The sequence below is a fragment of the Plutella xylostella genome, chromosome 9 (genome assembly GCF_932276165.1).
Source record: "Plutella xylostella chromosome 9, ilPluXylo3.1, whole genome shotgun sequence".
Lineage (NCBI taxonomy): Eukaryota > Metazoa > Arthropoda > Insecta > Lepidoptera > Plutellidae > Plutella > Plutella xylostella.
This window is the reverse complement of record NC_063989.1, coordinates 11487330-11559418: the sequence shown is the minus strand read 5'-3', so window position 1 is coordinate 11559418 and position 72089 is coordinate 11487330. Positions and strand designations below refer to the sequence as shown.

Sequence of the window (72089 nt, the reverse complement as noted above, 5' to 3'; positions counted from 1 at the left end):
GGAAGCAAAAGAGGGCAATAAAAAATGATTAAAAAACAAGGTTCGTCTGTGCGGCATAGCTTCGAGGTAGCTAAGCAACCATTTCGCTAGGTAGAAGTCGTACTACGCCAGCCAAACAGAGGAACAATAAGAAGACTAGAAGAAGCCTGAAAACACTTCTGCCTCCCTTTCTGCTCACTTTTCAAGAAAGAAACTGGAGTTTTACTTCTGCCCCGGTCACCTACCTAAGCCTAGGTATTCAACAACCTTAGAAGCAAGTTCAAGTGGATTACGGCCATCGGTTATCTTCGTTTTGCAACTGTAAGCAATTCGCTACAAATACCTTTCTTTTTTGCTCGTAAATCTAACTTGTTTTTTATTTTTTGTCAATTACCGGTTTAATGGTTTCCTATTCATCCAATTTTCATGTCAATATTGAGTTGATTACGAGAGTGGCCTCCTGTCCGGTGAGGGATATTTGTGAAACAGTATTTAGGTTTCAACCTTCATTTAGAAACTTACTCGCATAAATACAGGTCGGTACCTAATTCAAATCGGTACGAACCGTATTCTTGTTTCATTTATGTACATATATTATTATAGATAAGATACCCATTTTTGTGTACAATTAACAAACTTCCAAGGTAACAAATAAAAGCATGAAAGTTCGGTAGGCACTTTTCTCTAATCTTCTATCATGAAATTTCAATAAACTTTTGTAAAGTGATTATCTCAGCTCATTGCGCTCACTCCCACGTCACAGACCTATAATATTGAGTTTCCAATTAAAAATTACAAAAAAATTTAGCAATTATAGAAAATTCTAACTCATATAATTATTTCTGTAACCTTTTGTAAATTGAATGTACTTAATATATACTTTTTATAAAAATACATGGTATAGTAGTGTTTTTTTCCTATAGGTAGGAATCGGTAGGATACTTTATTAACCATTTGAAAAACTAGTAAAACAGTAATAATACCCAATACACGTAAAACAAACATAGTTAGGTACCTATGTGTTTGCATTTATATCATTGAATTAATATAACACTCACGGGCAATGAAAAGATTCCACTGAGAAAAGCACCAAATTACTCCTAAACGGAAAAGGCTAGCTTAATTACGCTTTCTGCACATTGAAGAAGGTACATTTAACCGAGCATGTTCGGTACCGACGAACACTTTAATAATTGTATGTGGGTAGGTTCTTATATTTGTATGTGGGTAGGTTATTTTATTTTTTGACAGTCTACTCAGTTGTTGTCAGCCTCTCGTCGGGTTATCTGCTCTTGTATTTCGGCGCGGTCTCGATATTCGCAATATTTGTATTTTCGGTTAAATATTACCAGCTGCTATTAGGCATTGTATTTGTGTATACGATTATAAGTGGACATGTGATTTTGTGTGTGAGAACCTCAAGATTAAAACGGATTACTCAAGCATCGGGAGGGCCCTCCACGCCGAGCTTTGGACCTTGAACCATCACGTGAGCAAAAACCTATATAATATTTATTTTATTAAATATATTTATCCAACAGAGCATCAGGATATAACATACAAAACCATAATATTTTGTTCAAAATTTTAAATTAAATGTTTGAAAAAATGGGGTTTTTTGGAGTCGGCATTTTTCATTGCTTGTGAGTGTATTTTGTAACAGACGCACGACCATTCATTTTACGTGCTCTACTTACCACAAATTAAGTTCTAATTCGGCGTCCCCCATCTCATAGGCGCTGACCGCTGATCTCTCCGAGGCCACCTAAATATTTGAACTCGGGGAGGCTTTTAAGGTGAATCCCTGGAGGAGCATGTTACCGTTAATAATTGGATAATGATGGAGAAGGAATCGAGTTACGCATTTAGTCTAAGTTTAACGAAAATCTTATTGGAATAGGATTGAACTAAATTGAACCCTGTTTTTTGTTTTAATTACGTAAAGCGTAATAGAATCAGCCAGCACTTGGAATATTCAAATAGGAGTAAAAACTTTCAATGCTAATGTAGTTAGTAGTCAGTCCACCCTAAACTAATCACAAACTTTGAGCTAGACTAGTGACGAAAATTACTGTCAAATTAGTATTTATTTTTTACTGCTGCTTCTTTCGGGGAGGCTATCTGAAAGGCTAGCACGGGGCGCAAAAGACGCGTGACAAAAGTTCTCTATCACGCTCGGTCTTGAAGCTGCGCGATGTGAGTGAGCGCGATGCAACCTATTGTCACGTCTTAAAAGCGCCCCATGCTAGCCGTTCAGGAGGTTTAAATATAGTGCACCGGTCACACACACCCTGACTCGCTTAAACATAAATAAAGAGCGGAGTTGTCGCTAAGTGATCGCCGGTGGCAACACATGGGTGATTAATAAACCGGCCGACGGCGCCGCTCGCCTGTGGCCGCAAATTGCCTAATTTATCGCCTCGATGGCCCCCACTGACCAGCGTGGCCTGGGCCTGATAGAAAGAGCAGGGCGATTCTGCCAATAACACAGATTAACCTCAGGGTGAAATAAAATTAAAACAAATATTTATGCAAGGTTGGCTGGAAGAAATTGCTCTACATTGTTTAATGAGTAGGACTTAAATGAGTGAAATGGAATAAAACGCCTACTGGTGACTCGGGGTGTCTAGTGTAGACGCTGCTTTACCTGTCAATTCCATTAAAATCATCAACTCGTTACTTTGTCACTGCGAGCCTCCGTTGTCTACAGTTGGTTGACGTACATACCTGATAGAATAGCCAGAGAGACGTGTAGGCTTCACCGCTAGAACTAGGTGGTCTTTCCGAGAAACATCAGCTAGTTAGAGCTGCCAGAGAGCTGATAATGGAAGCCCATTTGGATCTAACTAAGCTCTTCCATGATACGTGTTAGTTAGTTTAGGGTTCTAGTCCTGATTATATTATGTAGATTTAGATTAAATATTTAATATCCTTATACAGATACATACTCGTATGGTAAATAAAATATAAGAACCTACAAGAGCCACATAAAATATACTTACCTAACTTATTTAAACTAAATTCCTAACACGTACCCAATCTTAATCTCTTACCCCATCCATCTAAAGATTGTCTGGCAGAGATCGCTTAGACTTAGCAGTTACAACTTGTGGATTTTGTGATTCATTTTGGTGTACAAATAAAGAGTACTCGATCTATCTGTATCTAACAACATTGGGATGTTTTATATCTTGTCTGTCTATATGTCAGCAGTGAGCAAAGCTCGCGGGTATCAGCTAGTAATTACATAAACAACAATTTCCATGTCAACATTTATCATAATTATTAAAACACGAGCACGATTGTCATAATCATGTTTCAACAAAAACTGCCCTGTATGAAACGTAATATTATTATGATTTAGGAATATAATGTACGTGTTGGTACGAACGTGCCCGTAATATCAACCGACATTATTTTTTTGCAATCCCCACCTAAATTACTTGGAGTAAAATTACTTATTTGATAAAGGTTTATGAAAGTATATTTGATATGAAGTCTGTAACAAAAAAGAACCTACCTATGTCAAGTGAAAATATTTATATCGAAATTTATAAAAAGCCGCAATGCAAAAGACAAAAACTATAGAAATTCGTATCTTTTCAATAAGATAACTAGAATATTATATTTGTGCACAAACAGAAACAGACGTTACATAGCGAATACCTACAGAGTGTTGCATAAGTGGTATGCCAAGCCAAAAGGAGTTGAGCACAACATCATCTATTATACCTAAATATTATTAAAGGTAAGTACAAAAATGGTGGTCTTATCACTAAAAAACTATTTTTTATGCGCCTTGTAAAAACACTATTCCCATCCATCCCTTTCTTCAACAGACAGATTACACTTATATGTCTACATACCTATAGTGCCACAAACTTATCTGTTCCGGTGAGAGCAAACTTAATTGGTCCATACCTCATTACTTACTGTACTAATGAATTTCATATTGACATAGATTATATGGACCAATTTAGTTCGCTCTCACCGGAACAGATAAGTTTGTGGCACTATACAATGAGATTATTTTAAAATGGCCGCCGTTCAATGAAAGGCATTTATCTTGTCAAATCGTGTCTATTGATGGGCTCCACTGGGCTCCAGTGCAGGCTTTGTTGCCGGCTAACTGATTACTGGAAGGACTAGACCTATGGATGGGATGGGAGGGAGAAGTGCACCGCAAGACGATGTGGATTATAGCTTTTAATAACAAAATTGGTAAATGCCTTTTGTAAAGTGGACTTTAAAACTTCTTCAGCCTATATCTATGTGCTGCGGATGAGTGTGGAACATGGAGGAGATGTTTCACACTCATCCAGTTTGGTCCTGCTACTTTCATGATGTCATCGGCATCGGACCAACTTTAAAATTATAATATGGTACCTACCTATATTATTTGTGGTGATATAAAATCCAACCCTAGATAAGTCTAATAGCTAGATCTCTTTCGTTCGTATCATGTGTTAGGGCACAAAATATTCTACCAAATACCACGTAAAACTAACGATCATTAAACACGCCAAGAAAATAGACAGTTTTATTTATTAAGAATAAAAAAAATATTATCCGTATGAATATGATTTTTTTATGAATACAAATAATTTTAACGAAGCATGATGTCACTTGCGTTAAAAACTTTACATAACAAAAAAGATTTTCACAAATACCTTTGTCACGGGTGAATAACTAGCACTTCTCCCCAACTCCGTAGTCCAAGACTTACTGGCAGGTAATAGAAGTGAAAATGCCATTCACAATGGCCACTCACGGGGACGAGCGGCCAGATCGAGCCAATTCCGCGCTGATTCCCGACAATTCCCTCCACTCGAATCCCATTCTGTTTAAAAGCAAGACATTAAATGTAAAGCCTGCCATATAACCGGAAACGTATCTACTCGAGATATTTGTCAACGTCGCTCAAGACGAATCGCGAAAACTGGAGTTTTGTTCATTGGTAATTTTGGGGGAAAAAAGCGTGATTCTTTGAAATTATTGCCATTACCACAAAAGGAATTAAACAAGATTTTAAGAGTCGGACAGGTTATAAGACAGACACATAACATACATATTGCAGCTCATATTGTTATAATGACTGTTTTGGTTTATTTTCTAAACCGATTTCACAACAGTTGTGCTGCAGAGATGCCCGTCACATCATAATACCCTAGCTTTGACATGCAGGAAACATAATAGGTAATACCAATTAATACCTACCTGTGTAATGCATATAGTGCCACAAACTTATCTGTTCCGGTGAGAGCGAACTAAATTGGTCCATATAATCTATGTCAATATGAAATTCATTAGTACAGTAAGTAATGAGGTATGGACCAATTTAGTTCGCTCTCACCGGAACAGATAAGTTTGTGGCACTATACCTTTGTATACTCGATATCACGCCTTCATACGTCTGTGAAACTCATTATACAACGCTAAGACAATCAGAAACTAATCAATAGAAATTCATTAGTTAACATCAGAATCAAACTACTGTGGTTCTGGAAGGTTCCATCATTTGTCACAACACAAACAAACATCATTAATTTCATTAACTACACACACAAACTGCTCATATACAGGACGTTTCTAAATTATACGTCCACTCGGGCAAATTACGGGGACGTTTGAAAATGACTCATTTTCGGATTGAATTGAGCACTGCTGCTAAATTATGGTTTATGTTGGCTGAAATAAAGGATTCATAATAATAATAGCATTGATTGTCTCTTCTTCGTTTAATATCCAGCGGGATTTAGTTTCCACATTAGCTAGTTGTCACTGACGCCTACGAAATATTTCACCGTTTATTGGCAAAGCAATTAATACAACTCCCGAATGGAACATTGATTAGAATTAGCATTTTGTATTTATCTCCATCTATTTGGTGTAATTAAGTGTATTTTGTAGTTAATTAGAACTTGATTGTATTGTTTACCTATATAACTTTGTTTGAATTATTCAAATAGTATTTAAACAAGAGTACGTATTACCTTACGGATCAATCGATTTTGGTGTCAAAGGGGTCAAATGGTACCTAATTGGCCATGCTAACTTTCTGAACAAGAATGAAATGCTTAAAACCGTTTCGAGGAATATGCTTCCAGTACAATTTCTCGTCATCAGATTTTAAATTAAGTCTCTATTTTTTTAATTATTCAATAAAAACTAATAACCTTCATTTGTCCTTTCTATGACGACGATTAGGATCATAGAGTATAATAACATTTGCCTACAAAACAAAAGTAAACGTCAAACGTCAATAAACGCAAACCTCATGTACTCTGTGAACCTCACAGCCCGTGTCACCCGTGTGCACAGAGTAGGTGCCCGTGTGTTTATTTCTCTTTATTGATTTTATTTATTTATTTTCTACCTTGTTTTGAATCTCTACTACGAATAAATAATAAACCAGTGGATACTACGATGACAACAAGAACAGAGATAGTATTTCTTCAGTGAGTATTATTGCTTCACAGAGTATTATTTGTAGGTTAAGAGTTAGATGACAGATGACAATGACATTCTACCTCACTGACGTTAAGTGACACTTGCTTTTTTTGTGGCGCAGGCAAAGATATTTATTTTAGTATTGATTCTGTGACGTCATACATCCATTCAGCCGGCCAAATTTTAAAATTATATTAAAAATAGTTGTAATGAATAAAAATCTAAAATAACGAAATTAGTTTCTTAAAATGGTCTATATTTTCGAAATAAATGATAAAAAATACATATCATAAATTGGTAGCATGGCCAATTGTTAAGAATTCCCATTTCGGGTCTCAATTTATGAAAAACAATAAGTATAATGAATTCATTAGATCTCATTACAAATCAAAATCACGCTGTATACAATGTAACACGATTTAATGTTGGTCCGATCTAGAAAGCAATAATATATGAGCGTCCTTAAGTAGACCTCTTAACCGCCAAGGGACATATTATACAGACATTGAGAAGACAAATTGTCGAGATTAATCTAATAATGTCTGTTTTATTACGTTGTCATGTGTTGTTGGTCGTAGTCACGTACCTATAATGTACAATTATAAATAATCGAATTCATGCCTTACAAATGCATAATACGCATATGATAAAAGAATATAAGTAGGTAGTGACTTAACCTTAAAAACAATTTTGTTCTATGACTTTCGGAAAGTTGTGAAATTAATTCTGAAAACTTTTGTTACTGATAAAGAAGATAAGATAAGATTAAAACGTGCTATTATTAAGAGTAAAGGATCGAATACCAAGCTGTGAATTTACTTTTATTTAAAACAGACACAATAAATTTTTACGTAGTTAATTCAAGAAGCACTGCAATAATATTCACGTAATATTCACATATCAATATATACGATGTTCTAGCAGTAAGTACCTTATAACTTTACCAGGATAATAACAAACGGCTCAGTTCTCACCAAATCTACCCATCTCTTTTACTCTTACTGATCTTGCGTTTAATCCGTTCAGTGTATGCAGCAATGATATTGGAGAGAAGCGGCAGAGCTATGGAGCTCTCGTCATCTCTCACTCCCACATTAGAGCACAGTTCTGCTCTGGAACTTTTTTCTTTCGGCATGCCAGCCTCACTGGCCAGCACGGAGGCTGTATACAGGTACCCGTTCCACTCCAGATACTCCCTGATGATCTCGTTTATTAGTAGAACCTCTTCAGAGGGCGAAGGAGGTTGAGTGTTTTTCCCGTTTGGAGTCAAACCTTCTTGCTTGTGTTTTATTGCTTCTATTACTTTTGAACGCATCTGTAAACGACAACGAAGTTATTGGTTGGTACTAATTAGGTAGATACCTACTTGAATATAATAATATAACTGTTATGTTATAGTAGTTATTTTAAATTTGGTCTCGATGAAAAATTAGCGTGAACGAGTGTTTATACAGATTTTACATAGCATTTTCAGTGGACTGCAGCATTTAAGTAGGTATAATCCTTTTATATGGATCCAATCAAATGAAAATGGAACTCCTAATCTTTGTGTTTCTAGAAAAGAGGCAAGATTGTTAAGTATTGATCAACCGATAACAATAAAATTGAACCCAAATAGTTGACCGCCTCGGGCATTGATTTGATAATGCAGACCTTTTTACTATCAAATGTTGTAATGTACAATCCGCGCAAAGTTTCTAGACACCTGGCCGAAAAATCTACCCCACTCCCTCTTCCCCGCGCGAGGCCCCGCTCTTGTCCTTTTGTAGCGTTAGCATAAGAATTATCAGACGATTAACTATAAATATTTTTTATCGCATACTTTTTTGTTACTACTTTAACAAGTAGGTAACAACTTGAATACTTGAAATGAAAAAATATTTATTTAAACTAAATACCTATTATGAAAGTTACCAAAAAAATAGGTTGCAGTGTTTGGTAAAAATTAAAAGGTGGTGATATAACAAGGACTACCACACTAGGCTAGGCCTCGTGGACAGCCAGGACTTATATACAGGGTGTTGCAACATGGGTATACTAAGGCGAAACCTACAGAAACTTTGTTGGTCACGTGACTTTTTAGTATGGAGAATATTTTTTTGAAATTCTGATTTCCGTTTCGGGCTTAGATATGTCATGCTGCACATGTAGGTTTCGGCTTAGTATACCCTTTTTGAGGAAAGAAAAATTTTTTTTTTTGGGATTATCGCTATTACTTTTTTTGCACTCAGTACTAAAGACAAATGTCATTTAACCCAGGTGTCTAGTTATCTCGCCCGCCTTGTAATATGGGACTTATTTGCCCAATAGTGAATACAGTGAAGTGTATTAAATATACCAAATAATTTTGAAGGTGGAAAGAGCAACTGCTAAATTTCTCTGAAAACTTTACATAACCCGTGGTGTTCCACTGTAGGACATGAGCCTCCTCCAAGTCTGAAGAGTTATGACCTTAAGATTCACGCTTGGCAAGTGAGTTGAAGTAAGACCCCCCGCAGACTGCAGACTTTTAGTCGGCCGATAGTTTGATCGGGCTCTTAATCAGTATGGAGTATCGGCCGATACATAATCTTTGAATGTGCGCACTACCATACATCTCCATACTGATTAAGAGCCCGACCAAACTATCGGCCGACTAAAAGTCTGCAGTCTGCGGGAGGTCTTAGATAGAGTCTTCGACCCGGAGATTATCACCCTACATGAAAATTTTAACAATAACACAAACTCATATCCAATGAATGTACAAACTTGGGCTTGAATTTTATCGAGATGTCCTTCCGACCTCAATAAGTCCTTGATAGCAGTGATGAAGTCTTGCTCTGAATATTGCTCTGTATAATCCATTTCGTTCACAATATTTACGTAACGACGCAACTTTTAACAAGCGGCTCTGATTTACGTCATGTGTGCTCGTGTCATTAAAAGTGTCAGTGACTGTAGGTATTTGTTTCATAAAAACTGGGCAAAAAGGTTTTGAATATCAATTTTGTTCGCTTTATGATGTATGTTGTGTAGAGTATACTTTGTGTGCGCACTAAACTGCAATATAAACGTTAAGGGCGCCTTCAAATTAGTCGCTAAGTGTCGCGCGACTGCAGCGCTGCTGCAGCGCTGCAGCCGCGCTGCTGTCTAAATTCCATATAAATTATTAACGCGCGACTGCAGCGCTGCAGTCGCGCATCTTTTAAATTACAAAATTTATATGGATTTTGACAGCAGCGCGACTGCAGCGCTGCAGTCGCGCGACACTTAGCGACTAATTTGAAGGCGCCCTTAGGCTGTTTTAATCAGCATGCGGATTTGATCACGCACACGGGATTGCCCCGCACTCGTTCATACAAGTATTCATTGTAACGCGTGGAATATGCACGCAAGACCCGGGAAAATGGCGTGCCATCCCGCGTGCGTGGTGAATTCCGCATTTTGTTAAAAACAGCTTAAGGATTATTGGAAAATGATGAGATATAATAACAAATTCAGCTATTATTTCGCTTAAATGAAGTAAGTACTTACCTATATGGCAATCCTAATAATTAAGTGAACTATTTAATTCAAAGTTCATACTTTTGAGACTTACCAATTCCCGATTTTGTCGGTAGACACTTAATTGATATGAGAAAAATATGATATCCCCATTTTATCCTTTTCAATTCAAAACTGTCACCAAACTAACCGAGTAATGACCCTTAAAGATAACAACCCACTCAAACACTGAAAAAACCACTCTACTTAAATAAAACTTAAAATTGAGAAACAATATCGTAATACCTGCATTGCATGTCGTTCAAAGATTTGCCTTTATATTACCGTTCCCCTGCCGATAAAATAATAAATTACCTTTTGTGTATGAAGGTAAACATGCCTTAATCTTTTTTACCCCTTTACTGTTTGTTCACTGTCGAACGATTATGCCCCAAAGCCTTCTTGATATATAGCGATGAGCCGTTGCAAATAGTATTTAATTTATACAAGTTTTTTTAGAAACGAACGCATGCCAGCTTACATGTTCATATTCCAACTGGCAAAGCGTTAAAAGTACGTCGTACGTTTCGTCGGGGGTAGTGTTAGAATAGTGTCAATAATATCTACATCATCTTCAAAGATCATGGAGGAGCTGTAGAATGAGGAGAAATACACAGAATTTCTATTAATATTATTATTAATTTATTTTTATACACTTTCTAGAAGCTCTGAATCTAGAATAAAACATCTCAGGTTACCTAATTGGTTGCAGCCTTCTCTGAGTACGATATGCAATATAAATTGAGTATATCAATTAATCTATCCTGTTTATAATCACTATTAATAATTATGATACATAATAACATTAAAATTATATTAAATAATGAAATCAGAAACATATATTATCTGTATAGGTTAGATATCTAAATTTAATTATACCTATACATCCCATTATAGTATATTTATTAGTTAACATTACACTGCAAAGTTCTTAAAACTTACCTCAAAAGAGGGACACAATTGGTAAGTTAGTTTGATAGCTTCAACTGTGGCACCTTAAGTTCTACAATAGCACGTATAGTGGAGTTAAAACGGTACCCATGTACCACGCCGCCGCCACGCCGCCGCCACGCCGCCGCCACGCCGCCGCCGCCCCTGGATAAATAACAGGCCTCAGACACGGCATTGCATGGCTATTCTGTGAACGGGCAGCGGTTTTATAGAGTACCTATGAGCTTTGGATTTCCTTTAGAGGGTTACCCGTGGGAACACCGGGATAAAAAGTAGATTGCATTGAGGAATTATGTACCTTTAGGTAGGTATAGGAAGTTTTTTTTAAATATTATGTCTAAGCTAATCTATGAATGAAACGCTTTCTGGTCTAAAATGTACCGCGTTGTTCTATGAATGTGTATTTCGTTTTATTTTGATATTAATATGAATAATAACTATTTTATATTTGATTTTATTAAATATTCGAGGTACCTATGTATGTAAAGGTTTCTCATATTTATATACTTAGTACATCATTAAGCAAATAATTATGCGGGATACATGATATAATCTTGTCGACCTAATTAAACAAATATTATCATAACAAATAGACCTACAGGATTTGTAACATTGAATTTATTTAGTTTTCCTTGTATCAAAATTATGATATTCTTATAAACCTAATTTATACGAGTATTCTCAATTTAAATATGTACCACTAGGTTTCACAAATTGGCACTATAATTTTTATTTCCTTTTCATATTTATTTTGTTATATTCTTTCAGTTATTACGAATCGCTCAGAATAGGGCGCTGGTTTGAGTCTCAATCGCCGTCACAGTGTTACCACTTAAGATTGCTTTATTTAACGTTCTTTTTATTGGAAATAATATGGGAACTTTGCAATATTTTTACAATGAATCGGGAATATGACTGTTTCATTCGACAACATCGAAATTGTGATGTAAGGCGAAAAGTTGGTAAGTATTTTCTTACTGTTACAAGAACGAAAATGTGAGTTATCGATTCGCTCCTTTAATTGATACGTATGATTTTCAATACATTTGCGAATAAACTAGTAATCATTTATTACTTATTAAACAGTTAACATAGTTTCAGTAAGTGTGTTAAATAATTACTTACTATTACAAGTTCAAGTGAATAATAATTTATGTCAACAAAAATAAATTAATTTAATAGTAGAAAAAAAAGACAATACAGGCTGTTTTAAAGCTAAAAATAAGATATTTATAACTAAAAGTGAAACAAGATATGGCACGGTTTGCAGATTTAATGAACGACCACTTCCTACTTTGGAAGAAAATTAGCAAAATTTAATTATCGGAAAAACGAGGTTTACGTTAACAAAAGAACTGCTTACAAAAACTGTTGTGCTCAAAAGAGCAAACTTAAGAGAGATAAAAGAAAAATCGATTTTTGAAGTGGGTATTGGTTATAGGTCTGGGTCTTTCGTGACTTTCAGGGATACTTTATAATTAATTTTGTCATCCCCGTTTTCGTAAAATAGTAGGTATTTTTTTTTAAAACCTAAACTCTAATTCCATGTATTAAACATTTAAACTATAATGTAATGGTCCACTATAAACTGCATTAATAAACTTAACCGACTACAGAACATTTTGTCCACAAAATTCAATACATTTCCAATTACAAATGTCCGCTGAGAATTTCAAAATTCAATACCGGGAATTAGCCGTAGCAATCGGCTACGAGGCGGCGTAGCCCGTAGCGGGATCGTAGCTCGTAGCGCTACGGCGGCGTAGCAACCATGGGGCACGTTTGCAAGTCACATACCTAGCTAGGAGACTGAAATCGCTCCTGTTTCAGTCTCGCGCTGACCGTCGCGGCGTGCGGACGTGTCTCGTGTGTGCTTCTCCCGCGGAGTGTGGAATACGCAGTGTTTGTGACATGCAATGTGAGTGAGCCGAACGAATATGCTTATTGAGGAGTTGATTTGGAACTCTTGAACAGTGTTTCCCGTGGATTTGTATTTCTTGCTAGTTTTTTGGTAAGATATTGTTGTTATTTTTTAATTAATTAATTATTTTAATTCAGTAGGTACATTAATAAACTTTCCATTTGAAATAACTAATAAGTACCTATAATATTAAAAACAATAATTATTGATCAAGTTGAATCGATTGATTTTAAACTAGGTAATTTTACAATAACTTACTTATACCTACCAAGAATGTGAATATGAATTAAAATAAAAATGTATCCAAGTACTTAGAAAAATTTGTACATCATGTAAAACCAATCTTATTTACTGTTTTTCAGTAAAAAGGGTTATAATAGTCCAATCAATTTGGTATTCCATAATTTATTATCATCGCATTTTTACTGCTATCGTTTATTGTGTTTTAAATATATGTACTGAACTATGCTTAACCTACATTCGTTAGAAAGTAATAAATATAATGGAGCCATAAATTGTGAACAATTTCCTAATTCGGGCCGAGGCCGATTCACCCACTGCATATTAACGCAGGTCAACGGATAAACTCGTTTAACTTGATTAAAAATACTTACCCTAATCAGTGTCAGAATTATAAACAAAATAATCATTCTTCCCTACCTGTGTCTGGCTTAGCTTTATTCAAATTTACGTGACCTGAAAGTTATTAAGGTTTACTTACTTGTATGTAGACTTGATTAAATTTACTTTTTATATGTGAATTATAATCGGTCGGCTAGTATTATTAGTAATATTTTAAAATGAAATCACGTGCCAGCCTTCGAACTTACGACCCCTCGGTGAATTCTATTTAACCCCGAAAGAAAAAGTAAGGTGTAGTAATAGGCGATTAGTATTTAAAAGTTTTCTGGTTATTTTATTCTTTTAGACCTAGTGTTATAATCCGCCTTTTGTGTCTTCTTTTAACTTTTCCTGGTATGAAAGCCGGTTACAAGTTTAATTGTATCGGCAATTATCACGTGGCCCAACACGTCTACCTCACAATTATCTAGATACTATCGGGACAATTACCTTAAAAGTTTCGGCAGTCTGTACTTAGTACACACCTATTATTGAAATTGTTTTGTTCTACTTTAAATAGTCACATGTTGTAGAAATAAGCAATACACGTGCGGCATAAGCAATTGCTGTATCTTTGTGAATACGCGATTATGAGTGTATTTCCTTTCATTCTATGTTTTTTTTTATTAACAGTAGCTGTACATTAGCACTCTCGTCATAGGTCGCGAGCCGTATCGCCGTTTTCGAATCAGTACAATGTACTTAAAGGGTTCACACAAATACACATATATACATAGAAATCTAGATGAGTAGGTTTTCTCACAATGTATTTATTCACCGTCACATAAATAATGTTATTCAATTCAATGTATATATAAAATTGACGACCGAATGGCGTAGTGGTTAGTGACCCTGACTACTGAGCCTAAGGTCCCGGGTTCGATTCCCGGCTGGGGCAGATATTTGTTTAAACACAGATATTTGTTCTCGGGTCTTGGGTGTTGATATTTATATTTAGTATCTATCTATCTATGTATATGTGTAGATATATCAGCTGTCCGACACCCATAACACAGGTTCTACCTAGCTTGGGGTCGGATGGCCGTGTGTGAGATGTCCCCACATATTATTATTAAAATAGCTCAGAACTCTAATCTTAATGTTACAAATGATAACAAATCCGAAAAAATCTACTCTGCTTTTTAAAGTAAAGGATGGCTCTGTTATGATAATAAGTTAATTATCATAACAGAGTCATCTTATAAAACATTTTATAAAGTACGTACTCATCATCAGCTCTTTTCAAGTGATAAACTGCCAACTCTTTTACCTGCAAGACAATAAACCCTGGTCTGAAAGTCGGTTTAATAGGCGGAGGTACTTTTACACAGTTTATCAAATTGCCCTCCTAATGGGGGTCATGTCATTATGCGGGGTCATTTTTCCTTTACAAATACGAGTGTATGGATACACTTTTGTGTTGTATGAGCTTGTTACATTGTTGTATTTTCTGTAATACACTCGCAAGCAATGATAAATTTCCAATTACCTTATACGAAAACTAAATTTTTAATAATTTATTTGGAAACTTAAACATTAACTATCATTTTTAGCCCCAGTTTCATCATACACGGTTAGATCATAGCCAGAGACTAGTTAGATAGATAGATAGATAGAGTACTCTTTATTTGTACACCAAGAAATGATTAACAAATTTTACATAGACACTTAACTAGGGTACAAAAGGCGGTCTTATCGCTTATAGCGATCTAGTTGTTGAGTTTTGACACATCTGTCAAGAATTTAATATGAAGATGACGTATATTTCCTAATCCCTTGTTATCATCTTATCGAGTATGATGAAACTGGGACTTAGTTGGTAATCCTGATGCGCTCTTAAATGTATTTCAACATTGCAGACGGCGTCATTAAGCTGGCTTTTTCTGTTTAGGAGTAATTTGGTGCTTTTGGTCACTTGAATTTCTCATTACTCGTGAGATGATTGAAAATGTAATTTTTGTTATTCATGTATGGGACAAGATCCATTTTTAACAAAATTGTCACCCACTAAAGACTAAAAGGTAGGACGTAGATATTTTTATACGCGATATATACACCCTAAAGTACAGAATGAGATGGACCCTGAATATTTTATGGGCGTAATTTTTTGCAGTGATTTGTTTTGTTTTTGCTGCCTTGTCTCTAGTACTACTGAACTTATAAGAAATAAACAGTGTAAGTTTCTTTTGTATTTGAGTACTTAGAAGTTAGGTATATAAATAATATTATGATTCTAATAATGAAAAAGGCCATATTATGTAGGGAAACTAAACAAAACCAAAACTTGTTCATACCCGATTGCGACCGAGCTACGAATCCAAGGCTTTGAATATGTTTCACTTTAGTTGTGAAGTTATATAATTATTTATATCCACATTATGTATTTCGTTGTGTTTAATCCAATGTGCCAAAAAATTATCTTCGTTATTAAAGTTATGTAATTTAGACCAAAAGCCATATTTTGACATTTAAACCTACTGTGGATCTGAAAAATTGTTTCGAAACTTGTTCATTAACTTATTATTGAAAACACCCAATTATAATCCAATAACAAAGGATTATCGAGATGTAAATATTTACTTGCTCAAGTGAAGTAGGTAATACAAAAATAACAAATATTTTGTTTACACCGAGTTTAGTTGTTTGTCAGGTAGTCCATTTAACTGTCATACAACTAAACTGGGTACTGTACTGTAGTTATTAAAGTTTAAATAGAGTTTTAGCCTTAAACTTAAACCCTATATTTTTTTAAGTTTTTAGTTGGTTATATTCTGATGCACTGTTACATGTACTTAAATATGGCAGACGGCGTCATATATCATTGGCTATCTTTTTCCATTTTTGGTGCTATCGTCTCTGGAACTTTTTCATTGCTCGTGAGTGTAATAGATGACAACCATATTGCGCAGATTGCTTTGTGTTGTTCCGTCCTGGTGTGATGTGGAATCAGGATGGTTACTCTATACTGACTAAAAAACATAAAAATAAATAAATTATGTGGGTACATCTCACACACGGCCATCCGACCCCAAGCTAGGCAGAACCTGTGTTATGGGTATCGGACAGCTGATATATCTACACAATACATAGATTAATACATATTAAATATAAATACCTAAAAACACCCAAGACCTGAGTACAAATATCTGTCTTTAAACAAATATCTGCCCCAGCCGGGAATCGAACCCAGGACCTTCGGCATAGCAGTCAGGCACTAACCACTACGCCATTCGACCGTCAAAAAAGCTAAAGAACGAGAGCTGTCGTGAAATCGGCACATTTCATACAAGGAGACAGACTCGTGGCTCACGCAGCAGAGCTCAGAAACTTCGTTTTTTTCCGTCATATAGAGTGACCCCTATAGTCCCACGTCGCCTAACCCCCGCGGCGCCGCGCTCGTCACGTCTCGTCTCGAATAGTTTACGACACGAACATCTGTCACATTGTGAGTGTTCCGCTAAACTTCGGAAATAGGTGTACGCACGTATTTACTTCTGTGTGAAAGGTTTTGTGCGTTGGCGTGATTTTCAGGTTGTATTTTATAGTTTTAGCGGCAATACTGGATAGTGAAACCCTAAAGATAAAGTTACGTCGTATTTCATGACTTATAGATTTTGTTTTACTTATACAATGTTTTGATTCGCTAATGACCTGGAATCCAAACCATTTCACTTTACAAACGACTTACAACTGGAGCTTGCCCTGCAAATGCCAATTCCAGTAACAACGCCAAGTTTAGCCACTTAGCGTGCTTCTAGACGCCACAAGCGAAACGACGCTTTTATGAAAATTGGAATTCAAATTGTCCGCCGATTATAATTATGACACGGTTCCATCGTCGATGCCGGTAAAAAGGAAAATGTCTATAATCAATCGAGCCATTAAAAGTTTTTAAACGGTGTTCCGGCAGGCGCTTTATAAAATCACGAGCCATTACGCGCCCTCTCATTACTATGGACGGCGGATCGTCAAAGTTTTATGTTCTCTTTATGCACTCACATTTATCAGCCAGCCATGGGTGAACAGATACTGAGTGTTGATATCGGGAACCGAATATTTCAGGATTACTAAACGCTTTTACGCAGGCCGGATGGTGCAGTGGTTGACCCTGACCAATATGCCGAAGGTTCCGGGTTCGATCTCGAGCCGGTGCAGATATTGAGTGTTAAATATTTGTGTAACCAACCCGCCTGCCAAGCGTGGATATTCTGGCAATAACCCTATAAGTTTCCGTTAAAGATTTAACGTTATAGTTTACTATGTTTAATGATAATTACCACAAATTATACGTAAAAAAAATTACAGGATTAATTACTATAAAGTTATGTTTGTTGAGTTAAATACTTTCATAGTAGGTATCAAGTAGGTAAAAACCAACCTTTGTAATATCATGTAAATCGAACATAGAGTGGTACTGTATTCAGTAAGAAGTTAGAAGGTACCTATTTTTGTAATTCTAACCGAATGTCAACAAAGCCTTTAGTTATTAAGATTGTCATAAAAGCGGTGATTATTATTATGAAATCAAGTTTTCATCATGTTCAGCTGCCGCGTACAAACTTTAATTTAATTTAGGAAAGTAATTAAACACCGAGGCTGCGTCTCACCCGTTTGTGTAGACTCCAGGATTTTCCTTCTTTTGAGAAATTGCCGCTAATATAAGAAACTTTGCAAGTACTTAAAAATATTTCCTTAGTGATTTCTGAAATAAAAGTAAAGTCTAGGTTACACTGTGCATTTTATAAATATCTTTTAACCAAAATCAACTATAATTATCATCGCTGGTCATGAATTGTAAGTTATTCACGTGGTGAAACTGAAACTTCAGTATATTGGTATATTTCACAGAAATTTTAAACAAATTTCAATATTTCCAGTTAAAATTATGAATTCCAAAACACTAATTAAAAAGAAACCGTACAACTTTGGCAAGTCTTCTACCGCCAGGCAATGTTTTGATTGGATATCCGACATTACTTAGGATACCCGCACACGACCGACTTTTTGGAGGACGGATAATCGGGCCAATTTTATGGTTTGGGGTACATATTACCTATTTGTGACCGACCTTTTGTAGGCGTGTGTATGTTTCACTAGTGCAATATGCGTTCTTTTTGCATTTTCCAAAAAACAATGTCAGTGATCGACAGTCGTCTGGAGGGGTTAGTCCCGCTATGGTATGGTCCCGGTATGGCACCCTCTTAAAATACCTATCAAAAAGTCCCGCTAACGCTATGGTACCCATCTTTTAGATCTACTTTACAACAGTACCAAAAACTGAAGGGTACCATAGCGGGACTTTTTGATAGGTATTTTAAGAGGGTGCCATACCGGGACCATACCATAGCGGGACTAACCCAGCTGAAGCTGAAGGCCGCCCTTATTTAAGAAAACTGTCAAATATTGGACTATGAAATATCCAAACAATATGAAGGATTTATCTCTACTAGCGTAACACTTTGAAGAGGTTTGGTCACATTTTATTGAAATATAAGTAAAACAATGTTTTAGCTTAACACCAACTTTTATTTATTTAAAGCAGAAAGTTTATAACACACACAGTAACGGCCATTTTTAGCAGAAGAAGTGTTGCCAACATAAATCATAGACAACTTAATTACATTGCTACCAACACCCCCCTTCAATGTAATAAATCCTTACAGTTAGGTATTTATTAAACTTATTCATACAAACCACAGTTTTTAATAAATCTTGACAATAAATTTCTATTTAATGCTTTTGTAAACATGTCTGCGGTTTGGTCTTCAGTTTTTATATATTTTAACATTAATTTTCCATTTTTAATCAACTCTTTTATGAAATGAAATCTGATATCAATATGTTTTAATCTTTTAACACTTTCAGTATTCGCTACCATTATGGCACTCTGATTGTCACAAAACATTGTGACAGGACATACATTTTCTATATTGAAATCTTTAAGCAAATTAATTAACCAACAAGATTCACTAGCGGCCATGCTTATGGCTATGTACTCAGATTCTGTAGACGAAAGGCTGACGCTGGCCTGTTTTTTTTTAGATGACCATGAAATTAAGCAACCTGCAAACTTAAAACAGTAGCCAGTGGTCGACCTTCTGTCTTTCAGGTCTCCTCCCCAGTTTGCATCACAATATCCAAATAATAAGTCGCTATTACATTTGTAAACAAGTTTGTAGTTTAGTGTATATTTTACATATCTTAACACTCTCTTTAAAGCAGTTAATAAAGCACTATTTGCATTATTTTGATACCTACTCAAAATTGATACAGCGATACACAAATCCGGCCTTGTTCCTAACACAGCATAAGATAAGCAACCTATAATTTGTCTACATTTATTTTCAATGTTTTTATCACACACAGAATCATTGTTGTCTTCTAATATTTTAGTGTTAAAGTTCAGATCCATTGGTGAACAAATGCCTTTACAATTTGACATATCAAATTTTTTTAATACATTTTCTAAATACTCTTTCTGATTAAGATCAGTAATTCCTGCATTTAAATTTTGTTCCACATGAATACCTAAGAAATTAGAAATCAATCCCAAATCCTTCATTCTAAATTCATTATTCAATAACGACTTAAGGTCAGAAATTTGTTTATTATCATTTCCAAATATTAGCAAGTCGTCCACATATAACAAAACATATGTGCGAGCACTGCCCTCACACCTTGTATACAAACAAGGATCACTCATAGATTTTACAAAGCCTTGTTTTGTAATGACAGAGTTAAATTTGTTGTTCCAGTATAGGTGATTTTTTTAATCCATATAATGACTTATTTTTAATGTTACAATCTTTTTACTATCAACATAAGCACCTTCTGGTAATTCTAAATACACTTTTTCATCAATTTCTCCATATAAAAAAGCACCTGTTACATCCATTTGATAGATCGGCAAGTTTAGTTTAGTAGCTATACAAACAAATAACCTGAAAGTGGACAATTTAGCAACTGGTGCATATAAATCACATAGTTCCATTGCATCACACTGCTCAAATCCTCTCGCCACTAATCTGGCTTTATATTCACATTCATTATTAGCCCTTTTTATTTTAAATACCCACTTACTACTAACAGTCTTTTTGCTCACATTTTCTTCACTATGACAAACAGTCCATACATTATTTTCCCTGAGAGTATTCAACTCTTTTTGAACTGCTTCTTGCCACTTACTCGCATCGTTCCGTTGCATTGCATCTTGGTAAGTCTTTGGTTCACTTCCCTCAACATAGACATGGTTACATTTGTAGCATGTAGTAGGTTTCCTTATTCGAGTACTCCTCTCGCGTGTCTGTACTACTTCATTATCATTGCTGCTGGATTCGTCATCACTGGAACATGGTATGTACACACTGCCACTTTCATTAGACACATTAAGGTTCCCCTCTACCTCTTTCTCTTCAGGCTGTGCTCCTTCTATCTCCATGGTCTTTCCTTGATCCTCAGCCTTCTCGTCTCTGTCTTCAAGATGCTCTTGGCTAGTGCCATCCTTCTCCTTCACAGTACTATCCAGCATAACTAACTGCTCCTTCTGTAGTTCACCTCCTCTGTCTAGGAATACGACGTCTCTTTTTACTTCAACTATGTTCTTTTCCGAGTAGTATATTCTGTACCCTTTGACATCTTCACCGTAGCCAACCATGACTGCTTTTTCCCCTTTAGGATCCCATTTTCTCCTTTTCTCCTTTGGAACATGGACATACACAGGATTTCCAAAGATTTTAAGTCCCGTAATGTCAAATTGTTTGCCTGTCCAGGTTTCATATGGGGTCTTTCCGGTTTCATTGCTCTTACTTGTTCTGTTAAGTACATATGCTGCAGTATGAACAGCTTCTGCCCATAGCTTTTTAGGTAGCCCTGCCGCACACAACATTGTACGTGCTGATTCTATTAGAGTTCGATTTTCTCGCTCCGCCTTGCCATTTTGCTCTGGCGTATATGGAACCGTGGTTTGATGAGTTATTCCACGTTTCTCAAACAGATTGTGTACTTCTCTGTTCACGAACTCTGTACCATTATCACTTCTAAAGCACAGTACTTTATTATTGGTTATATTCTCGGCCTTGTACAGAAAGTTTTCAATACACTTCTTTATTTCATCTTTGCTTTTAACAAAGTACACTGACCTGTAGTTAGAGAAGTCATCTTTCAGAATTACGAAGTATCTGGATCCTCCCACGGACGGCACCTCCATGGGGCCGCACGTATCTGCATGTATCAACTCACATGATCTACTTGTTTTATTTTCACTGGTACTGAAGGGCAAACGATGTATTTTACCCTCCAAACAATTTTCACACTTAAAATCCGAGTCTTTCACTTCAATGTTATTGTTTTTAAGCACCATTCTCACATACTGTAAGTTTTGATGAGCTAGCTTTTCGTGCCACTCTTTAAGTCCACATTTCACTTCTGTCACATTCGCTATTTCACTTTGGTAACGCATAACCATATAGTACATGTCCCCACTACGACTCGCTACGGCACACACTGTATTTTCTTTGTAGAATTTACACCAGTTATTGTCCATTTTAACAACATAACCTCTCTCTGTAGCACACTTGACAGAAAACAAGTTTGTTTTTAATTCCGGAACGAAAAGTACATTGTCTATGGTTGTTTTCACCCAACCGCAACCATCATAAACCTGTACCGCCACCTGTCCGCAACCAAGCGCACTAATTTCTTCGCCATTTCCGACTATCACTGTTTTATTGTCCAATGTTTGTTGAAATGTTGTAAATAGGTTACGATCACGACACATATGTTGACTAGCGCCCGAGTCCACTAACCACTTAAATTGCAGGACTTGTTTATTTGAGTTCATCACCATAAATGCATTACTTTTACTGTCTTCTTCACGGTTTTTCTTGAAATAACACTCACTTTTAGTATGTCCCAATTTTTTACAGTAATAACACTTTTTAACTGGTCTTTTGTAATGTCCCGAGCCCGAGCTCTGGTTTTGATTACACTCACTTTGATAATGTCCCAGCTTATTGCACTTATAACACTTAATGTTTTTCTTAGCTACAAACGCCGATGCTGACGAATTTTGAGGCTCCTTTTCGTTAATACGTTCTTCTTCAATCAGTAATCTCGCGACGAGATTTTCCATCGTTTGTTTATCATCCGGCGCGGACTCCCACGCCGACACAAAATGTTTGTAAGCATCTGGGAGTGACATTAGCATTTTTGTTATGACGAATTTTTCTGAAATTTCTTCTCCCATCTGTTTCAGCTGGTTTCTTAATTCTTCTATTTTAGATAAGAACGTAGACATCGCCGTTCCCTCCTCATATTTGTACTGGAAGAAACGTTGTTGAACAATATGTATGCTTGTTTCAGATTTTTGCTCATACACACTCGCTAGTTTTCGCCACATTTCGGCTGACGTAGTACATGTTATGATATGCATCATGACGCTTTCTGACATTCTTGTAACAAGCCATGACTGAGCCTTCGCATCTTTCTTTTCCCATGCAGCCTTCTCAACCGCAGCCGATGGTTTCTCACTGCTTCCGTCTGTCACATCCAGTAGGCCTTGACTTCGTAACAAAACAACGGTTTGAAACTTCCATATATTCCAATTGGATGCTCCTTCCAACTTTATGTGCGTCTGGAGTTTTAAAGTATTGTCGTCTGCCATCTTCCTGTTCGTCCCTTCCTTGCTTTTATCGCTTGCAAGTTTTTCTTCCCGCCGGTTTATAACCTCAACCCCACGCGGCAGTATTTTTGTTCACTGATCTCGACGAAAACAGTTAAATTGTTTTACTTTTTCTCAGGATTATGTGCCTGGGCCCATAACCTATTGAAATATAAGTAAAACAATGTTTTAGCTTAACACCAACTTTTATTTATTTAAAGCAGAAAGTTTATAACACACACAGTAACGGCCATTTTTAGCAGAAGAAGTGTTGCCAACATAAATCATAGACAACTTAATTACATTGCTACCAACACATTTTTATCTCAGTTTTATGTGACCTTGCGTCAACAAAGTAACTAATATTAATTAGTTTAAAAACAGAATACTAAATGTAACCTACACGCTATGTAAATCGTTTTTTGATAATATCTTCCGCGGGTCACCACTATACAGGCATTTAGCCTAGTGTGGAGACCACTGTAATTGGTGTTGTAATCTCTTTTTATTAAATAAATTCTGATTCTGATTCTGATTCTGTATTACAACATGAAGTTTATAGCTCTTAAAAACGTATAGAGACGCCTTATCACACTCCTATAAAGTTGTAACATCCCATTACATAGTTTTTATGAGATATTCTCCCAAACAGATATCTAATTAGGTGATACTTATAAATTAGAAATACATAATACGCCCTCAAATTTTCTTTACTTTCTTTTTCTTTAGGTTGACTGTAAGAGATCGCTATTAGCCATAAGGCCGCCTATTGTTATTTTTTTGTAGTTTTTAAGTATTGTCTGTATGTTTTAATATTTGTGGTGACCAATAAAGTTATATTCTATTCTATTCTACCTACCTACTTTAGTGTAAAAATAATAAAGATTCCTATAACTAGTTTTTTGATTTTTGAATTCGTCTTTGAATTATGTCTGTAGAACATATAAAAATAGCATACGACCAGTGAAATGGACTTGTAATAGGTATTAAATGAATCGATACTTCCTACTGATCTTAATACTACATACTAAACTAGAAATAAAACATTGATTTATTATTTAGATAGGTATCTAACCGAACCAATTATTCACAGACTCATTAAGGGGTCCTGTCGATTTACATTATCTTTGAATTTCATAATTTTAACCAAATTTATGAAACGTGTTAATTCATAATTTGTAAGGCGAGTAATATTTTGAGTACAAAGTACAGTATCTAAATAAACGTAATCTCCCAAAAAGATTCAATAAATCTTGATCACGTAAAACTTACTTTGACATAATCAGCTTACCCCGCTTGGATACGTAGTTTAATTAAATTTAGACTCCAACGCAAAGTATTTAAAGTTCAAATTTCTCGTGGCTCGTATACAATCTAAAAGAGCTAAGCTCCGAAGTTTCCCTCTATAGAACAATCAAAGTGGTAGATAGGAGCGCCTACTCACCTCGAGCGTCGATAGAGTGTCGCTGGCCCGTTTGCTATTAAGCACGTTTCACTTTATAAAAATGTTAGTCGTGTGTAGTGAGTAGCTAAAGTTATGTTGAATATGCGTGGTGTTGCAAATATAAAATTTTATATTTGTAACAGTGCGGTAGCTAGGTTAGTAACAGTTTTGAAAGCAAAAATGCGATTAAACAAAAGTGGTTCAGTCCGAATATTTGATGCATTGTGTAAATATAATTTCATGTGTATACATTTCTTACCATCGTTCCGTTGTGGGGTTACAATTTAAGGACGACATAAGTTTAAAGCCACTTTCTGCATTTCAGCGTATCTTGTATAGTAAATCAAATACTCGTACTATTCTTTAGTACATACATCACACAGATGCAACATCTAGTAAGAAATTCTTAATCCATTGCTTTTACATATTTTTTGCATGAGGCTCTACGCTACAGAAAATGGCGTCCCTTTTCACGTACCTAAGAGGATGGCGAATCCAATTTCCTCTGCATAAAGCTTAAGCTAGACGCGGCTAAATCGAGTAAACCTCCACACTGACCGCGGCTTACATAACACTCGATAAAAACTTCCTCCGTATTTATGCAACGTCCTTTCAACATCTAATCAGGCTTGAAGTGAATGAGAGCCAGTAATATTAATTAACTTTACTATTTGAACCAACAGCGATGGCAAATAAGTAACTTTTGTATTTTAGTTTTCTCATAATTATGTCTTATAGGTTTGTATTATTATAATTTAGATTTAACCGGTTAAATCCTTGAAATCAGACACAGTAGAAAATCTATTGTGTTTCGCGCGATATCGCAACTACGGGACGCAAAAGGTGTATATTATATAACTAAGTAACACAAAGTGATTTAAGTTGGTCAAATTCAAGGCAGTTTAAGTTTTAGATGTAACCCATGCACTTGAAAATCTCATTTCCATCGCTATGTAATCATAAAAACAAATATAAATAGATAAAATCCAATACATATCAAACAAAAGGTGAGCTGAATCCTCACTCTTGCTCTGCAACACAAGCATACAGTGCTCCTAATACAGCAGTCACTTCAAATTTAACTCCTATGACTCTAGTATTAAGAGCGGTACAGTGTCACCTGTGGCGTGTGCCAGGAAGCACATTTTCTGCCCAGTGACACACTCATTTCCTCACATCACTCGCTCTCGCCTGCCGACTGCCAATGAGCTTAGAAATGAACATCTTATGCTATAAAGCGGCTTTGGAGAGAGAAATATTTGTTTTATGCATACGGTTTATTCTATTTATTGGTACATAGATTTGAACTCTCGGCCTCTCGATTTAAAAAGTGGTAAAGAAAAACATTTTAGTATTTAGATTAAAAAACGTGGCTTTCCGAACCGACGCGTCGTATCCAACTAGTTTTAACCGGCAGTCGGTTCGTATTTTTGCGTTCACGGCGAGACTATCATAACGTGTCCATTTCGCGCGGGAAATTGCTAAAATCGCTGCCAAGCCTGCACCGGGACAAACAAAGGCGGGGTAAGGAAAAAAAAAAGGTAAATAAAAAACGCCGGATCGCGGTGACAGTGTGACGGTCAGGGGGCTCACTCTATACGACGAGAAACCAACTTTTGGAGCGTTTCTACGCGAGCCACGACTCTATCTCTTCGTTCTAAAGATGACGATTTTATTACAGCTCTGGGTCGTTGATTTCTCGTCAATATAGAGTAACCCTCCGGTGCGATCCGTTCACAAATGCGCTGAAAGTTACCGGCCACCCTAAATGATGACGGACCCACAAAAACTGAGCTTTGCTTTAAAGGGCGCGTTGTTGATGCCACTTTCGGAGTTCATTTTTTATGTGCAATGGAGATTTATGTATTTGACGGCATTGTCCGGGTGTTTACCAGTGGCATTGATCTTGAAAGCGGTTCCAGCTAACATACAAAACTTGAAATTCAAGGAAATCTCGTAAGAAAAAGTATTGGCAGACCTTAAACTTTTGGAAGGACGTACCGTGCAAAGCATGAGTACTCGTTGTGACGTTCCCTACCTGTTTACCTATCGTCCCTACTGGGAGGTAAATGAAAGAGGTAGGTAGGTCCAACGAAAATAAATTTATTGATGGCCGCAGGCCACCTAAGTCGGTAGAACGGGTCGTGGTGTGTCGGCCTAGTATCTGATTTCACTGCGTAGTTCAAGCACTCCCCTGGATGGTCAGATGCCGGTGGAACAGGTCGTCAGCCACGGGCAGGGTTGTAGGTCGCCGTGCTCAGCTGTAGGTCCGAAGCGGAAGCGAAGCAGAGGGTGATGCAGCAGAAGGTAGCGAAGCGAAGCCTAGGTCTTCTAAATCCCGTACTGAAACCCTGGAATGGCCAACGAAATACGTTAGGAATGATTCCATAACGTTCCGTGTTACCACCGACGGCAACGCATTGTAGGTAAGTACTTATGTAGCAAGCGGTGCCGTGGTGAAAACAATCAGAACGGAGTTTACAAATGCGAAGAATTAAGTAGGCTTTAAATTTAACAAAAGATAATGAATGCAGAAGGCAATTAAAAAGAAATATTTAAGTTACAAGTTTAAAAATGAAAATATTAAAAAGGTGAAGGTAGGATACGGTATTCAAGACGCGACCGCTGGAATATTCCAACGGTCGGTTGAACACCGTAACCGCCAATAAAAAGACAATCAACAGCAATTCAAAAGCTAAGAAGAAATGTTAGCACACAAATTAAAATAAATAACATTTGTTCACAACTCACCCAATATGGGGTTTGAGGGTTTATGTAAAACACAGGTACACAGAGCCAGCAGCGCCTTGTATAGCGGACCCGGAACGGTTAGGACACTTAAGGTGCACTATCTATTTCAAATTTACTTTAAAGTCGCAGTTATATGTGCGAAAGCAATTATTATTCAGATGCGCAAGCGTACGTTCGAGTCCAGTGATGGCAAAGCTAATGAATGACTAGCGAGCGGCGACAGCCGTTGAAAGTGTCACGATGTCACGAAATGTTAAAAATAATACCAGGTTATGAACAATAAATTTCTACCAATATTAAAATGTGGGCAGGTTTATGAAACTAAATTTCTACCATAAACTATTTATGACTACAGATTACGTTTCAGTATTTTGAGTGCGAATGTACTTTAAAAGAAGTTATGTTTTAAAATGTTATTAATTGTAGATATAAGGTTTAATTAATGTTTTTATTTATTTATTGTGAAGTTAATTATTAAAATAAGAAAATAGGCTAGTTTAAATTTAAAAATATGTTTAAATAAAGACATGTACGTCTACAACGTTACATCGTATATCTGGCATTTTTACATCGTTTGTAGTTTCGAAAGCCCATCATTCATCTAAGGTTTAATTTTGAAATTTCTCGTGATCACATATTATTATCATGATAAGGAACGTTTCTATTACTATTTAATGCCATCATATCCTCTGAAGTAAACTGAGCGCCTGTTTCACAATGTCTGGATAATGGCTACCTATCGGATAAAGTAGAAGCTGTCACACTCTGTAATTATGTTTAAGACAGTGACAGCATGTCGTTTATCCCACAGGTTGCCATTAACCAGATATTGTGAAACAGGCCCTAAAACTAACATTTAGTGGCTACATGAGGACGGCTGAGGAACGTTTTTTAATTTATAATAAAAAATATTTGTACTATTGACGAAGACTCAATAAATCAGATTATAATCCTATTAAGTAATGCGAAAATTAATTTAAATACTCCCGATTACTTACAAAATGAAGCGAGGGAGTAATAAATTCTCCCTAATTAAAATGACACGAAGCAATATTAATTAAAACGAAATCCTAAATCAAGAATACTAATTAGATGTTTTATCTTTTTAAGACGCCATAATTTCAGGAGCAGCGTTCTGAAGGAGCAGGTGTAATTTATTGTGTAACCAGCTGCCGTTCTGTGACACGAATTTTTAGAGGTGCCTTAGAAAAATGCTAGTAATACTTTTTGTTAAGTGATGGAAATCTTTTTGTAGCGCGCGGGGCCTTTCGGACTTTGGACATCGATATACGGTGACGATTTTGACAAACACAAGAACTGGGAGAAAGGATAGAAAAGATCAGCCACTTAAAATGCCCAGAGGGACGATTCTACATATATGGCGAAAAACTAAGTTTCGAAGCGTTGCTGCGCGAGCCACGATTTTCGCCAGTATAGAGTAACCCTCCGTGGTGCACCAAACGTGTATAATGTATAGAGTAAAGACCGTCACTCGGGGGGGCTCTTTTCATGCACACCGTGCTCCCAAGAATGTCAATAATTATTAATAACTGTGTTGTAATCATAGATAGATAGATAGATAGAATACACTTTATTTGTACACCAAAACAGGATAATAAAATTAACAAAATGTAACTTAATTAGGGTACAAAAGGCGGTCTTATCACTAAAAGCGATCTCTGCCAGACAACCTTTGGATGGAGGGAAACAGAGATTAAGATTAAGTGAATCATATCTGTAATTTGTCCCCAGGTGCGAAGTGGCGGTGTAGTGCGATGCGAGCGACATAAGGCGCGACCATGCGGGCAGCCCACCTCGTGCTGACACTCACCAGTGTCATCTCCTTCACCTGCACACACGCCAAAATAGGTGAGTGAGGTCTTGTTACAGCACATGCTGAGTCGGTGTCTTTCTGACGCTCTTACAACAACTTGTTGTGTACTTAATTGTTTGTTTTGTATTTGTAATATTTTCTGTATGTTTTGTTGTTGTAAGTGTGTTAAATAAATATTTCTTTATCTTTGTCTTTATCTTTAAGTTACAGGAGGGAATCTAGAGTCAGAACTCCAAAACTTCGTTTTTTGTAAGCTCGAGGGGTTTTCCTGCCCTGCGTATTTTACATTTAACAATCCACAAAAAGCTTCTTTATTTTTAAATGTAGTAAGTTTTGGAAGTTACTTACAATAGGTAACTAAACAATGACCTATTTTGTTACAGTCATGTTGTGGAAATTTTTGATCACGTGACTTTTGGCGTGGGTGGTTTTCATGAATTAAAAAAGTTTTGATTCATTTATTTTCTGAAGAAAAACCTTTTAGTTCAGGAGGTACCACAGTTGCGTTGGTTGGCAACAACTATTTTCGAGCCCCAAGTTGTTTTTAGTCACTTTATAGTCTTCCCATTTTTTTTTTACTGGAAGTATGTTTTTCTTTTATCCTCTGTCCAAAATAATCTATTTATTTTTTTCATTTTTTATCACTAAGTATACTGACACTGAAATCTATGAAATAATTTACTTAAACGACTACATGCTTAAGAAACGAATACCTATCCATTTAGTGATTACGGCCGTACCTAAAACCCTCTTAACCAAATGAAAACCCTAAACAGAATCTTCAATTCACCTGTAATACCCCAGTAAGTTAATGACCATGAATGGTATTAAAATGGGGAATATACACTCACAGGCAATAAAAAAGTTCCAATGACAATATCACCAACTTAATACTAAACGGAAAAGGCTAGCTTAACGATAAACAGAGACGACACAGAGATGCGGGTTCGAATCCCGGCGCTGACATGTACCAATGAGTTCTTTGAATTTAAGTACAATGTATACCATCGCTCTTACGGTGAAAGAAAACATCGTGAGGAAACCTGCATATCTAGATTTAGCACATCTAGATATGTGAACCCACCAACCCGCAGTGGACCAGCGTGGTGGGAAATGGTCCAATCTTAGGAAGGAAGTTTAGACTTTGGGGATATGCACAAAGGTTCCATTCGAGAGAGTCAGGCGCAGGTACTTACATCCCCACGGAGAATAGAATAGAACAGAATAGAACGTAATAATACTTGGATCAAATATTAAACTTTTTTATTGCCCGTGAGCGTATTATCACAGAGCGAGTCAGTTTCAATTAATAATGACTGCTTATTGGAGTTCGTGCTCATTTTATTTCACATTTATCCTTTAGAATTCGGTTGATCGATGCATTTATAATAATGCCTTGTCGATACGTCGCGTCGCCTCTTTTATGCATTTTGTTTTTGTTTCTGAATGATAATTATATAATGCTCAAACTGATAATTATTGCTTTTTCATACATACAAATGAAATATGCCTACTTTTTATTTTAAAGTGAGGATTACCAAGTATTATAAACAGGTAGGTACATTGTTGTTGTTACATAGGAGGCACCTAATGTAAAAATTACCGTTTTCATTGTCCTTGACAATAGTTCCCAAGTGGCGTGCTGAAAGTTGCATTTTCATCCCTCGGAAAAAGAGCTTTCAACATACACCTGCCGATAATATTTAATGATAATATTATTTTGTCATCTGGTGAAACACAACTCTTAATCCTAATCCTAACTAATATTATAAATGCGAAAGTAACTGTGTCTGTCTGTTATTCTTTCAAGCCAAAACTACTGAACGGATTTGAATGAAATTTGGTATACATTGGTCTAGACCTTGAGAAAGAACAAAGGATAACATCGCGGGAACAGCTAGTATAAGATAAATACGAGCAAGTTCACTAAAGATGACTAACTTTAAAATAGGTTCTAAATTAGCATACAGTTAGAACTAGCGATATTAAGCTAGAAGTTTCCAGATATGTTTAAACTGGTGAATTTCCCAGAGGACAACCTGTGTCTGATTAAAATAGCAGAATTGCTCATATTACGCTTAAATGTTAATCATAGAAGTCCCTTTTTACATTAAAATATAAATATTCTGTTAAACAGTTTCCCGGAAAATATTATGAATTAAATAAAACGTTAACGAGTGAACGATAAATTATTATAAATACCGTTGAATACAATTTAGCTAGTACAACTCAAACAAAAGTTTTAAACTTTTAATCAGAATGTGCAATACTAGTATAGATAAATGAATAAGTTAGTTCCGTATTGATTAAATAAGTCCTTGAAAATATAACCTATGAAAGTCCTTTTCACATCTTTTTATGTGGTTTTGACTATCTAAAATAATACGTGAAGAAGTCAATAAAAAAAATATTGCACATAATATTTTTTGTAAATAGGCGAACTTAATACATATAGTATTCTCTCCAGTTAATCTTGTGCGTTGTGGAGAAAGAGATACATAGAGGTAGTGTGATAGACTGAGAGGAAAAAGTTAAGTTATATTCATCAGAAGGTAATATTTTTGGATTCTGGAGATATCTTTAGAAGTATTTTTTTTACCATGACTGTAAAGACGATTAATATTTTAATCCTACCTGCGATACTTGAATACTACCAATCTTAGGGCTGATTTTTTTAATAGTCAGATAAGTGTTATCTGAGGAATAAAATGGTTGCTGTCACATCTATCTGAATGTTTATATTTGACAATGACAGCAACCATTTTATTCTTCAGATAACACTTATCTGACCATTGAAAAATCAGCCCTTAGATGAGTTTTTTTATTACAAATTAAATTAAAATTTATGAGTTTTTGTTTTACCTTTATACTCTTTTTGCAACCATACCACCACGGTACGTGTCAATGGCATCTTGCAAGGCATCTAGTAGTGTTTGTGCCAATCCTAGAAGTTACAGAAGAGGTCTAAGGTTTTGCTGCAGCCGATAGTCGCGGCGACGTCGATAAAATGCGAAGGTCGGCCGTCGACTTGACAACATTTCTGCACGCAAGGGGCCACGGATAAATAATGACGCGTGAACGAGCATTTCTACCCCTAACACTTTAGCCCAGATTTTTACGGATTTTACTAAAAAATAGATTAAAAAGAAAGAAAAATTATTTAATTCAAACACATGCAAAAATAACATAAATATAAGTAAAGAAAATTAATAAAAGTAATAAAAAATTAGCGTGAGTGTGGCTTTCCGGTGATGAAACGGGTTCTGTCTAGCTCAGCTTGATGCTATGGTAGCCCATAGCGCTGGTTTGATTACAATAAATATCTACCTACCGTACCTATATGCTATCGTCGTTTGTATAGGTCATTGAGTATGAATGGTCTGGAGACGAAATAGGCAGACGTTCCCCTCTGGCGGGGTGGTAGGCCAGAAAGGCCCACCGATTTATAGAAACTAGTTGCAGTCTCAATTTTCACTAGACTCAATCTAGTTGGCAAAGCGTTCGTTTCATAGAAAATGATTTGTTTACATACTAAAATGACAGCTTCAATTCATAGAATATCCGGATTCCGGATTTGATCACAGATTTGGTCATGGTTTATTGTAATTAGCTGTTTCCTAGCAACCAATGTCAAAAAAATGCAATAGTGATGTACCGGTATGTAGATATGTATTAATCGACAAAAAAGATCATAGTTGGGAAGCGTCCGTAATCGAATTGACTTCAGTAATCGTTACTGATCACTGAGGTTAAGCAACAACTGACACGGTCAGCCATTGGTAGGTACAGCATGAGTTACCGATTTGAAATGGTTAAGCATGGTTAAGCAAATGACTTCGCAGTCGTTAAGCCTAGTCAGAGGCCGCCCGAAGGGGCGGCTTGAAAGCATCTGCAACAACTTCAGTGCATTGTAATCATTCAAAAACGGCGATACGGCTCGCGACCTATCACGTGAGTATAAATGGACAGCGAAAAGCGGGTGACTTCGTTTATTAATCATTCCTAATTAAATTTAACTATACCTAATTAATTTGAAATTAGTATTTCTAACCCATGTTCTCGAATTCATCGATAACACTTATCGATAATTATTACATCCATTGGCAATAAAAATGAAGACACTGTGTTTATTATTAAATGTCACTTCACGTAACCCTTATTGCTGGGAATTAAAACTCATAATGATATGTCCCATGAGACATAATCATGGTAAATGGTAAAATTTCCCCCCGCAAAAATTGGCAGACTTTTTTGTATCAAGAAAGATCGCTATGACGCTTCCCGAGGGTACACCCGAGTCCGCGTTGTTCTATGGTGTAGGTACGTACCTAGTTTAGTAAAAAATATGTTGTGTGATTCATTTTAGAGGTCGTGGTCAACTCAATGCAATTTTTGTTCTTAGTCTCTTTTTGCTGGGTAGTGTATTTTTTACGTAAATGCGAGGTTGACCTAGATGTGTACCCCAAATACCTGCATTGTACTCATTCCTACTCACAACCTAGGCACCTCCTACGTACACATATCTACAGCAAAAAGAGATCAGTTGCAAGCTTGCGAGCCACATCTGAGTAGTCCTTTACTATCGTTGATTAATTTCGTGAGATATCGTAAACGTAAACAACTTTAAAAAAATAGACTAATAACAGTTTCAGTTTCACAGTAAAATATTAAGCTTTATTTTTATTATTCACGCATATCTTAAAGCTTTCCTACTCTTATCCGAACATTTATCTCTACTACGCAAAACACGACCTACAGAGCGAATGAGACAAATTGCCGAAATGTGACGCAAAGGCCTCGAGTCACTGAGTATAGGAGGAGACATACTCTAGACTTACAAGAAACAAACGTGCGAAACCTGCCATGCAATGGACATGCTTTATGCCACTAGATAGAGTCGTGTCTAGCCTAGCAGCACTCCAAAACTTAGTTTATCGTAAACTGAAGTAACCCCCGTGACAGATACGCAAAAAATCTAATTCCGCCAAACACCAGTGGCCGAGTAAGTGAAGTCTGAGTTTTTCCCGCAATATATAAACTTTGATTTCTTTTGTTCGTCCCTCGTGGGGCGCGGACGGCAGTGTTCCTACAATTAGTTGTCATATCCTGACTGATGGGGTCATTTCACGGAGTCCGGTGCTCTGTCCAAATATTTATTATTTCATTACGAGTGCGTCCGCCGCTCGACAAGGAATTTCAGACATTGCGACTTCATAATGATTTAATTGAGTTTCCGTTTTCGACTTTTATCGGCTCCTTCGTAATGTTGAATCGTTTAAATATTTCCGTTTTTATAATTTCCTTAAATGTCGTCAGTAATTAATTTGTGTTTCTGGGTTATATTATTTTTTCCTCTTATTTCCATTGCTCTGTAATTATGAAATAATAATAGTTTATTTATTTATTTAGATAGATAGATAGAATATTCTTTATTTGTACACAAGAACAGAATTTACAAAGCTTATATTATACAAACACATAGGTACTTACATAAAAGGCGGTCTTATCACTAAAAGCGTTTTTTCAAGACAACCTTTATTACACTTATTTTATACTTTATTACGCTCACTTTGTTGCATTCGAAAACAGTTTTCTACAGAGATGAATTTGTAAACAAAGTTACATAATTTGCCCACAAAGGCGGACTTATTGCCAAAAAGCTACATATTTTACCTAACTATTTACATTGGCTATAAAACCATTTGCGTCTAAAATGTCTAGATAGGTTAACGGTAACCCTAATTTGTCCAACCTACCCCCATAGTCTTTCAGTCTTCAATACGGAGGAACAAAGGTGGTGCTCCCACAGACCACGTAGATAGAGGTAGGTAGGTACATCCCACTGTCAGGGGCATAGATAATTTCTCTCTGGCTGTAATCACGGCTTATTCTGTGTGTGTGCTGGAGCACAGATTAAATCGGAGCCGGCACCTGACATGTGGCGCTATGACTAACTCCATAGGGTTCACTCTAGCTTACACCAAAACCAAGTTTCGGAGCTCTACTGCGCTAACCACGACTTTATCTCGTTTCATAAAACTTACTTACGACTGCATTCGTTCACTGGTTTTTGTAGAGCTGGAGTAATCCTCTTGCTTGTCTTAAATTACCTAAATAAAACGGCTTCATTACAGCTATACAATCCATGCTATGATCATTTAATGGAGTAATTAAATAGGTAAATTTAGTAGTTGTTGTAGAGTAAGTACATTTAACAATATAAAATCTCGTTCAATTTGGTGCCTAGGATGGTACTTCAAACACACTTTAAATCTTGCCCTCAAATAACACGTTCAAAGCAATAGCAATTAAAATGACGTATGTAGTCTGAACAAAGCGTACCTAATGAGTTTTGCGACTGGCTCACGAAGGTTGGAGTCTTCGGTACACAGCGGCAGGGACGGACCCAGGGTGGGTCCCCTGTGAGGACAGTAGGGTTACCACCACTGCACATTATCAATGAACGCGTAGTTCGCTTGTCAAATCTGACGTTACATGTATTGACCTGACTGATGTTTGTCAGGCGCGCGACGCTGGATTGTGGATTGCTAATGTGTGTTGGTATGTTAGCAGGTTGGTAGGCCCACTGTGAGGCTAGGTGGGGCACTTTCCCGCATCTAACATAGGTACATTCGTGCCTGTGTTTAAAAACTCATAATTAATAATTCAAATAAGTACTTGTGATACGGATTAGCAAAGTTGGTAATAGTAGTGTATACTGCGAGTACATTTTAAAATAACTAGGTAGTTTTTTTTTTTTATTGAGCGTCTTGTGAAATTCCTAAATGTGTGTTTTGTTCACAAAACTAAGTTTGTTTTATTCACTTTGAAGGTGTAAGTACCTGCACCTGGATCTCTCGAATGGAACCTTCGTGCACAATTGCACATCCCCTAGGTACCTAAGTTTCAACTCCTTTCCTAAGCATGGACACCATTTCCCACCACGCTGGTCCACTACAAGTTGGTGGGTTCACATATCTGGATGTGCTAAATCTAGATATGCAGGTTTCCTCATGATGTTTTCCTTCACCATAATATATTGTACTTAAATTCAAAGAACTCATTGGTACATTTCAGCGCCGGGATTCGAACCCGTATCTCTTGCGTGAGAAGCGGGCGCTTACCCGACTGAGCTACCACCGCTCTAACAACTTACAGCTTGCAACTAACAACTTGGTAGGATTATTGAGCGCCTTGTAAAAATCCTGAATGCTATTATTTTTGGTATTTGACCCACACCTGCGTTATATCTGAATACATCCGAACACAGAGGCTTACTCATCAATCACCTCGTTATTATGTTCTTACTATTACAGGGGGAGAGGGGGCACGGTCAATACGAGTAGGTAGTGCCGGTGATGTGTTTACCAATAGGGGTGCTGTTGAGTAAACGATTGTTTTATGTATGAAGATTGAACACATTTCCATTAGGTATTGGAAATTCAGTTGCGATTTTGCGAGAGAATTGCTTTGTTTTACAGTTTCCATTGCTGAAGTGAAGTAGGTACCTCTGCTGCAGTTCAGTTGAGCTTTTAAAGACATTGCCTTTGTTTAGGTGCTCAATGTTACTTGGCCATTTTATTGGAGTTTTTTTCTCCCTTTTGTACATAAGTACTTAAATAGTTGATTATTTAATGAACCTATTTGTATTTCTATAGGTTCGCCATAGACTGTGTCACTAATAACATCACAAGTTTTCATCACCACCTAAAAATCGTTTTAATTCTAATGTGTTTCTCATAATTAAGTTAATAGAACTACAGTTGGTTCTAGTTGTACTTTCACCATGTATTTCTTATTTCTTGCAATTAGTTCTCCGACTCGGGGGCTCTCCAACAAGGCATCGCCGCAAAATGATTATGTTGTTTCTCGATCACGTGAACCAGCTCTTTATTCGAGGAACAAAGCATGATTGATGGCACGCCAGCGCGAGATTACCCCGCAATGACGTTGGAAAGCCGCCATTTTATGAATTACCTCACACACACACACACACACACACACATACAATACATACAGTAACATAATGAAATAGACATTGAAGAATCACCCGCTCTTTGTATAATTATTCGAATGGGAGGAGCGGAGCAGGAGTGTACTGCGTCAAAAGTGATATCGGGTATAAATCCAGTGTTTCAGTGTAGGGGATACTTAATTAAGGATTTCTAATCAATAGAGCACGAGACAATTATAATAATTACGTTAATAACGTGGAGGATCTTCATCATTTATTATAGATTACAACTTCCTTCCTTTGGTTCCATTTAAAGCTATTCAACAACATAAATTAAAAATAAGTTATGCCACTTTGAATATCATTTGAATGGGGATGGTGCCGACAGGGACTGGATACCTTCTAAGTTTCGGGGTTGATTTATCTAACTGTAAGACTTAAAAGCAATTGAGTCAGTCAGCTAGCTGTACCTTAAGTAGTACCTATAAGCGTCTAGATCTAGAGTGAAGGTACCAATTTATTAAGTTACTTAGTTATTTTCTTCACTGAGGGGCAAATTACTGAACTTTGATTAGTTTGCTAGTAAATTAGTCGGTCGTCCCACTGGTCTGCTAATCACCGAGGACTGTCGGTACTGAGTATCGTCAGACTCACTAAAACTAACTTCTATACTCTAGGTAGGTATTATAAGTTGGGTTCTAAAAATAGGAACTGTCCTGTTACCCTGTCAGGTACTTTTTTAATAACGCTCTTGAAAACTTTTTTTAAATGGTATTTCTGTACATTCTTCTCTTACAGCAAGACTCAACATCTTATCCTGACTGTTATGTACAAAAGTTCATATTTGTCACCTTCAGGAGGCAACCTTTTCACTTGTAATTTCGTAGCTCCGCGCGCCGGCACCAGTAATCTAATAATGATGAAATCTGGCGCTAGGCAGAATGGAGGGTTGTTTGCCAGCTTAAAGGTATTTAACACGACGGAAAAGGCGTTTATAAAATGATTTTCTCAAAAAATATGAAAGGACAATAGAATCCCGACGTCGTTGCTAAGAGTCTTTAGAAAAGGCGAATTGTTGTAGGGCGTCGGCCCGAAATTAATATTCACTTTGATTTATTCTTATCACGATTATTGTGAAGCCTTCCTTTACTTGAATTATTACTATGCCTATATATATAGAATGTAGGTATATAAGTAAGTATATAATAGGTTGAAATTTATTAAAAGGACATTCCGCGCGGCGCCACTCAGCTGTCCAATCAAGGCAGCGGGTCGCTCAGGAAAAAATATTGGATTTTTTTGCACTCGAGAATACGAGCGAAATGTTTTATATTTATTTTTATAAATAATATGTACACACGGCAACCTCAAAAGGTTGGCAGGGCACACTAACGTAGTGTATGTGTGCACACTAACGTTGTCTATGTGTGCATAAACGCAGAAATCGGTTTACACACCAGTAACAAACCACACACACACACACACACAACAGCACAAACGAGTTTGCGCGTAGGCAAACGCCCCGCCCGTATACCAGCTGTGACATAAAAATATCAACCGGTAGTGTTAGTGAAATAGTTATAAAATTGACGTGAAGCAAAATTTCACTGCCTCGTCTATACACTTCGTAGCTCATTGGTAGAATGTTAGACTAATGAAACATAGGTCGTGAGTTCGAGTCCACAGATGGTTATTTTTATTTAACTTAATTGAAATTTTGTGTTAATTTAAACGCTGTTGAGTATAAAATTAATATATTTGAAACTGACAAATGACTACAAGCTGCATAGCTGTCGACTATTTCTCTTCGCCAAAAATATATGATTCGTTCTTCATTTGAGAATTAAAACCATTCTACCCTCATACAATATGAATAAACGAAATTTGTTTTTAGTTTTAGTGACAATTCACCTCTGCGTCTGCAAAGTGATTCACTTTGTGATTTGTCAATTTAATTAATTACTCTTCGCAGTCACTATGGAAAGTCATCTTAACCATGTTCAAAAAGGCGGAGATAATCGTATTTATATGAACAAAACATTACAATTAGTGAAATTGCAAGACGTTTAACGGTAAGTAACATAGAATTGCAAATATTTTATTTGACTGTTAGAATATTTGTATTTGTATAAGCTAAGTATTTGTTTTTTTTGTTTGCAGAGGAGAACTGTTCAATTATGGGTTCACCGATACGCAGATTCGGGACATGTAGACAGTAGTCGTCTATACGGATGCATCACCACGCCATCGAGAAATCGTAGCTGCACATAGCGCTGATCCGTACTGCAGCACCCGTTCTACGGCCACAACACATAATCTATCCTCTATCCCTACAAACCGTACGGGTTCTTGCGTGCTGCTGGGTTGCGGTGTCGGAGGCCGGCAAAGAAAATTGCTCTAACCGATCAGCATCGTCGAAAAAGAGTGCGTTTTGCGACTGACTATTTTAAACTTTGATTGGTGCAACAATGTGGTGATATTTAGTGATGAAAAGTCCTTTAAGTCAGACAAGGATGGACGTAAGTTCGTAAATATTATGGCGAAAAAGTGGTGAAAATTATAGTTATTGGGGTTAGCTCAGTAATTTTTATTTTTCCATTTGTATAAGATTTTAGTTATTTTGTTAAATACTTATCATTATTTACAATAAGCGTCCGTAGTCGAGCGGGCCTCAGTGATCGTAACTGATCGCTGAGGTTAAGCAACAACTGACACGGTCAGCCATTGGATGGGTGACCAATTTCAAGTGGTGCTTTTCTGGACGCTTCCGTGCTTCGGACGGCACGTTAAGCCGTGGGTCCCGGTTGCTGCTTCGGCAGCAGTCGTTAAGCCTAGTCAGAGGCCTTCGGGCGGCTTGAAAACATCTGACAGTCGGGTTGCCCACTTACCCGACAACTCTCTCAGCACAAGCTTGCTTGTGTTGGGGTCCACCAACCCGCACTTGGCCAGCGTGGTGGACTAGGCCTAAACCCTTCCTTCATTGGAAGGAGACCCGTGCCCCAGCAGTGGGGACGTAATGGGTCGTGATGATTTACAATTATGGGTAAGCCAATGTGTTAATGATGTTATTGTTACTGAGGTTGGAATAAGTTATCTTATTTCTAGCTAATTAACATGTTGATTCATATAACTAATGACTTGCCTATTTACTTTAGTAAAACAGCCAGTCCATCCTTTTCTGATGTTTATTATGATGTAAAACTGCTAATTGAAAATTTCCCTTATTAATATAAACTACAACTATGTTTTAAAACGAAAAACAACAAAAACGTAACATCCTTAATGTTTATGTTACGGCAAGAATAAATTTGGTAATTTTAACACTTAATAACTTGTTTCATTTACTTTCTGTGTTGCTTTTATTCGTATATACTACAATACTATTATTAACCATCTTAAAAAATAAATTAAATCTTTAAAAAAAAACAAAAAAGGAATCTGAGTTCAGTGGGATTTGAACCCCCATACCGATTAATGAAAGTCTGGTATCATACCAACTGAGCCATTCAATCTATTACAAGGCGTTGCAAAATTTTGCTTGATATCATAAAAACAATGAATCAATTGTCACTGGCCCAACTACATGCTTACAATATCCGTGTGTGGGTTGCCCAGAACTAAATAACGTCGACGTCGCCGACACACACATACACTACGGACGTTAGTGTGCACTGCCAACCATTTAACGTTGCCGTGTGTACGGTGGCCTGCGCCTAAAAGTATACAGGCAGAGTTTTTAAAATAGCGATCTCAAGCTCACATGCTGCTCAAGCACATCCACATAAACACCACTGCTACACACATCACACACAACACGTCCCCGGATTTATAACAGATGTAGCTGGTCCCTTCATCATCAGGGATCGCTATTTTAAAAACTCCGCCTGTATACTTTTAGGCGTAGGCCACCGTACACACATAAGAATACAGAGTTTCATACCTTTAACTCAGTGTTTTTCAACCTTTTTCATGACGCGACCCCCCTGGTATTAAAAAATATTTCGCGACCCCCTTGACCCTTCGGTTTTTATTAACATGTAGGTATGTATAAAGTGGCCAATTTTTTTTTTTTTTTTTTGATGGTATATCTAAGCCCGAAATGAAATCAGAATTTTATTTCAAAACTTGCGGAAAAAATACCCTTTTTGCAACACCCTGAATAATTTAATTCTGTTATTATTATCAGCCTCTGGATTCACTTTGAAAAATCTGGGAAGAGTTGTTAATTTATACGTATTTTTGAAAACCATTATATATTAATACATTTTATATTATTACCTACGTATTATTTTCTGCACACATTGGAAGCAAAAATGACCTGAACCAAAAAATCTATCAAAAAACCTTCTCTAATTTCTAGCAAAAAAGCGGCACGGCCGTACCATCCTTTTCTCGAAGCAATTCAGGCCATTTTCGACCCCCATAACTTCGTTGTGGATAAAACTAGAAGACTGAATTTTCACTAACCATGCAGGCATTGTAAAGACACGGTATATTTCAAATTTCATTCAATTTGAACCAGTAGTTTAAGAATTATAACGGGTTATTAAAATTTCTTAATTTTGTCACTGACTCACTCACTCACCGATCATAAAAATTTTAAGGCACTTCTAGCAGACCTAGAAGCTTCAAATTTGGAATATAAGTAGTGTTTAGTAATCAAGGGAAAACTAAAATATTTGACTTGGTCATCGCACTAAATAATTTAATTAACACGTGTTTCCATGCGATGGTCGAGTCAATATATTTATATAAAACATTAAAGATTTTTAAGATTGAGATAAGTGCGTGGATAAGACTTGGTATTACATGGATCTCACAACTTTTTACCGTAGAACAACTGAGTTACGAGACTTGGTTTTTTTGACAAGTATTGTTTTTGATGGGATAATAATTTACGATGAGAGGCAAGATGAAGTAAGAGTAGACTCGAGCTAATTGTATTCTTCTTCTGTATGTAGGTATCAACAAAAGATTTCTCGGGAAAACTACAGATTTTGGCCAGATTTAGTAGTAGTTTGCTTTGCTATAAAAATCCATGCTCGCAAGGGTGGAGTAAAATGCCTATGATCGCTGATCTATCTAATAGAAATATTAATTAAATTAATTGTCTTTATAGTATTTTTTCACTAAAGTACCCAGTTTTTTCGACCTCTGGCGACCCCCCTACAGAAGCTTCGCGACCCCCCAGGGGGTCGCGACCCACAGGTTGAAAAACACTGCTTTAACTAGTATGAGTTATTGGCAATAGAGTAGTTACAGTAATTTCATTATGGGATTAATAATATTTTATAGAATTTAGGCCCGATTTCACCATTGAATTATATTATAGTATACTAGCTATTCCGAGACCAATTCGTCTATTTAATCGAGAGTAGAGTAAATAACGTCACACTGACTCAACTATAAGTACCTTATTCTTGGAATAGCTTTATTCTGAAATCAGGTCTTAATTGATTAACTCATCTACGTACGTACTACTCTTCTTATACTACTAAATACTTGTTTTATTACTCCTAATCACAGTACGATGAACACAAGTGCGATTTCAACGAGTTCATGTTTACCTTAGTCCTACTGTACATTTAATATGCATTCGTGGATCTGATCTTAATCTCGAATTCAAATGGATTTAAATGATTTTGACGACGTTACCTGAAGTGATTGGGGATGTAATGAAATTAATTTTGCAGCCGAGCGATCCGGAAACACTTGGGGTTTGCTTAATGAAGATATTTTTTTTATACTTGAGAAGACAAAAATTTGGATACATCAGTATCACTGGATTACTGCTTCATTCTGATGCAACTTTTGGGAAGGAGTAGGTTTGGTTTTGAAAAAGAAAACCAATACGACTGCTGCTATATGGCATTGGCACTACCTAACGATGTGTCTTTGTATTTAAACTAATAATAATTTATGTCATAAATTTATATGGACTGACGTTTCTTAAATCGAGATTTGACACTAAATCTAGATTTAATATGTTTCTGCAAGTGGCCCTAGGTGCCTAGGGCCAGTTGCAGGCAAAGGCTAGTGATTCAGTGTCTAATCTCGATTTAAGAAACGTCAGTCCAAATAAAATTTGACTCTAAATCTAGATTTAATATGTTGGTGCAAGTGGCCCCTAGTCTTTTCCGTTTAGGAGTAATTTGGTGCTAGTGTCACTGGAACCCTTTCAAACTAGTCATAATTTAACTTAGTATTAAGATAGTTGTACATTGTTACTTACCCTTACTATGGACTACTTTGTCTGAAATAAAGGTCTATTATTATTAATTATTATTGCTCTTGAGCGTATCATTGCGTTGGCACTGCTATGGTTGTGTCTTTGTATTTAATTGTATACCTACTTGTATACATCTTTCCTAGTAGTAATACCTATAGCTTCCCGTCGCGTCGATCAGCTACCCGCATTCATCGGACGTCTCATTAATCACAAGTTTTTGCAAATCCCTAAAGCTAATACGGGCTTCTATTGAACGCTTGATATACATAATAGCCACCGGTAATTTATTTAAATGTAATTCACGACCTCTGATCTAACAAGTGATAGTGTAATTATTCGAAAAAGATTAATGAGGGAATAATTGTGGGTCAAAGCAAGCTCGTAGCCTTTACAGGAAGGTTACTCTATACTGACGAAAAACCATTGTTCGAGAGCTGTTGTACAATCGGCACGTTTAATACAACGAGAAATAGTCGTGTCTCGCGCAGCAGTCTCCACCTATCGGCATCGTGTACACGTATTTTGCATCAAACTGATTGTCATAAATTTATGGAGATATTGCATTGGCAATGCCGATGAAGTGTGTGAACGCACTTGTGTGAATTTCTATACAAGTAATGTACATATACTGAATGCGATGCGTACGATGCAAAACATAACCAAATCAAAACTAATAGGTACTATTTGTTTCAGGTTACTTCTGGCACATCACGGATTTCCACTACGACCCTCTGTACACATCGAAAGGGGACACAAGAAGACGTAGGTACAAAATTATCACCTTTGTTGTATATATTAATTCTTTGAATTTAAATACGCTTTTCGCGTGCTCCACTTTAAGAGTGCGGAAATTAAATGAATGGTTTCCGGTGGGAGAACACGAAACGGCATTTAGTTGCAGAAATCGCGACGCCACGCCAAGAAACTTTTATATGTAAGCTTTTATTTCTACTAATATTGTAATTGTAAAGTTTGACTATAATTTCTCTAGGTGGCGTATACCGTTTCCATTCTACAGGGTGTTAACGAATTTCCAAGTCAGACAAGATTATTCAGAATGACCACCTGAGTACTGACTTCCCTTTAGGCGTACTATAGAGCTTTTTAATACCCTGTATGTAAATAAAAATTGACATTTCACCCTATTTTTTTTTACTCTACAAATGACAGTGAATTACTATAGTTCGGTGGTATGACCCGAATCTCTCAAATTGTATTTGTAGCCATAATTATTTTGAATTTCTACAGAGTCTTCTGTAAATAGGTGACAAACAAAAAGGGGGTGACTCAGGGGTAAATATGTAATCAAAAGTTGTTCAGATTGAGACAAGAAAATCTGGAAGTGGCTTTTTCAATATCACATTTCATAATTATCGTGACTTTAGAACCTTTCAGTTATTTCCACAAACATGGCAATTTCCATTCATTTTAATACATTTACTGACAAAAAGAGCAATAATATATCTGTGCAGAAGAGTCGTGGCACCGTGCCAAATGAACGCTGCATGTATTGTATTGTACACGACGACGGGCCACGCAAAACAAAGAGGCTGTCTTTTGCTGAAAAGAAAATGGCTATTTTATTTAAATTAAACATAAATAGGTAGGTACTAACCAGGGTACTTATGTGACATGAAAATAAAAGAAAAACCAGTCTAGGAAAAACAATAGATTTATTATTTTTATTTATTTAAAAAAATGTATCTCTAAACGTTAATAAAGTATATATTTAAGACCACTTAAAAAAGTTCAGCTTAAACCTATACTAGAAATACAGTGTAAATCTTAATAGTACACTTTTTACAAGATGCGCAAATTGTTGGCTCTGTATTTACCATACGGGTGCCTAACCGGAGCGTCTTCATCTAGCAGTATATAGTTCCGTTCAAATTCAAGACAGGAGAAAACGTAAACGTTTTTTCGTTTTAATTAATAGCAAAACCCGTACAAGAGGGTCTGTTGGTTAGTTTCCCAAAGTACAAAAGTGTAATCGCCATCAACGTCATAACTATCAAGTTGTATGGACCGAACTGTACACAATACTTACCTCCGCCTTCGCCTTCCATTTCACTCATCAAACATAAATCTCCCACTAGCCTCATCCTCTCCCATGGAACACAAAACCTCAGCCTCTCACACGCAGCCCTTCTCCACAGACTGTCGGCGGGCGGACGAGCGCGGCAGCTCGGGCCACCACCGGACAGTGGGCCGGTTCGGAGACTTCGCGTGCGACAGCCCCCTTGAGCTGATAGAGTCGGCTGCCAAGCACATGAGGACCCGGCATGCGGAGAACGTCGAGTTTGTGCTGTGGACTGGGTGAGACTTAGAGTTACTGACTTTTATACTCCCTATGCACGGACAGGAGGCTTGCATAGCGCCTAACGAGTCACCAAGAGCTCAGTAAAACGAAGGTTCTAGAATCTTCATGAACGGCCGCATTGATACATGGTAAGCGACTAGCGAGGCGCCCTATAACTAGCGAACTAAAATATATCGTAATTCGTACAATTGCAATTTATGAGCATCGAAATTATGTCCTTTCTTAAAAACAGTATCAACAGCTTTGCGCTGACGTGCAGAGTACTCAGCCATAGTCGCTAGTTGTGGGCTGTTCCACAGACCATACCTCTTTGGACTCTATCTACGGTGGTATTGAACTCGTATCATTCATGAGTCTATCCATATATTTGCACAATGAGTACCCGATAAAAAAAAACAATGCAAATACCACAAGCTGGATAAACTAAAAACATAGCATTAGAATAGCAAAGTAAAACGAACATGACCATGCGTTGAACGTGTAACGTATTTTCTACACACAACAATAGGTAATTTAGGCCAATAAATTGCGCAGAATTGTATTTTTTTTGGGAATTTTCCGGGATAAATGTATCTGTCGTGATCTGCAGCAGTCTCGTGACAATGGGGACAGATCGAGCTCCACCAGAGAATTATGTGACCTTTGTTTTCTTTATTCTTTCTCGTGACCCTTCTAAGTGGCCAATATATCCCATAGTTATGTTTTGGGTCTTGTATACTACATATACCAGAATGATGGCACAAGCCTATCTTTGCATACTCTAGTACTAGCGTCTTAGTAACAGTGTTTCATTTCGTAATATACCCAACCCAAAGAAACTGTTTGCTATTGTTTTATTCAGCGAATCTAGAAAATTCAAGCATTTTTATAATTCACTGGCATCTAATGAAATTAAACCGTACCCCACTAAACTTATTTCCCAATAACCAATACCCCTGACTTTCCCGCAGAGACATAACAGTGGCGCGGTCAACGACGGAGCTCGAGCGGTACCAGGCGATCAGGAACATGACGGAGCTTCTCAGCCGGACGTTCAGCTCTCACTTCGTGTTCCCGGTGCTGGGCCACCTCGACCCCGCGCCCTCCGAGAACCTCACCAACCTGTGGATGCATTGGCTGCCGCTCGAAGCGCTGCAGACGTTTAAGATTGGTGAGAGAGCTTTGTAACTACATGTTTGCCTGGTACTGTGAGATTATGAAGTTGGATATTTTGGCTGTTTTTGTGTTTTACGTAGGTACCTATGTCTACTTTTGATTTGGTTTGACTAAATTAGATTTGAAAATTGAAATTTAAAACGGGAGGGTATTTCTACTAAGAACATATATTACCGTACTTAATCGCATAATATCAGATTATCACTCTACATCGATCCTATACTGCGACAAAAAATTGTGCTTCAGAACCCAATGATATTCTAATATACAATCAAATGGAAGTTGGTTGGAAGCCTGTTTCACTGAATACCTATATTATGATAAATGTTTATATTTCTACTCATTCATACACTTACAGGACTTCCATTTATAATAATCCTTTGAAATATATTCTGTATAGCAAATAAAACAAAAAGGTAAGCCACAATACCGAGTTGTATTGAAAGTGATTAATTCCACCCATAAATTGTAAAAGCAAAACAATGCAGGATAAACAATAACCACACGCAACAAAGTTTGTAACTTTTTACTAATTTTACAAAGTTGTTGATTAATATAAACCAGAGTTAACCAATGGAATCCCTTTTTAGCCTCGACCGAACAGGAATATTATAGGTATGGGCATCTGTGTGTCCTCCCATTTTGATGCTAACTATTTCAGGAAATGTTTTATTTATTTAAGTTGTTTAACACTTTTTTTGGTTAACTAATTTAGTTTATTATTTAATGGATATTTGATATTTATTTAATGGATCTGCTAATGCATGTATGGATCGGGTGTTTGCGATTAGGAGTGGATAAGGATTATTGGTGTAATTCCTATGTTGTAAGTAGCTCTGGAATGTTACTGATCAAATCCCACCCTGTACAGAGTATTACACATTACAAAAATTGTATTCTTAATAAGCCGAAAGTAGGTGACTTACGCTGAGTTGCAGAAAGGAACTTTAAGCTAATGCTGACCTTAAATGTATACCTGCCTTGCTTTGACAGTATACGGAGAGAAAGAGACAGACATAGATTTAATGACGACATTAGCTTAAAGTTTCTTTCTGCAACTCAGCGTTAGCAAATAAAACTAAAGTTGCTGTAAAGATTGAATGACCCCCTGAGTTACCGCTTGTATATAGACGGCTAAATGATGTAGTGGTTAGTGACCCTGACTGCTATGCCGAAGGTCCCGGGTTCGATTCCCGGCTGGGGCAGATATTTGTACTCGGGTCTTGGGTGTTGATATTTATATTTAGTATGTACCTATATTATTATCTACATATCTATGTATTTGTGTAGATACAATATGAGTTGTACCCATAACAAAGGTTCTGCCTAGCTTGGGGTGGGATGGCCGTGTGTGAGATGTCCCCATATATTTATTTATTATAATTTCTTATATTATGGCAATGTTTGAAACAATAGGATTTTCCTAACCGAATCCCCCCCCTCCCAGGTGGCTACTACACCATAGAGCAGTCCCACAGCAAGCTGCGCATCGTGGCCCTCAACACCAACCTGTTCTCGGGACGCGACGCGAGCTCGCCCGCCGCCGGCAAGCAGTGGGCCTGGCTCAGCGCCGTGCTGGAGAAGGCACAGGATAATAATGAGATGGTGAGTTTGTACATGCATGAAAATAAACTGGAAGATATTTGTTGTTACATTGAAGAGAGCGCGTGACATCGCGCATTTAGTAAACTAGAATTGCGCCCACTCTTTGCTAGTTCAGCTCTAGGAAATATCCTGATGCGAAAAGGATTTGTTGACCTAGACGATAGATTATATAAGGAGGTTATTAGATATGGATACTTACAATCGTACAATCAAAAACGCAAACGACTTATAGAAGTTGTTTCTAATGCACACATTAGAAACAACTGAAAACTAACTGTAAAAGTAACGTAAGACTTGAATAAACTACCTTTAGTTAAAACCTCCTTCCTCACCGGCAGTTTTTTATTGAGGAGGCTATAAATTTCTCCGCCGCCGCCGCCGCCGCTGGTGCGAGCGAAGAGTCTGGAAAATTGTTCAATTATAATCAGACACGGTGCGTGCCCTTTGGGAGGCGGATACGATATCCAAGCGTAAGACTACGGATTATTTATAATGGAGTCGTGTTGGTAGTCACGCTAGACGGTTCAACCATGAATGGGAGTCTAAGCCGCAATTTTCGTTCATCCGGGATATGGCAGACTGGTAGGCTATGTTGAAAGTATGCCTCAGTACTTGAAGAGAGTCTGAAACGATTCAGTTAGAGTCGATTGGCCAATGAACTGTTAGTGCTCAGAATGTTTTACAGGGAATGAAAAAAAAACCCTGTGAGAATGTCTGATCCTTGGGACTATAAAACTCGACGCGTAGAGTTCTTGTAACGATAAAAATCCTTATAGGTAATTATGAAGTAAAAGGAACGAGTTTTGAAACAGCAAAAAAAACATTGAAACATCAGTGATTCGTGATTGCGCCCCGTCCCTCCCTCGGCCACTAAAAGCGAGGGTGTTTATTATGGTGTGTTATCTATTACTCTACCTGAGCATCAGCGAGGTACGAGGTTCGATAAATAACGCATCGGCTACGTGCCAGGGCCTCACTGTGCGTGACGTAATATAGTGCACGGGGGTAGCTGGAAATATATTAGTAGATCGGCAATGGAATGCTAATGGAGACCTCGGGAGGCCTATGTCCAGCAGTGGATGGTAGGGTAATGATTGAGGAATGCTTGAAGCACTAATATACTAAGAAAGTAATTAATTGAAAAAGCTAGTTTGCTAGAGTCTCTGTATTGTATATTGTATGTATGTATTATGGAAATTGTTACAATTTGATGGCTTATGTATTTGTGTGTTAACAATAAACAAAGATAAAATATGTATTGATAGCGTTCATATTACACAACATAAATACTGGAATAGTTTATTATAAATTCTACTGAAATCTGCATTACCGACCACCAATAAACTAAACCTAAACCTGTGACCCATGAATACTGCAACTTGACCAGATCTATTACTAGAAGGAGGATAAGGAATGGACTGAAACTTCAAGAAACCGCTGTTGTCCCTTCCTCTAAGGGTCTGTTCCACAATGTCTGGTTAGTGGCTACCTGACGGATAAAATACATACTGTCACTTTCTGTTATTATTTTTTAGACGGTGACAGCATGTATTTTATCCGTCAGGTAGCCACTAACCAGACATTGTGGAACAGGGGCTAAGCCTACTATTTTTGTATCAACGTCTTTTAGCCTCCATGAATAAGGTTTAGTTTCGTTGGTTCTAAGTGTGGTGGGACGGGACAGTTGTAAGTGAACGGGAAGCAGGAAACACGCGGCCCGGCCGGTGTTCCCGCTATAAATTATAGATTAGAAACTCGTTAATCTAATCGAGCCACGCCACAGATTTACGAGAAAAATCATTTTCAAGAATACGCCGCTTGTGACCACATTTACAGGATGGAAGTTTCTCAGTGAACCTAATATAGCCTCTCGACATCATGACAACATTGAAACTAATACCTTTATTTATTATCGCGATTCACGTTAAATATAGTGATGTGATTGCGTACATTAAACGGGTTTTATCTATGTCGATAAAGATAACACGGAATCAGATTTAATTTAGGATTTCGAGGGTATACAATATTTTCTCAACACTAGCCTATATTATAAATTTTCTAATATTTTCATAATGATGGATTTATTAAAGACCGATTTTCAGCGGCTCGTGGAGATTATGGCTAAACCGTAAATGACTGGATGTTTGTGTTGTTTAGTGATCCAGCACCATATAATAATGCATTGACCTAGCTATGACTCGGTCACTGACAATATTTCACTCGGTATAATGTCTTTAAGGCTCTTTACAGTTGGTTTTTCGTCTTCTTGGCAATTTGCGTCGGATGGCCGCTAAGTAATTTACTAAACAGTGAAAAAGCTTTTTGGCTGTCTTTCTTATTTAATTATTTCGTAATTTAATATTCTAATTCTGAAAATAAAACAAAGTCCTAAGGGAAAAGAGTACGTACAAAAAGCTTTCGATTTATTTGTCAAACGCATAATTTGGATGTGTTTCTGGTTTCTGTAGTTGGAGAGATTTACTTTATGGAACGCCAACGATAACTTTTATGAGATTATTAAAAGTAAGTTAGTGTAAGTGCATAGTCATCAAAATCAGTGCAGCCTTTCGAATATAGTAAGTTTATAACTTTATTTTCTTCGTTTACGGGCGTATCTACAAAATATTAAATAGGTTTTTGAATTCGGATATTCCGCTAATAATTTAGTCGAGGCTTTAAACACGTAATGAAGATTAATGAAAGTGCCCAATATCTATTCCCATGTCGAAATTGAGCAATAATCCAATTTAAACATCGCCAGTGTTTGCTTTACCGGTGCAGTGTTGTTTGTTTGTATTTCACAAACACTCGTGTAGATATACTATATAGATACATACAGTAAAGCCAGGATTTAGTATCCTAGTCGTATCGAAGCGCGTCGCTTTACCACTGCTCTATCGCGTTTCATTTGAGCAACCGTCGTCGTGTAAAAAAAAACGGCACATCCAAAACGCTTTGGTTGGAATCGCCGTAAAAAAACCTTATGCACAGTATTTACTTCAGCACACACGGTCAGGTACTTTCCCTATTGTGTTATCACAGCATTTGGGTTTCCGTGTACTTATGGTATATTATTATACAATTATTATGAGTCCGAATAAGGCCACTAATTCTACCGTCTATGTTGTAGGTACTTATAGGTATTTTTATGGACATTGCTATGTGGCAATAAAAAAAGAATTATAATTTATCTATCTATCTATAAACCTACATTATCTCTCATTACAAATTCCTTACACAGAATTCAAGAATAAATCGAGAGCTCTCTAGACAAGTAAATGATTTCTTTGCGTGCCGGCAGAGTCCTAGATTCGAATAGCGGGCAATAATTAACGTTAGTTCCGCAAGTCCCCGCCAGAGGGCTCCTGACAGCTCGGTTTATTCTCCACTTGGCCAGTGGCCAGCCTATAACCTAGCTTAGCCGCTAGCCGCTAGCCGACTGCTCATTTAGGCACTAAGACTTTCAGGCTGTATTGTTTAATGGCCTGACAATTATGAGAAGACAGCCTGAAACGCTTTAACAGCCGCTCTGATTTATATACGGATATATTTATTTATATAATAATTCTTTATTGCACAAGTATAAGAAATAAATATATAACATGGATGAGTTTTACTTGACCTCATAAAAGATGGACAGAAAACAAAGTTTAACCAATTTGCAATCAAATCATCAATTTCGGTCATCCATTTTGATTAACGTCACATTATAACACATATCTGGTTTCTTGTTTCAACCTCGTTGAAGGTTAGCGAGCTTACACAAGCGTGAACTATATTTTCGAGGAAAAAAAGCTAGCATGTGATGTAAGTGAAGGTAATTTCCCGCATTGAACACGCCAGGAGCGTTACTCTACAGTGTGTTGTTTTTCGGACCCGGCAAAATTTAAGGGTGGATTCTACGAGTAATTTCATCGAGAAAAAACCCCCATGTGGGGGTCTAAGTACCTAACTTAAATTAGATTTTCTTCTTCTTTATAGAAAATCATATCTCGAGATTTAAACGCCTTACGGACATGAAATAAAATGCTTTTATCCGCAAAAAGTGATCTCTACCCAATAAAAATATCCACAACTGCTTAAAAGGTACCTACATAAAAAAAGTTCAAAGCAACTTTAAAATGCTTGCCATTTCTAGAACATTGAGATTTGACCCCACATATGGGGGTTTTTAAAGTTAAAGTTTGTCGGGTCCGAAAAACAACACATTGTATACTGACGGAAAACGAATTAACGAGGGCTATCGTGCGATTGGCACGTTTAATACAATGAGAATGTGACTTGTCCAGAGCGGTGAAACTTAGTTTTTCGTTATATAGAGTGACCCCTAGGTTTCATAAACCGTAGGCAGATGTCGCCAGTGTCAGCACACAACAAACTAATTTAGGGAAAATATAGCTCTACTTTTATTTAGCCAGTGTGGTTAGGAAAAACTGGTAAAATTAATGCTACTTAAGAGTGACTTGAACCAAATATTTAAACGTATTTAAATCTGTTGCTTGCTTGCTTTGACAGTATAGTGTCAGAGCAACGCAGCAAAAGATTTAAATAGGTTTAAATCTTTGTTTGGTGCAAGACACCCTAAATGCAGATCAAGACTACCTACTCCAACGTCGCGACGATGTAAGGCCCGGGTCTCCTATTTACTCCGTAGGTCGCGTCAAGTGTCACCGCCGTAGGCCGCGTCACGATGCTCACTATAGAAATGTACTAATGCGGTCTCCCTCACACGCCGACGTTGGCGTGTAGAAGTAGTGAGTATCGTGACGCGGCCTACGGCGGTGACACTTGACGCGACCTACGGAGTAAATAGGAGACCCGGGCCTAAGAAAGTAACTAAAAAATCTACTTCCGATATCAAATAGACACGTGATCAACAAAGTTTTCCCCCTTGTTTTTGGATTACTATACAGCATTTGCAATATTATTATACCTACAGTGTAATTTACGAACCACAATATGTCCGAAAGGGCTTATTAGTGGACTAGAAGCACCGAACTGTATCAATCCTTGTCTTAATTGAAATCGGCTATTGCGAAGTAATTTCCACCAATAACGACTAATCACACGGTAATTTACCGAACTATTGACCCAACTATTGATATCTGACAAAGAGCTATCATTCGCTATAATTATGAGCTAGTTACTATGTTACTATATTAACATCTTTTTTTAAGAATGTATTTTATGTTTAAGTACTAGTTTGGTTCTATTTTCTGGAACATAGGTAGTACGAGAAATCTAAATCGAACTTTTGGAACTCGCACTCACATAATAAAAAATAGTTAACATTTATTTGTGTCTCATATTGACGCTATGTAAACTCTTGTAAACTGTAAGGCTACATCCGCACAGGCAGGAGGTTTGCTCACAAAGTGAGCTCAGAAAAACGACGTTCTATATATGTCGCAGGCAACTGGTTTAATCTCCTGTTTGATTGAACCACTAGCCCGTTCATTGGATGGCGCTGTTCAGTTGTATGACTAGGCCGAACGTTGATTGTACAAGCGTCACAAAACGTCCAACTAGTTAGCTGACTTAAAATCAGTCAGGTGGTGAATAAAACAAATATGGCGTCTAACAGCTAACAGCTGACACAAAAAGCACCTATATTGTTAGTTTTTTGCAAATAAATTAGCTTTAAAGTGCGTTATTTGTGTTAAAATAGTGTGACAACATGGATTTACCTACTATTAAGCCGCGGGCGGATAGTTTCAAAGAAAAAAAGTGGCGAAACTGGATAATTATGAACAACAATATGAAGGAACGTTTATTGTTATTGTTTGGTTAATTTGTGAGATAAGAGCTTTGTAACATAGTCTTTTTGTTGACTCTTGGCTGGTGATGTTCACCCTAACCAGACATTACAAAGTTGCTATACTATATCCCATTCAACGACTTCGCTGAATGACGTTCAGTCAAGACGTCGAACGTTACAATCAACGACTTGACGAGTTGTCCTTTAGTCATACAACTGAATAGCGCCATCCAATGAACGGGCTAGTGGTTCAATCAAACAGGAGATTAAACCAGTTGCCTGCGACATATATATATTAGGTATATAGATTCTTCGTGAACGGCCGTGTATCAATGCGATTAAGATTCTATAATGTTCGTTGAGCTAGTGACTCGCTAGGCGCTAAGCAAACCTGCCTGTGGGGACGTAGCCTTAGGGTGGGACCCTATCAGTGCGTTGCATCATGTAGTTTTCCATTTTCATGACCGGCGTTCCCTTGCGACTACGACGCGACCTTACTATGTTGTAAGCAATTAATTCTAGGAATACACAGGTTACAGTAAAAACCTTATTCCCCGCAGGTATACATAGTGGGCCACGCGCCACCAGGCCCGGCCGCGCGGCCCGGCCACCGCGCGTACTCGCCTGAAGACAACGCGCGCTACCTGCGCACCGTGCGGCGCTTCGCCCGGGGCATCGCCGGACAGTTCTTCGGACACCTGCACGAGGACACGTTCCGGGTTGTGTATGATAATGGTGGGTGGATTTGGGTACTATTGTCGCCAGGGTTAGTAGCACAGGGCGCCATTAAGACGTGACAAAAGTTTTAGGGCTAGAACTTGACGCATTTAAGACGTGACAAAAGTTTTTAATCGCGCTCACTCTCATGGCGCTCTTTAATAGCGAGCGCGACTTTTTTTTGTCACGTCTTACCTGCGCCTCGTGCTAGCCCTTCAGAAGGGCTTGTACGGGGCGCATTTAAGACGTGACATATTTTTGCATCGCGCTCATCCGTTTTTTTTGTCACAACTTACCTGCGCCCCGTGCTAGCCCTGCAGGTGTACATACACCGCGCGTACTCGCCTGAAGACAACGCGCGCTACCTGCGCACCGTGCGGCGCTTCGCCCGGGGCATCGCCGGACAGTTCTTCGGACACCTGCACGAGGACACGTTCCGGGTCGTGTATGATAATGGTGGGGGGGTTTTGTACTTTGTGTCTGCCGGTGACAACTAGTTGCCATCGACACAAGAAGTAGTTTAACGGTGCTAATTGTCTTACAATACAGATTAACCAGGAACTAACGATTATAGCTATTTATAGATCTCCATCGATATGCTGCACTGATGCATTTGTATCATCGCTCGAATCCTTAATTAAAAGTGTGTCCACTGAAACCGTAGTCATAGCTGGTGATATGAACCTGAATATATGTGAGGATAGTACGGATGCAAGGGCGGAACACTATCTAAACATGGCTGGGCATTATGGATTTGTACCAAGTCACACCATTCCTACTCATGGGAAGACTTGCTTAGATCACTTTCTAGTCAAAACACGGCGGAAATGCACTGCTGTTGTCTGTGGTTCTAGCATAACCGATCATGATTCTATCATACTTGGCATTGACAAGGGACCTGTAAAACATGGTGGCTTGACCAAAACAATGACTAAAGTCAATTACGACAATCTCGCGACTGACATTTCCACTATAGACTGGGAGGACTTGTATAGTCACACAGATGCCGCTCTTGCTGAAAATGTGTTAACTGAAAAATTAAACTTACTAATTGAAAAACATACTTCACACACCGAGATTAAAAACTCCAAGTTCATCAGACAACCGTGGATAACAAATGGCTTACTTAAATGCATCAAAAAAAGAAATGAGCTTCACTCCAAAGCAAGAAAAAAATCAAGTAACGATGAAATTAAAACTAAATATAAAATGTATAGGAATTTTTGCAACAACTTACTTCAAAACCTTAAGAATGCATATGACGAGAAATTGCTTCAACAGTGTAAGGGAGATAGTAAGAAAACATGGAAGGCAATAAAATCGATCTGCCATCTTAAACGTTCTAATATGCCCAATACAAACCTACTCAACATATGTGACAATCAACAAGATTCGCTTAACAAAGTAAATTCTTATTTTTCAACTATTGGCCAAGATTTAGCAGACAAAATATTAAAAATTAATAACATTACAGAACATGAGCTCGCCAATAATATTAACATCAAATCTTCTTCAACCAAATCGTTTTTCTTAGGTCCCACTGATCATGTCGAAGTTGAAAAGATCATAAGTAACCTGAAACATAACTCTGCTCCTGGATGGGATAATGTATCTAATAGGTTGCTTAAGACTTGTTCATGCTATTTGTCTAGACCAATAGCTTTCATAATAAACCTCAGTCTCTCTTCTGGTGTGGTGCCTGCTAATTTAAAGATGGCCAACGTATGCCCAATATATAAGTCTGGCGACAAGAATGATGTGACCAATTATAGGCCGATTTCTCTACTTACATCCTTGTCTAAGATCCTCGAGAAAGTCGTTAACAACCAGTTGCTGAAGTTTCTAGAAAAAGAATCACTCCTACATGATCACCAATTTGGGTTCCGCCGAGGAAGGTCAACGGAAGACGCTGTAGCCAACCTAGTAGATCATGTCGCTAAGAAATTGGACTCAGGTGAAAGGTGCGTTGGCGTCTTCCTTGACCTCGCCAAGGCATTCGACACTGTGTCTCGACCAATTCTACTAAAAAAAATGGCATCCTATGGAATTCAAGGTTTAGCACTGGACTGGTTCAGATCATACCTCTCGGATAGGAAGCAAAGAATCGGCATAAATAACACCTTCAGCGAACTTAAAACGATAGGTTTTGGAGTACCACAGGGCAGTGTGCTAGGTCCAACTCTTTTCCTCCTCTACATCAACGACCTCAACCAAATCAGTCTCCCAAATGCTACAACATTTTCATTTGCTGACGACACGGCTGTTATATTTCATGGGCACTCATGGGAAGATGTCGTTGCCTTAACTGAATTGGGTATGCGACGGATTGCAACTTGGCTTCAGTGTAACCTGCTGACACTCAATGCTACCAAGACCAAATACCTAGCTTTTCACATAACAGAGCGGACAGCCCCTACTAAAACTATAAATATTAAAATCCACCAATGTAGCCGCGACAGAGCCGGTTCGCCTTGCAATTGCCCTCAACTAGAAAGAGTCTCCTACTTAAAATACCTGGGTGTGGTGCTGGATGATAGACTCGTCTGGGACAAACAAATTGAGGCAGTGCGAGGACGGATACGAAAACTTACCTTCTGCTTCAAGCAACTTAAAATGATAGCTAACAAAGACCTTATCCGGCTTACGTATACTGCTTTAGTCCAATCTATCTTAACGTATTGCATAGTAGTGTGGGGCGGTGCTGGAGTTAGTTACATGGTAGCTGCTGAACGTGCTCAACGTTTCGTTCTGAAGGTGGCATATAGGAAGCCTTTTAGATATCCGACCGAGCATCTGTACCATGACTGTGAAGTGCTCAATGTCAGGCAGCTATACATTTTGTCGACTGTCCTAAGGTACCATAGAAATGCTCTATTTACATTAAATGTTTTGTCAAGAAGGAAAAGACAAAATGTATGGCTGGTGCCTCACACGCGCACAGCTTTTGCTAGGCGTGCACCATGCATCCGAGGACCATTCCTCTATAGTATTGCAGATATAAAACTAAAAATTTTGACTTGCACCAGATACACTTGCAAGAAAAAACTGAAAAAGTGGTTATTAGGACTTAATTATTTTCAAACTGAACGAATTCTTGTTCCTCTAAAGTGAATCTTTCAATTCATTATCCCCACGCACAGTAATAAACACACCCTCAAACTCAAACTTACATTACATATACTTTACATGCACTAACATATTCAAACTCTTCTCACATACTCACACTCACGCACTCTCTGTAACTCGCACACACATATACACTCACACACACACACACACACACACACACACACACACACACACACACACACACACACACACACACACACACACACACACACACACACACACACACACACACAACCCATACACAAACATCAAATAATAACTATAAATTAAGATGATAAGATACAAAAACTATGTACAACTCTAAGTTAACTACAGTATTGCTTATTTATTTCTTTGATAAGTCTCACTTATACCTTATTTAACTCTGTTACAATGTATTAAGAACGAAAGAGACTGGCGCCCCCAACACAGGGTATCCTAGTGGGGGAGCTAGGGATCTTAGTTTTACTAACTTGTACTCTTTTTCGAATCTAATAAAGAAATTTATTATTTATTATTATTATTATTAAGTAGTGAAAAGTTTATTTGTCGTTTTGTCTGAAATATTTTGTTTGGTGATGGATAAATATGAGGGTTCTAAGTTTGACGTGTACTATGTGTTTATACCTATACATATATATACGTACGGATTCTTAAAAATATTGGTCGCCGACACAAACTTTCATTGTTTCCAGACGAGGCAGAGTCACAAGGAAAATAATTATACATAAATAGTTATTATGTCTCAACACATTAATTGAATAGGATAGGAAGACCTACCTGCCTAGCCTCCAATATGTATACTTACATCGCAGTTGAGTATTTGGTGGTAATTCCAAGTATTCGGTGTGGGTTCTAGGAGTCACGACCCGTATTTAATCCGTATTGAACATAATCCAGATAACCCACAAAATAATTTCTAACCTTGCGGTCCACGAAATTGATACCATGTTTATTCATAGTATAGGTAGGTAAATAGGAGGAGAGGAATAGATAATTTAAAATTAAATATAATAATTGTTCTTATTCAAACATAACTTTATACTCTTCATAAAATTTATTTACTCAGCGCGACTCTTTCTAAACGTGACTTTTTACCTACTATGGAGAGTAGACTTACCTATTTTCACGAATTTCAGAGAAACGATTAGTCTTTCAGCTCAATATACCATTTTGAAACACCCTGCACTTCACCCTGTGCTACTGACTTCAACAAACGACAAAGCTCCCTTTTCCGAACGGAGAGTAGTTTGTAAATAAATTACGTTCATCAGAAAATTTTATATTTATACAATCTTCTTCTTATCGTGTCGACGACAAACCAACAAAGTCGCTAAATAATACATGCCCAGAACTGGGCCACTGATACTGCACCGCTAGTAGCGGTCATGAGCTCTTCCCGCGTACAGGTGTAGGGACACGCGGGGCATGAAGTGAGGTGCACCATAGTTTGTGGCGCTTCACACAAGCAGTTCAAATTTTGTGCATCCGTGAATCCCCACCTAGCCATATTATCCTTACTACGACCGACCTGTGTTCGAAATCGGTTTAAAGACTTCCAATGAACGAATAAATGAATTTATACAATGAACAAAATCCGTAAAATTTTGTACGAAAGGTTACAAAACTAGATGCAAATTGCTGTTGGTTTAGAACATTAATTCCATAACCTAAATTGTTAACACTTTAGAAAAAGTACGTTGTAAGTAAGTTAATAAGTAAGTATGCCAGTTTAGAATAAGCCTTAATTTTACATGTAGTGTAAGTACACCTATAATTATCAGTGCATTTAGTTTTAAGTCTAGTTTTAAAACAGCGATTGTATAATGTAACTGATGTTGCTGAACTTAATAAATAAAATAAAATAAAAGCATTTTGACTTTAACTTTACTACTGGCAGGCTACAACTAAAGTGTCTCTTCCTCCACAGACCAGCCCGTGTCGTGGGCGCTGCTGGCCCCCTCGGTGAGCCCCTACGCCGGGCCCGCCAGCGCCACCAACCCAAGACTCAGACTGTACAAGTTTGACACCAACACTGGGAAGGTAATATTCATTTGACTGACATAATATATTATCACCAGCGCCTTCATAATTCTATAATTCTACCATCGCCCTTCCTCATCAAACCGCTAACAGCTACATGTCTAAGGTTTTCGGTCATGCGCACTGGCGACCTTCTATTCCACGCTTGCCAGTTATTAGTCTCCGCATCACAACCAATATGTGGGTGAACCCCCTGCCAACTGGTTAAATTTTGAGTAGCAGACAACCATAATGTTGACACGTGACGCTACTGTTTTGGTCTACAGTGGGGTTACCTCCACCGAACATTAGGTACCAATTATTAAATCAGCAGCGCTCGCTTGTCTGTGTTACTTGTATGGATCTGAGAGATGTTTGACAGGTGAGCGACGCTGCTTATGGATCGTTAATTTCTAATTGTATCGGTGGTGGTACGGTAGCTGTACCCTGTTCCTACCTGTACTAACCCCCACCTTTATTCCAGGTGCTAGACTACACCCAGTACTCCCTAGACCTCACAGCGGCGAACCGCGCCGGCACCGCCGAGTGGGTGACCGAGTACAACATGACGACGCACTACGCGCTGCCCGACATCTCCCCCGCCTCGCTGCACGCGCTGGCCGACCGCCTGCGGTATGCGCCGCACGAGACCATGACGTTTAATAAGTAAGTCACTGTATATAACACCATACTAACAGTCGCAAGACATAGGTACCTACTAACAGTCACAGGGCACACCTACTGCCAATTGACCTAACCACCACCAACACATTACTATATAAGTCTTCATCCGGGTCGAAGGACCATAAAAAGGTTCGGTAGCCTTATACGCTGGTATACGCCGCACGAGACTATGGTATTCAGTAAGTACATAAGTATATATGATCACTTGTAAACAGTCCTAGGATATATCTACTGCCAATTTACCATATGCAAGCATTCATTCATTGCACGGAGACCCGTACCCCAGCAGTGTGGACGTGATGGGTCGTGATGATGATGATGTGATGATAAGCAAGCAAGCAGGTTTATATTGCTTATCTGTCCAACATTTATTTACCCGATCTATTTAAGTTATTGCTTAGTAATTTAGTGATTCTAAACGTTGGTTACGATACACTCACGGGCAATGAAAAGGTTCCACTGAGAAAAGCACTAATTTACTCATAAACGGAAAAAAGCTAGCTTACTGACCCCTCCTGCAACATTGATGTACATTTAACAGAGCATTAGGATATTACCAACTATAAACGGTAATAATATTTTGTTCATAACTTAAATTAAATGTTTGAAAAAAATTGAGTTGTTTGGTATCGGCATTTTGTGAGTAGTACTTTTTCATTGCCCGTGAGTGTAGCAGGTATTTGGGTGTGGTAGCGTTTCAAAAGGGTGCGGGGAAAAAGCCTCCTCGAATGACTTGTTATCACATGAACCTTATAACATATCAGCAGAATCCTAGGCAATCAGCCGAGCTCTTATTTGGAGCTATAGTGACATCGACGACACGAGAAAAAGCGTTTCCAGAGCGCGGTATTATCAACCTGCATTACTCATTGAAAACTGTGTTCTCTTAGATTCTGATGTTTTATCGTCGCCACTTATATAAGTGGACCTATGAATCGCTGAGTTGGGATCCATATCCATACCTGATATTTATAATGGACACACGAGCTATGACGTTTTGCAATTTCGTTCCCGACTGTCCACTCACGGTAGCTCGCCGGACGTACAGTGAATGCTTCACTGAGTCGGTATTCGATGTATTGAGAGTCCCTCTGAGCATGTCGCATCGCGCTGTGAAATATTTCAGCAGCTATAATGTACAAAAATGTCGAGTGAGGTATTTATCACGATATCGAAAAAGTACAGTCAACAAAAAATATATTGGGCCACCCAGCGCAAACAGACTCATAGTTGGAAGATATATAAATCAAAAAATATTTTTTAATTAAGTAGGTAGGTACCATAGGTAATTTTTTAAAACAAAAAAATGTTTACGCTGGATTGGTCTTGGAACTCCTCTATCGCTGACTGTACGTTAAATTACGTTTAATGATTCTAATATTAAATAATACCTCTATATTTAAGTAACTAACAGAGCGCAAATACGTACTTGGCTGATTTGTTCAAATACAGATTACGAGTCAATAAACACGAATATTTTTTATCTGAATATTGGGGTGTTAGGTTGCTAGGTATATAGTTACACATTAGGGAAAATCGACATAATAATAATATTTCATGAAACAAAATTCAGCTTCAAAACGCTGGCTATGAAGTATCTGTTCTCTTGTAAGCTCCTCTTATTCTACATTGTTCGGCCGGACAATAGGCAACAAATTAATTCAGTTCCGAAATTCGACAATACCAAAATGTATAATTTTCAATAATGTTTACTTCTCCAATTAGGTAGGAAGTCTGTAAACGCTTTCAGTATAGCTAATTAAACTTCACTGAAGTCCATTGTTGTAACATTTGCACGAGTCTGACTCAATTAGAGAAGCTGGTCGCTATTGAAAATTTTAAGCCGTAGCTATTACATAGACTACGCACTATACAACTACACAGTACATAACTACACCGTATTTTTCAAATAAAAACAAAATAACATAGAGAGATGACCTATGAGCCTAATAAAGTTTGTTTAAATACCTAATTAATTTTTTTTTTTTTTTTTATTGAGTTATAAAATATATTTATTCATGCAAGACCAAATTAAAATTAACAATTCCATATAAAAAAATCCACCACAGGTTTCGTCATTAAAATATAAAATTACATAATTTCATCCGCGACATGCTTCGTCCATTTAAAAAATAAAGAAGTCAGCAAACATCCTTCGTCAAGTTAAATAATTAAAATAGCCCGCCCCAGGACGCACCCGACCCAAAGGTTCCCATGACGCTGGCAGCATTGCCACGCTGCACTGCGAGGGAGATATTCACATCGGTTTAAATAATTATTCGAGAATTTCGGGATCCATTTTAGTTTTCATGACTATCGTTTTAGTTTTCATAAATTTAGTACGATAGAGTATGTATACAGTACCTAACAACAGAGGAAAGCAAAGTGCCGTCTCTGAGCCGGCTCAATTAATAATAATGATATCATTATGGTACGTATGAGTACCTATATTCCGTTTACAGGATAAAACTAGCAGTTAACTGCTCTTAGAAGTAGGTAATTAGAGATAATCAGCTTTTATTTCTTATTTCAATTATAAACATGTCCTATCACGACGGCTGGATGGCACAATGGTTAGTGAACCTGACCCTAGGGTCCGGGTTCGACCACCGGCCGCGAGCCAGGAATATACAGGGTGTTGCAAAAAGGGCCGAAACCAGCATGTGCAGCATGGTATATCTAAGCCCGAAACTAAAATCAGAAATTCAAAATTCGCGAAAAAAAAAATCTCCATAGGAAAAGTCACGTGACCAACTAAGTTTCTATGGAAAATGAATCATTTTTTTTCGCGAATTTTGAAATTGTGACTATTTGTGACTACAGTTTCCTTTTTGCAACAATCTGTATTGTGATAGACGAAAACACCAAGGAAATCATAACGTTCATTCTATCGCTATAGAATTGTTGACCTCTCAAACACCTCCCGTCCCCAGATCTTATCAATTCTTCCATCTCTTTCTCATTCTTCTTCGTTCCATATACCTTTTGAGGCCAGCCGAAAACGACTGTGGCCTTATTGGCACAGCACTTGCTGAGCTGGTGCCTTTTTGAGCCTTTTGACAACATCCTTTGTTTGGTTTGTTTATCTTGTATTGTATTATTGTCGGTATCTTGTTGTTGTTTTATATGATTTTCAGTATTTTTTGTTGTATTTTGTTGTTGTAAAATAAATGTTTCTTTCTTTCTGACTTCCCGCTTGTCCGCAGGTACCTACGAGCGTTCCACTCGGGCTCGAGCGAGGCGTGCGACGGGGCGTGTGCCCACCAGCACTACTGCGCCATCACTTGCCTGGAGCACCTGTCCTACCGGCAGTGCGTGGAGGCCGCCGCCAGCGCGCTCGCCGCCGCCGGCGATTCCGCTCCGCTCGTCGCTCCTCTCAACAACATAGTGCTAACCCTTATCGTCCTGCTGGCAATTTGCTTGGAAAAATATTTGCACTGTGTAATGCATTAATGCTGCCGGTACAGTGGTTCTACGGTGGAGTGTCGTGGGACGTTCCCGTGCGGGCGGGATAATTGGGAAAGTTTAACCTAATTTGTGAGTTGTTAGTTTTGTTTTAGTCGTGCTATTTATAGTCCAAAAGGAAGGGGCTTGAAACAACTAATGGCTAATGGAGATGAGAAAATTTAACAACAATGCAAAGTAGGATTTGAAATGATTTTGTTAGATTAAATCTCACATGGACAAATAATATGACATTCTTAAATTTCAAATATCCTCTTAGGTACGAGTACTTATTTAGTTTTTTTTCTGTGGGTTAAACGAACTCTCACTACAGAACTTATGCGCTGTGCTAAATGGTGAGTTAAGTTATTTGTTGTTTTATAATTTTAAAAGTGTGATAGTTAACAATGCCAGTACCAAAGTTCGTTCTAGTCTAATAGAAAGTTAAATGGATACAGTATTATTCGATGTTATATTTACTACTTATAGTTTTTTGAAAGCTGGTTGGTTGGGAAAAGTAGCATTTATTGTTTAACTTAAGGCCTAATAAGAAATGCATAAATAATTATTACTAATTTTATTTCCATGAATACTTGATATCATCAACATTGGAATTTGAGCTATTCTGTAATAAATTGCGGTTCAATCTATGACAAAATTGACAAACATCAAAATGGCGATAAATTATGCAGCCCCTAGCTAGCCGGATCGCGAATTATCGATAGATACATTGCAAATTGACTTAGTTGATGTGTTTTGGAAATTTTGGATGTATGCATTTTATTAATTTTTTTATGAAATTTTAATGTAGGCTTCTAAGAAAATCATCAATAATGCTGTTAATTTCTTACAAAAATACCTACCTAAATATCTATAAATAAATGTATGCGTGTTTTGAAACTATACAAGGCCAGAACGCACCCATAGTGTACTAGCACTGTATAGTTTCAAGTGAAAAAAAATATTATTTGACTTGAAAATATACACGATTTGTGCGTACTAATCGCGTATACTTTCAAGTTGGGAATTACTGAATCGTTCTTGAAAATATACATTGCTATTACGCACATTGCTTTATTCGCGTACTTGTCGCATATAATTTGTACCTACATGCTGATTCTGATTTGCTTAACTATTTCGGTAAATGTACATGACTACAATTTACTTTATCTGCCTGTCATACTTATAGAATGTTAATAAATAAAGATGAACAAGCTCTAATTTGATTGATAAATTGATATTTATAGCAATCATACTTGCAAGTTACTAACTTATATCTTTTATTATTTAAATGAATTAATAGTAATACACTCACGAGCAATGAAAAAGTTCCAGTGACGATAGCTCGTCGGCAATATTAAAATACATTTAACAGCGCATCAAAATATTATTATAACCGACTAAAAACGTACATTTTGACCAATTTTAAATTATTATTTTTTTTAAATTGGGGTAATTTGGTGTTGACTTTTTGCTACTTGGACTTATTTATTGCTCGTGATTGTAGTAGGTATTACCCTATTACAAACCTATTTTTATCAAGTTTTGAATTCACCGTAATTGTCTTTTATGAATTGTTCTACACCCTCTTCTCTTTTAATATTTACAACAGTTCTACAGTTTAATTTATATCAATTTACTTTTTAACTGTACGATGTAAACAAAAAACGCGTTAAGAAAACAATGCCAAGTGCGGAATAATGATGCAATGTTTAGAAAGCAATAGACTAATTACTATTTCGCATGAAAGAAAGAGAGAGCAACAATTCAAAAGGGCTACCTGGTAACTAATCATGTATAGTTTCAAGTGCTCGCATTGCCGCTTGGCACTTGAAAATATACACGATTAGTACGCAGTGGTAACTGCTACAGTATATTTTCAAGCCATAATTTTGACCCAACTTACTTGAAAATATACGCGATTAGTGCGTAATGGCCTTGTATACTTTCAAGTAAATAATGGCACCATTTTAATTTGAAAATATACGCGAGCAGTCCCAACCTCTGCGTTCTGGGCCTTGTATAGTTTCAAAACACGCATAAATGTATACATTTTAAATACATACTTTAGTAACTAAAAAAATATTTTATTCTTAACAGGCTACTGTAAAAATATAATTGTAATAGGTAATAATAGGTATTTGGTGAAACGTCTAGTAAATAAGAAGTGTGTAACACTGAGAAATTAACAAGATTCTCCGTTCAGTCATTCGCCCTCTGTTGGACATACGCCCACTATTGGACATAGGCCTCTCCTAAAGCCTCTTTGACAGCTCGGTGATAATGGTTTTGTAAAAAGCGTCGTAGGCTGATGATTTATACATACATGTAGGCATTGAGGCTTATGAGGTGCAAGTATGAGCCTACGATGAATTCCTTTACAGATCACCTAGGTAATAATTACTTAGATAAATGTGGAATAAACATGTTCTACAAACCTACGTTCATGGGTAAAAGCTTGCCAATGTGTTTTTTTATGATGAACCTCTTACTGAAAAAATAACCTATGTATGTAATTAATTAACCAAAAAATTTACAGAGATAGGTTATAATTCTATATGTTTTCGTGAGTTTCCTAAGTACGTAGTACAATAGTTGTTAAATTAATTACATGTTGTTTTATTTAGATTACAATAGTTACTACCACTTTTACAAAACCTTGTGTATTAACTCTCCTGTCAATAGTTACTATAGATAAACTTTAAGTAAAAGACGAATTTCTACTGTAAATATGATTATTAGAAGTAACTTGTACATGAGGAACAATTAGCATTTAAGACAAAGCTTTTGTTTGCCATAAAATAATTGATGTTATCTAAAATTAACTCTACATATGGATAGTTAGGACTTAATGCAGTCAAAAGTGGTTTTAACCGCTTATGACTTTTGACTGTAACATAATGCATCAGGCTAGACGTGAAGATATGATTCTAAACAAAAGATTTTGTTTTAATGAGATATAATTTATCTTACTAACTAAATTATTACTTAGTTAAGTGGTACCTAGCTAGTTAAGTCATAAAAGTATGTAATTTCCTTTTTTATAGAATAGTTGTAAAAACTAAACTCGGCTTTATCCATACATTTTCAATAAAAAATTGTATTCGAAAATATATATTTTATTTTATTCTTTGTCAAAACCTTATACCACATAGAACATTGTGCATCTACAAAGTAAGACTTAGTGGCGGTGGCGCGCTCCTGACTCCATGACTGGCTCCTCCTTTCACCTGGTATGTACGGGGTAGCCAGAAGTGGTTGTGAAAATCTACAGGATGTTTTTTAAGTGATACTACCAACAAATTGACCACTTGATCTACTGGTCAAACTTAACAAAACCCATCAAATGATGATGGGCACAAATATATGGAAGCTGGGACCAGCACCAATAGAAATGAGTGATACGTCGTTGAAAAGGTATTTTTTTAGCAGAATATGAATAACGGAAGCGCTAGTCTTGATCTACTGTCCAATTAGAATAATCGTACCTTGAAAGTTTTTATATTTTATTTCTGTAATTTTAATGTTTTTGTTAGTTTTTCACATTCATTTTTAATTTTTATAACAAAATGATCATATTTCATATAATATTATATTTGTTTATTATCTCAGTAAATAAAACCAGTTGAAAGTATTTTTTCCAATTTCAATAATACGTGTTTACGTGTATTACGCCCTAACTGTCATCAGAAGAGAGAGTGCAATGCCATAGAAAAATACTTCCTTCCGACGAATATATTTCAAAATGGACCACATATACGGATTTGTCGTCATAATACTTTTTTGCTCACTTGAAAAGAGCTATCCAACGATGTATGTCTCGTCTTTATTGAACATAGGTCCCAAAACGCCCATTGTCATTTATGAAATAATTTAATGTAGTTACGAGTACGATGCTTAACCACAGTGAAAACATAAATATAGATCTTATAGCCAAAAGGCATTCAGATATTCTTTTATTCCTGGCCCTTAAAAGTTAGGTTTTGTTGATAATACGGCTAACAGTCTCTACCCACAAAAAATTGGAATGAATCCTCAACTCTGAGTAAACTGTCACCGGATACACAATGATACAGAATGACCAAAGTAAGATAAAAAACTAACGTTCGTTTATTTACTTTTACGTAAAAATCTATACAATATGAAACAAAAGTCTTCTGTACAGTTACCAGTTTTACGAATAACAAATATTGGAAAACTTCCACGTCCAAAATGACACTTTTTTGCAGCGGGAACACATCCTGTTTGAAATACACACCACAGGTTACTGTTCTATTTTTAACCGACTACGAAAAATGGAGGAGGATCTCAATTCGTCTGTACCTATGTATTTTTGTTCTAAGCTACCAAGTCAATCTATTTTTAAGATAGTTTTTTATGTGAATTCCCTACCACTATTGTGCAAACAAGTATATCTACTACCCAAGCTAGCCGATGTACTTGATAATATTCGTGAAGTATCATGTTGTATGCATAATCAAGTGGTGTCTCTTTATGCAAATTTATGTAGAGTACTGAAGTCGATACATGAGCCGCTCTCGAGAGTCGAGACTCTACGGAGATATACCGTATACACGGCGAGACTTTCGTACGTGCACAGCACATCTGAATAATAGTCACACAACTCGTCATTCTGAACATCTTTTCTCTGTGACTAATTGATTAACAGTCAATCGGCCATATAGTATACATTTATGGATCTAACCTTGTTTTGAACTTTAGCCCCTTGAGAAAACCAATGAATGATTTGAGTCAGATGTAAGGGTTAAAATCTCTAAACTAAAAACATTTTTTTTGTGAGTTTCCCAAGGACACATAGTTTAAAAGTTATTCAGAGTGAAGAGTTGTTTGACGTGTTTTATTTCATGGCATTCATGGTTTCTGTATTAGGGTCAGGGTGGTCTCGCTTGTAGAGTAATATTATTACTGTATTGGTCAGGTTTCTTTGATCCTAACTATACATTGTACACAACCTAACATAAGGTCTTAAGGTAAGTCTTACAATTCCTACAAGAAATTCCCAGGTATTATACCTATGGATTTCTAATAACTTTACCTATGTAATTATTTTCTAATAAGTGGAACATCAATTTATTGCGATTTTTTCTTGTGAGCTGATTCTTGACGTCTCGTATCTCACTGCCGAATTTTCGGAGCCATGTTTTTCTTATTTATGCAAAATGGAAGCAGAATTTCGTAGCACATATTAGCAGAACAATTCGGCCGAGGCGCAGTGTAGAAATGGCGTAACAAGGCAATTCATCAATCTTCATTTCAAGATGGCGCCTGAGAAAGTTGTTTTTTGCTGAGTCCTCCATAGACGCTTTCATTATATTTTTTACACCAAAGGAAAAAGTAACGAAGGGATGTTTAAGTTGAAAACTAAACTGTGTTTATTACTCAGGGACCTAAGTTATTTTATCAAGCCTCATTTACCTAGTTTGTTTTCGTAAATAAAAACCTGATGTTTTAAGATTTATTGAAGTGGAAATAAGTTCACAAACATTGAGTTCGAATTTCATAAACGCGTTAACATTAAATTAACCAACATATTTTATTTAAAAAATCAGAATTAAATTATTTTATGTATGAATATTTTACACCATAAAAAAAAAAACCCATTGACTATAAATTTTTTCAGCTGCAAGTCTCTTATTAAAGGTATGGTTTAAACAAAATGCATACAACTTTTGAATGGCGGTGGTCTTACAGAAGCAAACTGCAGTATGTGGTCAACCATTCATTCCCGGACGTCGCACATGAACTAAAGTGCTCTGAAAACACTCCAACTTGACATGGAGTCTATCACGATGGGACTATCTATGTATCTGACCCACGCCACTAGAATTCGCTGCACGGAAGGAGCCTAGTCAAGTGACTTTTCAACTGTACTTTATACAGGGTATCCCATAAGTCAAAGTAATCACGTTAGGAGGTGAAGCTAATCGTCATTCGCGAAGAAAATTGCACCCTTCATAAATTGTAAACAAATTGACAATGTTTACGAATTGTAACCAAAACGACTTACCTCTAGGTAGGTACAAAGTAAGTATAATAGATAATTATAAATGAACCCTCATTATAATAACACGCAAACGAGCGTAATAATGAGATATTTCTAGACATATAAATTCCGGTTGTTGAGCGGTTAACCCGGGAGCGACCCTGGTGACGAGCTACCCTAGTAGGTACAATCACATTCGAATATACATAACCATTTTAACTATTTTTATTTTGACCAAAAATAGGGGGCTAAAAAGTTTAGCAAATGTATGTAATGTAGGTATATACTAGCTATGTCATGTTTTTATAAAATTTTATAGCCACAGTAATAACACTATATTTTAGTAATCTGTGCCCTAGTTCAGCTCAGGCTTTTATCACTAACATGGTAACGCAAGTATAGTCTAATGTCTGTCTGAACTGAGGTTATAACTTAAACTAAATTTTGTAACTGCGTATAATGAAGATTTGAATGCTTCTACTCTAGCCATTTACAACGAATAAGCGCAACTCAACTTTTGAAACATGAATTCTCAATTAAGGCAGTTTTGCAACACTCGAAGCCGTTAAATGGGAGGTAACTGAAAATCAGCGGTTTGCTCCTGGAAGCAAACATTCGGGCTTAGTTACTTCAGGCTGTTGGAGGGTCACTTTAGTTTACGAAATAATAAGTAGGTACTAACGAACGAGAGCTATCATGTAATCGGTACGTTTAATGCAACTTGATAGAGTCGTAAGTATTTTTATGCAATCAAATCATCACTTCCTTAGTAACATTGTTTCTTAAACGTACTTTCGCGTCTCACCACGGTGGTAATTGGTAAACCCAAGTGTAGCTCGAGCGGTTGTCACCGACACGATAACAAGAAGGAGAATTTATTGTACAAAACATAAAAGGATTCGTTATAATTTTAAAGTCAACTCCAAATTGAGGTTTAATTTAAAACAAAAACACGTAACGATGAGAAGAAACAGAAACACGTTATTACATATTGTGACAATGAGAGAGCGAGTTCATAAGCCAAAGTAATTACTAAGCCTGACAATAACATAACTTCTGACAACTTTACACAACTCGCTTCGACCAAGATTGTGAAGAACTTTGGACCGTAACGCCTTGAGATAGCAGTGAGATTCGAGAAGATCATACAATTCTCAGAACTTATAGCAAAGTGAATGTCAGCGGGCTACATACCTGTCGGAGGGTTGCAATTTAAACTTTCAAGTACTAGATTTGATATAGCTTTGTTATGAAATACTCTTTGTCATAGCACCACATACCTCTCTATAAGATTTTATTATGGAACCGCGAAGTCCAGGTGTTGCAAAAGCCCTATTGTAAGCTGAAAAGGGTGAGTCAGTCCCCCGCTGAACAACTTTAAAACAATTAATTATTCATATGCATTTTAATGATAAAATGATAAGGATTATATACCTAATATATAGGTAAAAAAATATTGCATGCTTAGTACTTAGGTACTTATGTAATATAAATAATTTTCGGAAAATCCGTAATGCAAAAGGCTAATGCCTAAAACTACAAAATAGTTTGACGAGTAAAATTACTTTTTACCAAAACTTCCTACTCCGAGTTTCTTGTTTCAAAAACTTCAATAACAACAAAGACAAAAGAAAACCGACCGCAACTGAAAACATCATCTTAATATTACTCAAAAACTTTACAACAATAATCTTGCAGAGAAGTTTACCGCAGGCGCCGGGGGGGGGGGGGGGGGTGGGCACTATTCAATGATCCTCCGAGCATCCATCCGAGGGTGTATAAATAATAAAATATGTTTGTCTGTGGAGGTCGGTAATAGAATAAAGTTGGTCTATCAGAGTCGGGGTGTTATCTCATCCAGGGAAGTCCCGAGGGATGGGGGGGGAGAAAAATATGCTGCGGAAATAACATCCGGCGCGGCGGAGCTCGGGACCGCAGCGTTTTTTTGCGAATGGATA

General features: G+C 37.2%; 3 protein-coding genes and 1 long non-coding RNA gene across 4 annotated transcripts in view; 2 read left to right on the top strand and 2 right to left on the bottom strand.

Moving 5' to 3' along the window:
* Window positions 1-1748, top strand: part of LOC119693896 — an 8136-nt gene extending 6388 nt beyond the window's left edge. Inside the window, exon 2 of the mRNA XM_048623119.1 lies at window positions 1716-1748. Within this exon, the coding sequence (XP_048479076.1) occupies window positions 1716-1748 (33 nt within the window). The remainder of the gene's footprint in view (window positions 1-1715) is intronic.
* A 5481-nt stretch (window positions 1749-7229) lies between these two features.
* LOC105392118 (centrosomal protein 20) lies at window positions 7230-9356 on the bottom strand. The gene is made up of 2 exons (XM_011563714.3): window positions 9178-9356; window positions 7230-7744 (listed from the first exon to the last, which is right to left on the bottom strand). The coding sequence occupies exons 1-2, from the start codon at window positions 9271-9273 to the stop codon at window positions 7409-7411; spliced, it is 432 nt and encodes a 143-aa protein (XP_011562016.1). The 5' UTR covers window positions 9274-9356; the 3' UTR covers window positions 7230-7408.
* Window positions 9357-26629: 17273 nt separating this feature from the next.
* On the bottom strand, window positions 26630-27839 carry LOC125488928. Its single transcript, XR_007266604.1, has 2 exons — window positions 27298-27839; window positions 26630-26897 (listed from the first exon to the last, which is right to left on the bottom strand). It is a non-coding gene; the product is annotated as an uncharacterized LOC125488928 (long non-coding RNA).
* A 1209-nt stretch (window positions 27840-29048) lies between these two features.
* Window positions 29049-64996, top strand: LOC105392130 (acid sphingomyelinase-like phosphodiesterase 3a). Its single transcript, XM_048622968.1, has 9 exons — window positions 29049-29166; window positions 44008-44076; window positions 45471-45630; window positions 46585-46784; window positions 48237-48394; window positions 54713-54887; window positions 59908-60020; window positions 60484-60665; window positions 63890-64996. Exons 1-9 carry the CDS (start codon window positions 29097-29099, stop codon window positions 64134-64136), a joined length of 1374 nt encoding a protein of 457 aa, XP_048478925.1. The 5' UTR covers window positions 29049-29096; the 3' UTR covers window positions 64137-64996.
* The last annotated feature ends 7093 nt before the right edge of the window (window positions 64997-72089 follow it).

Coding starts and splice junctions, on each gene's coding strand:
- LOC105392118 (XM_011563714.3), bottom strand. CDS start 9,273: ATGGATTATACAGAGCAATATTCAGAGCAAGACTTCATCACTGCTATC. Junction 7,745..9,177: donor TCGATAAAATTCAAGCCCAA/GTTTGTACATTC, acceptor TGTCGTTTACAG/ATGCGTTCAAAAGTAATAGA.
- LOC105392130 (XM_048622968.1), top strand. CDS start 29,097: ATGCGGGCAGCCCACCTCGTGCTGACACTCACCAGTGTCATCTCCTTC. Junction 46,785..48,236: donor GCTGCAGACGTTTAAGATTG/GTGAGAGAGCTT, acceptor CCCCCCTCCCAG/GTGGCTACTACACCATAGAG. Junction 60,666..63,889: donor GAGACCATGACGTTTAATAA/GTAAGTCACTGT, acceptor GCTTGTCCGCAG/GTACCTACGAGCGTTCCACT.